This window comes from Benincasa hispida, chromosome 12 (genome assembly GCF_027475165.1).
Source record: "Benincasa hispida cultivar pf3 chromosome 12, pf3_genome.v1.1, whole genome shotgun sequence".
Taxonomy (NCBI): Eukaryota; Viridiplantae; Streptophyta; class Magnoliopsida; order Cucurbitales; family Cucurbitaceae; genus Benincasa; species Benincasa hispida.
Window position 1 is genome coordinate 14,501,581 of NC_143489.1, and position 72,089 is coordinate 14,573,669.

Below are 72,089 nucleotides of genomic sequence, written 5' to 3' on the forward strand. Positions count from 1 at the left end.
GAATGAACTGTTTAGAAAGAATATATGAGCATGTGATAATATGTTTGAAGCATGTTATATGTATGAGCATGATTTAGAAATTTTACGAGGTATATTAGCATAACGATTGAGCTTGCACCTAAATTATGAGCTAAGTGATACTACTACTGAAATTCCATAGCGCTAGACGGAAATTAGATATATGTTGATGTACATGTTTTCATAAGATTTGTTTTTGGATCTATAAATGTATATCGTGCGATTTACCATAAAATTATGAATGATCCATTATGTAAATGTTTTAAGGAGTACAATGCATGAAAGTGATGTACTAGGGTCGGTTCATTTTTATGAGATTACACGTGCTTGTTTAGACTAATCTGCATGACATTATTTACAAGATTTTCTTGAACTCGTGAACAGGTAAATGTTACATGTAAATATGATATTGTATGCGATCACTTTCCTTTCCAACATTTGATTTATTTGAGCGCATGAAAGTGATGCATGTCTAGGGGCACTAGTGCATGAAGAGATGTACTAGGGCCTGTATGTATGAATGTGATACATACCTAGAGAGGTTGAGGTGTACGAGAAAGGTGCACGCTCAATGGGTTATGTGTATACATAACCATGTGTACGAAAGAGGTGCACATCCTTGCATTCATAGACAAGACCTGGGGTGTATGAAAGTGATGCAGTCCTAGAGGATTTAATGTATATGAAAGAGATGTAAATCGGACTTAATGTGTGTGAAAGTGACGCACGTGTAAGGGAAAGGTAAAAGAGTGAGCCAGTTAATAGAACTCTTCTGGTACTACTAGTGTAGAGTTCTAATTCTTGTAGCATTTATTGGATATAAGTTCTTAGCCTAACCCCAGTGGTGGGGTTACTTATTGAGTATTTTATACTCATCCTTTTTATGTTTATTTTTCAGGTAAGGGTAAGGACACGCTGGCGAATGACAAGTAGAATCTGTGATCGAGCCATTAAGACCCGTCTTATGCTTCTGCGCATGTTTTCAAGATTTCTTTTCATGCTTTCAATTTTAGTCTTGATGTTTAGAACTCTTCGTTTTGGTATTCATTTCTACACTTGTAGTTTTCTAGATTCGTTTTCATGGTTATGAGTACCTTGTTACTTGGATTTTTATTATCTAGTTTTAATGAAATCTTTTAATTGACTTTATTTATTTGGCATTTATTTTGCTACGAAAATGTGTCATTTTAAATTCCATGCATGCATATGTATAGTAACGACCTAGCTTGAGTCCTAGGAAGTCGGGTCGTCACTCACACACACACACACACACACAATGTTATATTGAGAAACACTAACTAGATTTTTTGTAATTGAAGGAACATGAATTTGAGGAAAGAAAGGAAGCATAACCATAGTAAAGAATCCACCAACCTAATCCATTTGTTGTATAGATTTGACTTTCACTTCCCTACTCAAATCCAATAGATAGGTTATTGAGGTTATTTGTTAGATGATTCACAGCACTGAAGTCAGGATACCACTTGCTCTCCACATTCAGATCAGGTGAGGAAATCATAGCTGACATAAAAGAGAAATTATTAGTAGAAGTCAGAGAGACATTATTATTAAAATAACCTGATGATGACGAGGTTGCCCGATGAGGAAGTTATTGAATAAAGTATCTATCTACATTATGCAAAAATTTAGTACAAATTTGATAATAAGGCTTGTTTTGAATATTCTAGTTGGAGCGTCTCTTGGGGTTAATGTCCAAAATCTCGTGGGTTCTATAGTTTATAATTGTAATGTACAAAAAATTTATCTATTTAATAAAATTTAGTAGCATTAATGCACAAAACCAATAAACTAAGATCCAAAGTTGTCTTCTGTAACTTAAATATATCTACAGAGACATACAAGTGGATTATTGTTAAGATACAACCTAAACGGTCTGTAGTAAATGGATAAGGTTGGGTATCTTATCTTAGTGTCACTATGAAAATGACCCAGTTTATAGATGTTATAATTTTTATAAAGTACTACAAATGATCTGATCCTGATCATTCATGTGAAGATATGTGAGCGGGAATGTTTTATACAATTGTATAAGACCAGGCAATGGAATGGCTAGTTTCACTATATAACACCATTGATAGAAGAGGCTTATATTTCACCAAGATGATAATAGGTGACTTGACCTGAATCTCGAATGAGTTGTGAACTTCTGCCTATGAAGGCTATCCTTTGATCTGCATGGGTGAGAGTGCCCAGTGTCGCCGACTCAATATGCCTATCATTTTGGGGATCCGTCTGATTGGGGAGTTGAGAACGCAGCTACACAAGAAGAAATTCACTTCCTCTCTATAGTTAGAGAAAGTAGAGAAATTGTTTCCCTAAGGACTGATTCTGGGGTTTGAACAATGTAGCGCCACACTCTCTCCTGCCTTGACAGGGTTTTATCATAGTTGGACTATGACTTACTGTTCATTAGAGAGATCAATGGTATTTAAGAAGTTAGATGTAACTATAGGGGGAAAACGGTAATTTTGGCCCAGTTGTACTTATGAGCAATTTGTGAAGTGTCAGCACACCGTTGATTAGTTATATCCAATGGACACAAAATTACATTTGTAGTGCGGAGAGTGTAGCTACCGGTATTTAGTAGAGTGATCAACAGTTAATGGGAGTTGGGTAATTTAATTAAAGAGTTTAGTTAATTAGCCAAGTACCATTAGAACTTCAATCTATAAGTCCATAAGGTCACCTCAGTAGCTCAACTAGGATTATTAAGAATCAAATTAATTTTGGGTTAATTTGAATTGTTTAAATTAATTGAGGGAATTAATTATATATGATATAATTAATATGAATTGATTATATATGTACAGTTAATATAATGTATTTGATACATTATAATATAAAGTTTAATCTGAAATAAATATTTGAATATGATTCAAATACTAATTAAATGAATTGGATTCATATAAAAACTATAGGTTAAATTTAATATGAATTTGATTAATATTAAATAACCATATAAAGAGAATTTCAAACTATAGGTTATATTATATTTGAAATAATATAAACTATAGGTTAAATGTATATTATATTTGGTATGTCCTAAAACTCGCAGTTTGTAAAAGTAAACTTATTCTATTATTAATAAAGATGTTATGGAGGTTTATTCAATGAAGTTGTTATTAAATGTATGAATTGCTCATTTTATTTTAGAAAAAACCTAAATCTAATAAACGAAGATCCATGACTATTACATGAGTATTTGGACTTTATATGGAGACACAAGAGTGGATGAAGTTCGTAACAAAACGGTTTATAGTATACGGATAAGGTTGGGTACCTTATTCTAGGGACACTATTGGATGTAACCCACTTTGTATTTAGTACAAATGATATAATCCTTAATCGTTCATGCGAAGACATACGAGTGGGAGTGTCATGTACAAAGTTTGTATAAGACCGGACCAAGAAACAAGTCACTCTTACTTTATAATGTTGTTTACTATTTAAGATTAATTATTTCAAAGTGATGACCTAGGTAACTTGACCTTAATTCTGAGCTAACTATGAACTCCTGTTTATTCGGGATTATCCTTAGATTTTCATAGTTGAGGTTGGTTCAACATCGCCGGCTCAATAAGCCCCCCATTTCAGGGATAAGACCGGGTAAATAGCTGGAGACATAGGGTGCAAGACGGAATTCATTGCTACCCACTTTTAGGGATAGTAGAAAGGTTGTTCTCTTAAGTACTGACTCCGGTTCTTGAACAAGGGGCGCCACCCTCCCAATGGCTTAAGAGGGACTCGGTTTGGTGATTGGATCACAAATCAATTGTTCATTATAGGATAAATGGGACTTAAGGAACAAAATATAATTTCGGGGGTAAAAACTTTTAACCCATTCGTTATTAACCTATGAAGGGTTGGCATATTGATTATGGTTATATAAAATATACAGAAATATATCTATAGTGAGGGGAGTGCGACTACTAGGTTTTAATGGAGTGACTCGATAGTTAATGAATGTTGATTAATTCTGTTTAAAGAGTTTAGCCGATTAATTTCGGATTGTTGGATCTCATGATCTGTAGGTCCATTAGGTTATCTTACTAGCTCACGAACGAACTAAACCTTAGAATAACATGACGAAAAATTTGAAACATTCAAATTCGTTTAAAGGGATTTTGTAATTATATATAATATAATTAAGCATTTAATGAAATGAAATTGGAGAAATAAATAATATTTCAATATGATTTAAACACTAATTACATGAATAGAGATTCATGTATTAGGAATTGGTGGTTTAATATTTGATATTAAATTATATTAATTAATTAAAGTTGTTCAATTAATGATTTAAAATTAATTAAATATATAAAATTAATTTTTTCAATTAATTTTATATTAAATTAATTAATTTTTTTTTATTAATTTTAAATTATTTGGTTTTAAAGAAAATTAATTTTAAAATTAAAAATTGGAAGTTAGTGGGTTTTTCCCCACTTCTTCCACTTCCTTTTCCACCTCTTATTCCATTATCTATTAAAGAGTTTTGGTATCAATTGACCATGTAATTTGATTACATGGATGTTTTTTTTAACATATATCATCTTATTCAGCTGAGAAATTCATGCAATATTAAAAATGAAATGCTGAGATTTTGAGTGAATGAGGTGTTCTTCAACTCTTGGACATCAAACCATAAACTTCTCATTTTTCCTAAAAATTCAACTCATTTTGGATCCCATAATCCAATCTAAGGTCCTAGAGGATAGTAGGGAAGATCAAATGGTAGTCTATAACTTGTTCGAAATAGAATTCAAGCTGGAATTGAAGGATTGAAGAGTTCTTCAAAGATAATCTCAGAAATCCTATTTCTTAGTTATGATGGTTGCTAAAATTAATAGAATTAGAGTGCTTAAGATCCTAATTGCTTCCGCTTGTTGATTGTCAACACCAATAAGAAGGTTTATGATTTTTTCTCCTACGACTTCCCAAATTAATCTCTGAGCAAAAGCTTCCTCTAAAAAACTCTCTATCCCTCCCCCAAAAATTAATTATAAAGCCCACAAACTCTTGTGGATTCTCACCTCAAAGGAGAATACAAAGGTTTTCGATTGGTGCTGTCTGTTTCTAGATGTTCGTTGTTTTTGGTGCAATTTGAAAGAGAGGAACTGTGAAGAACTTTGTGACTTCAATGGTATGTTTTCTTTAAAAACCCTAATTTCCTCTCTATTCTCTTTTATTTATGCATGTTTTTTTTCTTGAATGCAAAACATTTTTCATCTCTGTAATTTTATGTTTCTGTGAAAAATTAAAATTGGGATCCGATTTCGCTTTTGCATGGTTTTTAAAAGCCTTCACTATCCCCTGTTTTGACCACCTCCATGACCCCTCTAACTACTCGAACCAGATTGATGAGAAGTATTTGTTTTCATGGACTGTTTGCCATCCTTTTCTGAATTATGTGACATAAGATTAGTTGATGGCAAAGCTCCTCCAGGACTAATCTTACTTTCATTTCTAGATTCCTGAGTAAGAAACAAAGAAATGATATATTGGATAGAGGCGGAATCAGTTCTAGCAGAAATAACAGAGATCATGAATTCATGATCAAAACCTAACCTAGCTAGAATGTATAATATGTGATCATCCTTGGATATAGGCTTACCAACAACTGCAAGAGTATCCAAACATTGTTGAATCTTCAGGAAGTATTCTTTTATAGGCTTAGCTCACTTCTTCATGTTATGAAGTTTTCTTTTGAATTTCATAGCTGGAGCAAGACATCGAGCGTAGTTGATACCTTGAACGGTGGCCCAAATATCTTTGGTTGAATGACCGCTAAACATGTGATTCAACACATCTTCGTTCATCGATCCAAGCAGCCATGAGGAAATAAGGCAAGCTTGACACTTCCATTTTTTATAAGCAAAATTGGGAATCTAAGTTCGAGTAGATGATGACAAAGTCGTATCTGTCTCTTCTTCAACGGTGAGAAATTCAGAAGGAGGTTTTGATTAGAGATACTGTAAAGATCATACCCATTTAAAGCAATTGTACTCAAACATATGTGAAAAAGATGAAGTCAACGCCTTTGACTCCTCAGTTCTCATTGTAGACGATTGAATGCTCATAAACTGGATAGCAATAAGTGGAAGACAACGAAAGAACGGAAAAAAATTGAAGACCCTCAGTCGTTTGACGTGGGCTCTGATATCATTTTAACAAAATGAAAGGCAATAGGAGAACAAGAAAAGAAAAGTAATTGGCCTTAGCTTTTGTATATATTTATGAGAATCAGAGGCACAATATATATAAAAACTGGGAGAAAAACCTCTGGCCCTAAACACATACAAGATAATTCTTTATGTAATAGAAAGAATAAATAATAATATAACATGAGCTTACATTGAAGAAAAATAAACATAAAAGGGGTCAAATCAATGGACTTCCTTAACAAAGTTATATTCGTCCATAATTGAAATATTGCATTATTTTATTTGTAATTACATACATCATATCAAAATTTGTAATCTAGAATTCAATCTCCCAGTTGGCAAAATATTATTTGTACGTGAAGTGGTGTTCCTATCAAGTTTAAAAATATCAATGTCCCAATTTTATGAAACTATCGATATCAATGAAAATTTAAAAAATTATGAAAATTGATGAAAATTGTTATAATTAGTTAATGAAACTTTGTTTGTGGCTTAATTAGATAATAATGAAATTTTTTAATCATAATTTTGATAAAGTAAGACAACATTTAGATGAAAATCAAAATTTTGATAAAGTAAGACAATATTTAGATGTTGCATTGCAAATGTATGTGTAAATGTTGATGCGAGAGTAGAAATTAAAAAAAAAAAGGGAAATAATTCCAAAAGAATATAAAGTTTAGGAATATATCTGGAAGTGAAATGATGTGAAAATTATGAAAGTTTTGTATTAAAGAAAAAATCACATAAATTCAATTTTGTGGTGAAATGATGTGAAAAATTAATTTAAAAGTTTGAATAAGGTAAAAAATAAATATATTTTATTTTTTGTGGTTTTTTGAAATTCAATTCCTTTAGAAATGAAAGTTTTGGGTAACAAATAAAGCTAAAAATTGAGAAAAATTATAAATTATAGAAAATAACACTTAAATAGGTTTAATCCTTTGTAAAAAAAATTTGAGCAGAACTAACGTAGTTAATTAAAAAAAATTAAATTTTCTCGAAATGTCGAAAGTAGGGGAGAAACAAGGCCTTCGAAATGTCGAAATTTCGATGGAAATTTTAAACCATGATTCATATAGAGTATTCAATAAAATCAAAATAAAATATCATCACAAGAACTTAAACCTACCTATACTACCCACATATACATTTTTTAATATGACGTGTGAAACATATTGATGTTCTCTTTAAGGAACTTATTACATATTTTGTGAAATCGAATATAGTTTAACTAATATAAGACATGTCCTTTGACTAAGTAATCATAGTAGGTTTGAATCTTCCACTTTACATATTATTGAATACCTAAACAGAACTCTTATCATATTTCTTAATAGATTTAGATATGATATCTTCTAAGTTAAATCATCACTAAATCCAAAAGTCTAATTTAATATCACTCAATTACATCAATATCACTTGTGTAGGGATACTATCTTTTTAACTTTGCAAATGAAAAAAGACAAAAAAAAAAAAAAATGAAGATATATATGTGTTGGAGAAGAAATTTCGTCCAATTACAAAATGTCATGTATCTTCCATCCAACTATTTGATCACAATAATCGGCTTATCAACTTCAACGATGGTAAAAATTAGACCAAGATCGATAAATTCGGTTGGATGTCCGATTGGATTTTAAGTTATAAATTGGATTGAGCCAAGTATTTAAAATCGCTTGGTAAAAAATTTGACCGAATTCAAGCTCACAGTGAAAAGTTTGGGCTGAAGATAAGAGGTTGGGCCCAAGCTCAATTTTAGCCCCAACCCAAAAAAGTAATTGGGCCCAAGCCCAAAAGCCCAAAAACAAATGGTGTCCATGTCTACCTAAAGCCCACATAAATCCTCTATAAATAGAGGTCTTGCCTTTTCATTTGTAAAAGGTTAGAAAATTGGCAACGCAGCACCAAAACTCTAGAGCTCAAGATTAAGGCCCTGAAATCTCAAAACTTGAAACTTCTAATCGATCTCGAGATTATCACATATTCAAGATTGAAGACTTGAGGATTAAGACTTCCTTGAATTCTAGAAGATTGAAGCTCAAATCAATCTCAAATTTACAAACCTTCTGAAAATTAAAGACTTGGAAGATTATTACTTTCTAGAATTCCAAGAAATTGAAGTTTAAAACAATTCCATAAGGATTGAAGAATTAGAAATTTTAAACTTTTATCCCTTGTTTTAAAAAAGGGATCAAAGAATTAAATATTAGAGATTGTAACCACTTAAAATCAATATAAAAATTTCAAGAATTAAATTTCTTCTTAAATCTCGTACCAACAATAAGCATAAGTGAAGGTATACACGTGTATAAATGGTGCCTTGTGGTATGTGGATAAGATGACACGTGGTGGTTGATTGTGTTGGTTAAAGAAAATAAAAATTAGTAAATAATAGAAAAAAATAAAATAAAGAATAAAAGTATGTTAGAGATTTTGTATTGTTTTAAGGAGATTGTGGAAATTTTTTTATGAAATCTTTGTTAACTTGTCCCTTTTATTGTCCTTTCAGGTTGTCGCTGCGTTTACTATTCCCAAGCTGAATATTTTTTCTTTATCTAGGAAATTATGGGAGATTATTCTCATGATCATGTTTCCTTTTTGGACTAAATTATGATTTAGGCTTGTTTCATTTCCTCTGCTATGCATTTTTAAGAGAATATGATTCTCTGTTTAGGATTGCCACTTTTGAAGAATTGTTGTGTCTATTGGTTTTTGTTTTTGCCTTAAAACACAAGTATGTCAATTCTTGTGATTGTGACGCTTTTACTATCGTCAATCTTAAGTGTCTCCTGATCTTGTTGAATCGTTCTACTACAACTTCATAATGAATTCTCATACTTAGGAGGAGTTTAAGTTTTTCCAAGTGAAATGATTTTCATTTAATGGTAGAAAGATAAACATCCTCGTCGTGAGAGAATCTAACACTTAGGCTATTGTCATTGTACATTTTGTTTATTTACATATAAGTAGAATGTTGAAATTTCTTGGCTTTATATTAGTAAATTTATCTTTTTTTGGCACATTGCTCCTAAACATAGGTGAATTGCAGTGAACTAAGTTACCAAACCTTATGTTTTGAATTTTGGTACTTTAGTGTCAAAGAAAAAACTAGGTCCAAGCCCAACATTAGCCAAAGACTAAGCTCAATCTTTAGGCCCATGGAAAATCTTTATAAATTGAGACCTTATTCCTTCATTTTGGGGAGGTTGGAAAAATGAACAACGAACTGTTGAAGCTCTAATGACCTCGAAAATTAAAGCTTTGAAGTTCTCAAGACTCCAAAATTTTGATTGATCTCAACTCTTAATATTACAATCTTCTGAGGATTGAAGATTTGGAAGACTAAAACTTCCTTGAATTCCAAAAGACTGAAGCTCTGAGCGATTTCAAACAAGTGTCTATTTATGTTTCTTCTTTTCAAGAAATGAGAAACAAGAAACAAAAACATGGTGCACGGAGGTGGTCGGAGTTGGGCGGCAGTGATGGCTGGTAGTATCGAAAATGTGCTATCTTGTTCTACTTAATTTGGGGTTGTTTTTAGATTTTACATGTTTATTTATTGATTTTATAAGTTTTAGACACCTAAGAGGTAGATTAGGGAATTAGCTATGAAATAGAGCTTAAACGAGCCAAAACAAAGCTTAGTTGCATCAATCGGGAAGAAAAAAAAGTGAAAAATGACCGTTTTGCCCATTCAGACATGGCGCTATTGTTGGGATTGATGTCCTAATTCTCCCGGTGGTCTCGTAGTTTGTAAACAGTTTGCACACATTGTTATTGATAAAATAAGTGTTATTTTATTTTCATTTACTCATATCCAATAAACTAAGATCTATAGTTCTTTCATGTAACTTAAGCATGTATGTGAGACATACAAGTGGATCATGTCTTAAGTAATAACTTAAATGGTTTGTAGTATAAGGATACAGGAGGGATACCTTATCCTGGTGTCACTACGGATATGACCCGCTTTGTTGATATTTATAAGTGTTGTAGAGTGCTACAAATGGTCTGATCCTGACCATTCATGTGGAGATGTGCGGCAGGGTGTCCTATACAAATAGTTTATATAAGACCAGACCACGAGATGATTAGTCTCTTTATATAATGCCGTTCATATTTGAGACTTACATTTCACTAAAATGACCATAGGTGACATGACCTTGATCCTAAGTGTTTTGGGAACTCCTGCCTATAAGGGCTTGATTAGTTTGAGTGAGAGTGGCCAGATTGCTAACTTAACAAGCCTACCTTTTTGGGCATTCGTCTGATTAGAGAGCTGGGAACTTAGTTACACAAGACGAAATTCACTCTTTCCCCGAAGCAGGGGTAAGTAGATAAATTGCTCCCTAAAGGGCTGATTCCAAGTCTTGAATGTAGTGGCCACACCCTCTCTTTGGAAGAGAGGACAGAGTCATAGTAGGACTATGACTTATTGTTCATTAGAGGAATTAGTGGTATTTAAGGAGTTAGATGTATCTACAGGGGAAAAACGGTAAATTGGCCTAGTTGTATTTACGAGCGATTTGTGAAGGATTATCGCATTGTTTATTGGTTATATGGACACAAAAATATATCTATAGTGAGAAGAGTGTAGCTATTGGTCTTTAGTAGAGTGCCCGACAGTTAACGGATGGTGGATCTCGTGACTAAAGAGTTTAGTTAGTTATTCACTTACCATTGGAGCTTCAAGCTGCAGGTCCATAAGGTCCTCTTGGTAGCTCAATGGGTTCAAGTTGAGAATCAGATTTTGAGTTAGTTTGAAGTGTTCAAATTAACAAGAGGAAATTCATTTATATGTGATATAATTGGTGTGATGTATGAGATACATTAAGTGAAGAAATTAATATAAATATGATTTATATTAAGTACTATAAAATAGAAAAAGAACTATGATTTATATGTTTCATATGATGAAATATTAGGTTATAAATATAATATGATAAGTTGGTTATCATATTTATTTATAATATATTAATTATATGATAATTATTTCTTTTTCTCTAATAACAATTTGTGTGGGAGGTTATTGGCAATTTTATGGTAACATTTAGCTAAAAGGAAAATTGTTTTCTAAATTTAGTTGTTGATTCATTTCGAAAAAATACTCAGAAATTAGGCTATCAAATAAAAAGAGTTTTTACTAAGCGATAGTCATTAAGAGCATACACGATTGCTTAGAGTTGACTATACGATAGTTACTCAGCTGGTCGTTGCTACACGATCGAGTAGCAAAGTCTATGCGATAGGCTTCATTTACTAAACGATCGAGTACATTATCTATGCGATAGATAGTGTTCGTATTTCCCACTTAGGTCGATCGCATATCTCCTTTCTTCCTCAAACTAAGATCATACACAATCCACAACTCCTGGATTCTCACACTGAGAATACCAAGATAACACTTGTGGTGGTGTTCTAACTCTGTTCGTGAATCGAGTTGGACTCGATTGGGTTCGAGGAGCATCAAGTTTTTTGTGCTATTGGTGATTCGTTCGTTGCATTCGAGTGTTGTTCTGGACGGATTGGAGACTGATCAAGGGATACTTGAAGAATGGTTCTTCAAAAATACGCATACTTTATCCCTTGAGTCTTCTTATAGCATGCTGTAGTTTCGGTTGATGCTAACTTGTTAGTTTCCATTTAAGATTGTGGTTTTTGTGTTCATTCTGAATGGGATTTGGAATGATCCACTTCCGCTTCTCATGGAGATCTCTATTTGTGATTTTCTTCAGCTGTTGCGCTCTATGGCGCCATGTCTAGTGTTGTAAGACAGAATGCCCTGTATTTGTGAGAAAGCACATAGCGCCACAACACTACGCTAGAGCGCCACATGCACAGGTTTTCGTCAGCACTGCAACACTATCTTGATTATTATAAAAACATAGTTAAGCAGACTAGGTTAAATCATTCCTGATTTTAGCCGTTTTTTATTCGATTTCTCTTTACTTTATTTCTCTTTTTAGATTTTCCATGTACCGAAACTTTACCTCCTTGATCGACATGTCGATCATAGGCTAAGGTATCTCATTCTGGTTCGGGGTTTAGGATATTTTCCTCTATTTTCATGTATTTGCCAGTTTTCAAGCTAAACATAACTGTGTTTGGTGGATTCAATCTTGATTTAATTATATTTTGATCATATTATCAGACACTTGTTTATTTTATAGTTATTGCCTTAGATTAATGTTTGATGTGTGATATTCAATCTTATGTTGATGTCTAAGAAGCGATAGGTTAGGTTAGCTTAAAATCGAATATGGTAAGTATTATTCTCATGAACCTAGGATTGAATGGAACAAAAATTTAATAAGGCACTTGAAAATTAAATATTCCACGTAATGTTTTCCTAGACCTTAATGCAATTAGTACGAATTTGAATTTGCATGCTTTATAAATTCGATTTGGACTAATTAGTTTCTTAGGACAATTGATTAGCTTTTTTATTTAGTCCGGTTAGGTATGAGCAAATATTTGATTCAGGTAATGAGAACTCAATGATCAAGTATTTTGAATAGAAAAATTCCATAATAACCCAAGCTAGACTATTTTCATATATCATCTAACTTTCAATTTATTTCATTTAATTTTTTGCTATTTAAATTATCTTGCTCCAAATCAATCTCAACCCTCCTTCAGTTACCTTAGACTGTAAATCGTATAATTGAGAAATTCTTTAGTTCTCCGTGTTCGACTTGTGCTACCACTAATATATTTTTTTTTTCATAGAAATGGTAAATTATTTGATCCAGAATTAGACGACAAATTTCGTCAGCTAATGGCGATGGTGGTGGTAGACAACAGAAAAAAATAAGAAAAAAGGTAAAGAAAAAAAATGAAAAAAGAGAAAGAAGAAATAGTTATCAAACAAGTTTTTGTTTCGGTTTATTTTTTAAAAAAATAAGAAATAAAAATAGTTATCAAACATATTCCTGTTTTTAATTCTTAAAAGATAAAAAACAAGAAAGGGGAACGAAAAATAAGAAATAGTAGACGAAAACTGGAATGTTATCAAAGAGGCCTACATGTCCTCATATTCAAACTCTGAAGGCATTAAATGTGTAGTTCCTTTTCTTGGAAGTCTGTTTATGGACCACCACCAGATCTGTTCATCTTCTAGATAAGGATGGGTTGAATGAATCAATAATTCCATGAGGATGGGGCTCCTTACCAGTTTTTTAAAATGATGAAAGAATAGCCAAGTTGAAGAAATTGATCTGTAAAGTACAAATGAAAAGGTTTCTCAATCCATTCTGTAACAGGTGAATGCTTCCTCCTTTTGGGTTAATTATTCCACTTTAATCCATTTGAATTATAAATTCTGTCTTGGAGTAGTATATTCAAACAGTAATTGCAGGTCTAACCGTGATTGAGTTAAAGGTTTCTTGATTAGAATTGTACTCTTCTTGACTATTTCTCCTTATAAAAAGACCCAAAATAGATCAGTAGGTACACCAAAGAATTTCAATTAGATTGGCTCCTCCATAGCATCACATCATCTCCTAGCTTCATTGTAATCTTCTTAGCCATTTATTTGCTAGAAGCAGATGTATTTGTAATATCATTCCCTCCTTTTGTTCTTTTATGCTAAAACATGTTTTAGATTCTTTAAATTGTTAAATCTAAAAGTGTTTGTGAAATGATAAAAAAACAAAAATAAAAGGGGAAAAAATCTAAGTGGACAAGCATAACTATTCACTTGTCAAGTTAAGGCTTAGGTTATTATGTATGTATGGAAGTTAACTTTGAAATTGTTAAAACCACCTCAAAACTATTTTTAATATTTTGGGATAAAAACATGTTTGATGGTAGTTTTAGATACAACAAAGTGATTTTAACAATATGAAAATCACTCTTAAATATGTCCGATTTAGGATTATATAGTCTTAAAAATAATTGTTGGGCGCAAACAATAGTAATATAAAGTAATGGGTGACTGGCAAATATAAATCTACAAAGATAGAGAGATCAGTAGATGAATCAAGAAATCTCAATTAGGTTGACATATTCATCTTGTCCTCATCATATCTTATATCTCAAAGTGTTGTATTGTTCAAATAATAGTACAAAGGAGCTAGAGAGAAACTCAAAGTTGATGAAATACAATCACGAAAAGGCTATAAAAAGCCCTTCAATTAAGCACGATAGTAGTCCAGCATAATTTCTGAGATTTATATGAATCTATAAATCTTAAAAGTAAATTCGTTTTCACATTATAAGATATCAACCAAAAATCAGGATCTCAATTCTCAAGTCAACCTTTCAAGTTAGTTATGTACCCAAAGATTGAGGGAAGAAAAAATGAGAAATTTTGATGAGTCCCCATCTCACAAATGTCCAAAATTAGTTTACATAAATTTCTGAGCTTTTTAAATATTTTTTAATTCAATTCATTACACATGCATGGATGATGGGGTTACCATTATTTTTTTTAACAGTATATAATTTTATAAAGTTTGATTATCCTTGTAGGCCACCTTCATTATTCATAAACTAAACCCTATAAAAACCCTAAAACCCCATCTCCAATTCTCTCACACAAACCTTCAATTAAGAATAATTAGCTTTTGGTTTCCATTGAGTTTCAAGACATATCAAACAATGGCTTCCAAAGCTGCCCTCACTCTCGCCTTCCTCCTCATTCTCAATCTCCTTTTCTTCTCTCTCATCTCCGCCTGTGGTAATTGTTACGTTTCGTCCAACCTAACCCGACACCTACCCATGAGAATGGAAAAAAATGATAGCATAAATTCTTAATATCTATATTGAATAGATAAACTCTAGGATCATTCATGCCAAATTGTCAAAAATAATTACATAACAGATTCCATTGAGAAACTAATGATAACTTCAAGATGATGATAGATAACTATGGTCTTCCTCAACCAAAACTCTGAATGCCCTTACTGGGATCTCTCTCTAGATAGGATTCAAGAAAGATTGACTTATTGTTTTGGTATCTTGGGGACCATAGCCTAAGGTCTCTTTATATACTAGTTCAATTAGGGTTCCCATTAAACCCTAATTAACTAGGAATGAGCTTCTACCTCCATACTCAATAAGGAATCTAGGGCCTTAATTAATTAGATCACATAATAGGGCCTAATCTAATAAAATAACCCAATATGATAAATTATTAATCCACATACATAGCCCATACTTTAATTAAACATATTATTATTTAAATATGTCTAACAATCTCCCACTTGGGCTATGTCTATGTACCTAATATAATTAAATCACATAAACCTTAAGCGTGCATAAACAGGTTATTTCAATAATAGGATTCCCTTTTAGTTCAATCTGGTCCATCTCCTATATTAGCACGGAATCAAGGCGGCTTTCGTCACTACCCTTGTAACTAAACCTTCCTTGATCACCAATTCCAATACATTCAATGACATAGATCAAGTATGGATGGATAGCATAGAAACTACATGCAAAGTGATCTAGATCATGCCTGTTTCCAACTGGTCCAAATTTCTTAATAAGATCATTCTAAAAAACTTTATGCTAAACTGCATGCATGATAAACAAGTTCAGATAATAAAACATAAACCATCAAATTTATTTTATATAGAAAATAAACAAAATAAGGTCAAAGAATATCCTCAATAACAAACTCCCACTAAACCATGGAATCAGAAAAGTGACTAACACCCATGTGAGCAACATGCTCATGAAAAACTTTAGGTGGTAAACCTTTAGTCAATGGATCTGCCACCATAGAGTTTGTTCCTATGTGTTCTATCGAAGTTTGACCATTCTGAACTCTTTCTTTAACAACCAGAAACTTCACGTCTACATGCTTTGACTTCGTATTACTTCTGTTGTTGTTGGAATACATCATAGCCGATTTATTGTCACAAAATAATTTTAGTGGTCTTTCTATGCCAACCACTATCCGTAGCCCAGTGACAAAATTTCGCAACCATATTCCATGATTGGATGCCTCATAACATGCTATAAACTCCGCAGCCATGGTAGAAGAAGCCATAAGTATTTGTTTAACACTTTTCCAAGATACAGCTCCTCCAGCCAACATGAAGATATAGCCTGAAGTGGATCGCAAAGTGTCTTGACATCCAACATAATCAGAATCAGAATACCCAATGATCTCCAAAACTTCTGATCTCTGATAAGTGAGCATATAATCTTTTGTTCTCTGTAAATACCTCATAACCCGTTTGGCTGCTTTCCAATGATCCATCCCCGGGTTACTCAAATATCTGCCTAACACTCCAACTATAAACGCAATATCTGGATGCGTACATACTTGGGCATACATTAGACTTCCAATAGCTGATGTATAGGGAACTTTCTGCATCTCTTTAGTCTCGAGTGTGGTCTTGGGGTATTGACCTAAATGAAATTTATCACCTTTAGTGATCAGGGTATCTTCTGGTGCACAATCTTTCATGCCAAATCTACTCAAGATCTTTTCAATGTAGTTCTTTTGTGACAATCTCAAAATACCTTGAGAACGATCTCGCAGTATTTCAATTCCTAATACAAAAGAAGCATCACCAAGATCTTTCATCTCAAAATTTCTTTTGAAAAATCTCTTAGTGTCATGCAATAAACCTACATCATTACTAGCTATGAGTATGTCATCGACATATAACACTAGAAAGATTGATTTACTCCCACTGAACTTGTGATATACACAATCTTCCACAATGTTCACCTCAAAACCAAATGAGGTTATCACTTTATGGAATTTGTGATACCATTGACGAGAGGCTTGCTTGAGATCGTAGATGGATTTATTTAATTTGCACACAATAGATTTTGAATTACCAGACACAAAGTTTTCTGGTTGCACCATATAAACCGTCTCATCAATGTTCCCATTGAGAAACACGATTTTTACATCCATCTGGTGTAGCTCTAAATCAAAGTGAGCTACTAGTACCATGATTACCCTAAAAGAGTCTTTTGATGAAACCGGAGAGAAAGTCTCTTTGAAATCAATGCTTTCCTTTTGAGTAAAACCCTTTGCAACAAGACGAGCCTTATATCTTTCGATATTGCCATGTGAATCCCTTTTGGTTTTAAATATCCATTTACAACCTATGGGTTTCACTTCTGATGGCAGTTCGACAAGTTCCCAAATGTCATTGTCTTTCATGGATTTTATTTCCTCTTCCATAGCACTTATCCACTTTTGAGCGTTAGAACTTTGTAAAGCTTGTTGGAAGTTAATTGGATCATCTTCCATTACGCCTACATCATCCTGATGTTCTTGAAAAAACACAATATAATCATCTGGAATTGCACTTCTTCTCTCTCTAGTAGATCTTCTTAATGACACTACTTGAGGTTGTTGAGTTTGAACTTTAGGTTCAACAACGGGGACTCCAATGTTGTCTTGTTCTATAATTGGTTCAACAATGAAGTCAAGAATTGAAGTATGAACATCATTTATAATCACATGAGGAAAAGAAACCAATTCCTCTTCAAAGACAACTTTTCTTATATTATTTTCTCCTCCAAACTCAACATCCTCAAGGAATCTAGCATTTCCTGTCTCAAACAATGATCTAAAAGTGCGATCATAAAACTTGAAACCCGAGAGTGCTCAGAATACCCAATAAAATAGCTGCTAATAGTTCTTGAGTCCAATTTTCTTTCATTAGGCCTATAAGGCCTAGCCTCAGCTGGACAACCCCAGATGTGAAGATGCCTAATACTAGGCTTCTTTCCTGTCCATAGCTCATAAGGGGTTTTAATTACTGCTTTACTAGGTACCTTATTAAGGATATATGTTGCAGTCTTTAGTGCCTCACCCCAGAGGGATTCTGGTGGAGAAGAATGACTAATCATACTTCTTACCATATCCTTAAGTGTTCTATTTCGCCTCTCCGCTACACTATTCATGCTGGATTTGCCCAAAAGATACTCTTAAGCTTAGTGTTTGTTCGAAATTGCTCGACGGGGTGGTCAATGTTACCATCGGCAAGTCTTCTTGCTGCAGTCTGATCCAAGGGCTTGCTGATCTTGATCCTGCTGTGTGCCTTTGCGCTGCTCTTAAAGCCAATGTAATGGGAAGCAATCTCAATATCCCACTATCACTCTTCTTGATTCTCAATGCCTGCAATAAGAAAGCTCCAAATGGCTTCCAGTGCTACTATCTTTTGCTTCAATAACTGTTTCAATGTTTAATGTTTTAGAGTATGTTTTACAAAATTACAATTATAGCTTACTTGTTTAATTTCCTTGTGGCCTTTTCCTTTTTGGTTTAAGGTCAATAAGTTTACCTATTGCTAATTATATCAGTGACACTGAGGTTTGTGTCTACCTAGTTGAGATATTCGAGTACGTCTGGTGGACTAAGAGAATCGTCGTCATCCACGACCTCTAACCGAACAAATATTATTTATAAATTCACCGAACCATTACTTATATTACTAGGTAGCACAAGTGGGAAGCACATGGTCGAACCACAAGAGGCCAAGAATTGAATCTCTTATTAGCTAAATTTGACTATGGAAAGCGACAAAATTGAGGGTTTTTGTTTTTTGATTGACAGGAAAACTAAATGCAGAAATTAAAATGCGCAAAAGTACACTGTAAGAATTTTCACCTTTTCCCACGAAAAAAATGTCGAACAAAGTATTAAAAACATCAGGATAGGTTATGCCAACATATTTTTTTGCGTCGACATAATCGTCGTCATATCCATATCGGGAGACGTTCCTCCCAACGAAAACTATTTTCGTCAGCATAGATATCATTTTTGGCAATACGATTGCTTGCGTCAGCATATGTTTTTTTCCCAACAAAATACAATTTGCATCGGGAAAAGCATAGTCCTAAACAACAAAATTTCAATTTAATAAACATATTTTTGCCAACGTTTATTTGCGTTGGTATAAGTTGTTTATAATTTTATATATTTTTTGTAACAATTAAATAACCATTTTTTTTATTTCATTAATACCTAATTATGTACAAACAAAAATTAATCTTCAAATAAATCAACTGAGGATAAATATAACAAAAGTAAGCTTATATATTTAAAAATAAGACTAATATTCAATACACAAGCTATAAAATTTTACGAACAAAATTTGTATATATATAATTAAATTTGAGCTTTTCTAACTTCTTACACATCCCTTATATAGGAAAAAACAATTTAATCTTCCCTAAACCAAAATACCCTAAGCCAAAATAAGTGAAATACTAAATCAAACTAAGTAATCATCTCACAAAATCTTCTTGCAATCTCAAAAAAAAAAAAAAAAAAAATGATCTTTAAGAATTTACACGAACAACCTCAAATAGGAAAAACAAAATGTTTAAAATGGTTATGAGGAATGATCCCTCTCTCAAGCTACAAACATGTTGTCAATGTTCATAATTAAAATATGAACACCACAAACAACGATTTTACTATCTAAAAAGTTATTAAAATGGTTATAATTAAAATGTGAACCCTTCCCCCGCATTACGAGCATGTCATAAATTCACTTAAACAAATAGATAAATGCCAAACCTCCACAACTATTGGATCCTTGCAAATTAGCAAAGAACTTGTTCCTTTAAAGTCCACAATTAGGCTTCAAGATAATCTAAAACACAACTACAACATATACATCACCCCTCCCCTCCCAAGCTACGAACGTGTCCTAATTCCACCTAGATTCTTTCCAAGGCTAAACCCATCATTCGATCATCCTAAAAGCATATAACTCAACTCTCGAATCCCTACAAATAAATACAAGAACAAAGTTTCTTTAAAGTGCACAATTAGGCTTTTAGATAATCTAAAAAATAATTACAACATATATATCCCCTGCCCCCAAGTGGCAACAAGTAAAAACAAACATATTTAAAGTGGCTACAGTAACTATAGGATAGCCACAAAACAAACAAATGAAGTTCCTAAATCCACTACAATGCTCATATTTGAAGTGGGTACCATAATTGCAGGATAGCTACCAACAACCAAATTAAGTTTCTAAATCCACTAACCAAGAACTGAAAGTTGTCATAACGTACCTAGTTGTACGTAAAGGAACTCTTATACAAGAGTACCTATGAGCGAAAACGAATCTTTCCAATTCATTGTGAAAGAATTTTCACATATATATTCGAACATACAGATATGCATTGATAATGCTAAATTACTGGCATGCTTAAAGGATAAAAATAAAAGACCGAGAGAATATATACCACCACTCGGAGTCCTCAGTATTCTCGGAGTGAGAATCCAAAGGGTGGGCTTTGAAGGAATTGATAGAGGGGGGGAGGAAAGGCTATCGTGTACAAAGGATCAAGCAAGTGGGAGAATGTAAAGACTATCATATAGTCGGGTGCTTGATCGTTTAGTGCGAGGTACACGATCGTGTAGTAAAAGCTAAGCGATCGTCTATACGATCGTTTAGTTATGTTTAGGCAATAAACGTTTGTCTATGAAAAGGTAAGCGATCGTTTAGATAAAGGGCGTACGGGTATGCGATTGTTTAGTAAGCAGACATTATCGTATAGGCTTTCAAACACTAAGTGATAGAAGGCTTATCACACCGTGAGTGATTATGCGTGTTTTTTGCAAAATGAAAACCATTTTCATTTTATTCTTTAGTTACTATAACTGAATTAAACTTCCCATTAATGCACGAATTCGGAGAAAATGCCGATCAATTATCTCAAAACCGTCCAATTAATAAAATAATAAATATAATCATACTATATTCATAACCTATAGTTTGATATCATATATCAACTATAGTGTTTTCTCCTCTACATGATATAAATCATATTTATATCCAATTTCCTCAAAAATAATGTATCTCATACATTTAGTTAATCATATCATATATAATTAACTAGTTCAATTATATCATATATAATCAAACTCCTTGTCAATTTGAACATTTCGAACTGATCTAAAAACTGATTCTTAACTTTTATCCAAGCTACCAAGGGGACTTATGGACCTATGGCTCGAAGCTCCAACGGTACATAAATAGCTAACTAAACTCTTTAGCCACGAGATCCACCATCCATTAACTGCTAGGCATTCCATTAAAGACCGACAACTGAACTCTTCTTGACACAGATATATTTTTGTGTCCATCGGATATAACCAATCATGAATATGATAACCCTTCACAGATGCTCGTAAGTACAGCTGGGCCAATTTACCGTTTTGCCCCTGTAGTTACCCACTCCTTAAGTACCACCGATCCCTCTAATGAACAATACAACATAGTCCTACTATGTGTGAAACCTCTCGGGCAATGAGAAGGTGTGTGGCGCCATATCGTTCAAGCCCTGGAATCATCCCTTAAGGGAGCTATCTATCTACTTACCCCTACTTCGGGGAATGAGTGAATTTCATCTTGTGTAGCTGAGTTCCTATCTCCCAAATCAAAAGAATCCCCAAAGTGGTAGGTTTGAGTCAGCAGCTTAACCACTCGCACCCATGCAAATCAAAGGATCGTTCTCAATGGTAGGAGTTCCCAACTCACTCAGGATTGAGGTCACGTTACCTATAGTCATCCTAGTGAAGTGAAGTCTCTGTCATGAATAGTGTTATATAACGAGACGTTAACACTTCATGGTCAGGTCTTATACAAACTCTTTATATAGGACACCCCCGCTCGTATCTCCCTTACACGAATGATCAGGAGTAGACCATTTGTGATAAGTCACAATACTTGTAACTATTCCACAAAGTGGATCGCATCCGTAGCATTACTAGGATAAGGTTTCCCTCCTATATCCATATATTACAGACCATTTTGGTTATCAGTTAAGACATGATCCACTTGTATGTCAATACATACATGCTTAAATTACATAAAGACAATCAGGGATTTTAGTTTATTGGTTTTTGGTAAAGCAAATAAAACATCCAAATGAGCAAAACTAGAAGTGAAATAAATATCATATATTATAAATCACAAGGGTTTGTAAAAACTATTTACAAACTACAAGACACGAGACTTGGGCATTAACCCCAACAGTTCGAAGGTCCATCTCCTTGCATTTGTTATGCACTTAACTATCTTGTGATTTTAGTCAATTGATCTTGAAAACCCGAAACTATTTACTTTAACATGACATTTTTCTCCTTTAAGCTTGTCACCTCTGCCTCAACCTTTTCATACTTATTCACAATGTCTTTCTCAATGTGCGAGAAAGATGTAGCTAAATTGGGTTTTGGGTTCCATCCAAAACCTTTAGTGTGGCCTGATCATTTTCCCAAAACCTGTTCACAAAAAATTTCCACTATTGTTGGTTCAACCCCATCTTGTTATGACTTTCTAATTTCCTCTTGCATTGCCAACTATGTTTATAATAGTTTTTTTTATGTTATATATTATATATAAGGGTTAATATAAAATTATGCATATATGATAAAATATAACTTACTTATGCTTCTTTGGTGGCTTCGCTTATCCACCCATCCTTCTCTGAGAAATGACTTTTGTAAAATAATTCTACTTGGCCTACTTTTTCACCCTTCTCGATTGTCTGTAATTCAATAAAAAAAATTATTCTTTACATTCAATGGGAATTGAATAACACAATAATAAACTTACATCATACCATACCAATCGAGTGACGGGGTAGTGCTTGCTCATCCACGCTTGACGGATAGTCGTTCACCCATACTCTACGCTTAGACATGCACTCGTTCGATGCCCAATCCACGTACCCTCGATGCCTAGCGCTTACGTGTGTACTGTTGGCCTAACCACCCATCTGAAGGCCCTGAGTGTGCACTTAAGCACCTGCGTGCATGTCCCAGTGCCCACATCTAGCCTAACCGTGCGTCTAACTACTATGGGCATGACATTGACCTAATTTTGAGAGTTTTAAGTTGGTAAGCTATTTTTTAGGCCATCAAGAAATACCATGGATTTTTAAGCCCTAAAATGACTAAGTATCGATTTACATATGGATTTAAAGATTAATTAGGATTTTTAAGAGTATGTTTAGATGGTTAAATTTGTTAAGTGCTTAAAATACCCAAGAAGTTAACCAAGGGGAATTAACTTATGTTATAGGCTAATATGAGATTAGAAAAGCCTACAAGCCAATGGGAGTCAATTAAATATCTGTGAGTGACAATGTTCTTTTTAAATTAAAGACTTTGAATGTTAAAGCATAGTTTTCTTGAATTGAATTACTTAACTACTGTCATGAATTTAACTTTGATTTTCTAAAATTGAGATTTCCTAGACTAATGTTCTATGGATGGTTAATGAGCTTTTACTTAAACATGGTTCTTTGTAAAACGAGTTGTCGTATTTAAAGCCATGTTGAGAAATGATCTACTTAATGTAAGGTTTATATGTTATCCTCACATGATAGTTTCAAGCATGATTTCATGGAATGAGTTTTCTTAGATGATTCTTAAGCATGATGTTTCTTTGAAGAATATTTTCTCATGCTTTGCATTTATGGATTAAAAATGAGCATTATTAAGAACGACTTTACAAAATAATGTTTGGACTCGCTTTAAGGCTCCTGATACTCAAGGAGATGAAGGTATTCGAAAAATTCAATTATTACATATCATATAGGTCTTTGGGACCCGCCTTGGCGCACATAGAGACTTTGAGTTGTGTGTAGGGGTGCTTAGCTTTTCGGGGGAATTTTTACATGCACGTATGAGAGTTAATGATGTTGAGTGTATTGAGCTTACTCTACCTCAACCAAGATTCAAAGGTACTATTATAAAGCTAAGTATGATAAGATTTATGTAAACCATGTCATGTTTTCAGGGTTTCAGATGTTCTACGAGACAAGTTGATTTTACAAAGTTATTGTTTCCTATGCATATTTTATAAAACTCAAAGTTTGAAAAGCTTGTTGATTTACAATAGTTTTTTTTTTTTTTTAGTATAACGTATGTTTTTTATTTTATTAAATAGTCACTCACTGAGCTTCTCAGTCATGTTTTCAAAATGTTTTGCTTTCTAATAGCGATCAAGTTTACGATGCCTAGCTTGCAGCTAGCAGTCTACCACACATCTCCAAAGGCCCTAGTTATCTCAGAAGTTCTTAGGTTTATATTATGTTTTTAGTAGCTTTGTAGTCATGTACATACTAGATGGGAATTGGAAAGAACTCAAGTCTATAATTATGATGTAGATCTTAGAATATGAGCCCTGGTCTGTAAATATTTATGTAATGATTGTGAAATGTTGGAGCTAATTAAACAACTATATAAGTTACGATTGCCTCTAAGACTTGAGTTTGAGATGTCCACAAACATACATATGCTTGTTTATTAGGTTATACAGAGGCAAGGAAATAGGTTACAGGTCTTAGATAGGCAGTGAGTGTCATAGAAGGATTGCCATCTATTGCCTTCACATCTCTTTCCAAGTTAAGAAGGTAGCCTAGGAGGAAGTATGACAACTGGATAGAGGAACGAACTGGCAAAAGCCTCATAGAATTTTCAATGACTCGATCTCGAACAAAGTAATCCAATTCTATATGTCTCGTCCTCTCATGAAATATAGGATTAGATGTTATGTAAACGGTTGCTTGATTGTCACAAAAAAGAAGTGATGGTGAAGAAGACATAATATGCAGCTCAATAAGAAGGCACCAAACCCACAATATCTCACAACTTGCAATAACTAACATGTGATACTTAGCTTCAGTTGATGAACAAAGGATTGTTTGTTTCTTTTTGGAATTTTATGACACAAGAGAGTTGCCCAAGAAAATGAAAAAACTAATTACAGATTGCCTAGTATCAAGGCAAGATCCCAAATCTGCATCAACAAATGTGCAAATGAAAAAGTTTGTGACTTTAGGCAAAAGAGTACCTTTGTCAGGGGAACCTTTTAAGTACCTTATTAAGTGATGAGTTGCAATGAGATGTGTCCAAGTAGGTTTAGCCATAAATTGACTTAGTTTGTGGACTGTAAAAGTGATGTCTGGTCTCGAGATTGTTAAATATAAGAGCTTTTCAATTAATCTTCTATAAATAATGGCAGCTTTAAGGAGGTCAGTATCATTAGCATTAAACTTTATATAAGGATCTATTGACAAAGCAGTTGGCTTGGCCCCGAGCAAATCAAAATCTTCAATAAGTTGTAAAGTGTAATATCATTGGGACAAAAAAAATCCTCACTTGGATCGAGCTAACTAAAGACTATGAAAAAACTTCAAGGAGCCTAAATCTTTCAATTTGAAAGCCTTGTTGAGAATGGTCTTAAGATGCTCAAAGTAAACATAGCTAGCTCCTACATAAACAAGGAGAGCTACGAAAGCCTCATCTTTTCCTTTAATGAATAAGGAGTAATATGCTCTTAACTATTGAAATCCCAAGGATAACAAAAAGGCAGAAAATTTGGCAAATCATTAGCTTAAAACTTGTTTCAAACCATTAATGGATTTGTAAAGCTTGTAAACCACGTTCTCCTCCTTGAAGTGGAACAAGTGGTTTATGGCCTAAAGGAAAATCCATGTATACCTCATTAAATAAGTCACCGTGTAGGAAAGTGTTATTGACATCGAGCTGAAGGAGTGGCCATTATTTGGAAACTGCAACAGTAAGAAAAGTTTTGACAATAGCCATTTTGGTGATAAAATAAAAAAATCTCATAGTAGTCGAGACCTTCTTGTTGAGTGTAGTCTTTGGCTACAAGTCTTGCCTTGTATCTTTTAATGAACTCATTAGCTTCGTGTTTGGTTTTATATACCCAACGACATCCAACAGAGTTTTTACACTTAGGCAAAGAAACAATACTCCACGTACGATTAACTTCCATGACATCCAACTCAGCCTTCATTGCCTGTCTCCAATGATCACATTTAACAACCTCATGGTAGAAATTTGGTTCTCGAGTAGTAGAAATTTGCAAGAAAGTTTCTATATTGTGGTGATAATTTTTTATATGAAAGGTATTTATCAATAGGATGTTTGGTAGAAGGCTTTGGACATGGTGTCATGGTTAACAAATTGTAATGATAGGCACGTAGGTATGAATGAGGCTGAAAAATTCTAGTGGATTTTACGGGTAACGACTATACTAGTGGGTTTTGAGGCTCTTTAAGAACTGTTGAAGGGAGATTTTAGCAGATGATTCAGTGATCTGTTGATAACTTGTTGAAATACAAGTTATTGTACTTCTTTCCTTTAAAAAAATAAGAAAAAGGTATGAAATTATGACACATATACCAAAGAATTCATACAAAAATTGGAGTATGCGATCATACAATTTCAACATCTGATATATCTTAATTACGGGCTAAAATTGCTATCTTTATGCAGAAAATCGCTAATGTGACCAGGGAAACATATGATCGCATAACCAGCTATGACAATGAAGCATGACATGGGCAGTGGAAGTCAAATCATAGATTGAGTTGGTGGCCGACAAGAGAACCAAGAGAACTTCATTGAAGATTCGGTGAACTTCTAACACATTGTTGACGGCGTGTCAGGGTATGAAATTTAATGCACCCCATCAGCACAATCATGAGGAAGAGAAAAGAAAAAACATCCTCAGATGCCTATAAATACCTACGCAATCACCATGCAGAAAATATATATACTGAGGGACGAAAGAAATTATGAGAAGAAAACTATGCTAAAAATCCTTCCCATTCAGCCATATAAATACCTTAGTGAGAAATTAGGATTCCTATGGAAAAAGAAGAGGGATACCATCGTTCGATAATCTGAGTGAAGCAGTTGCCAGTAGAGTAGAAGGGAGCAAGAGATTGCACACCACGACTTGAATCTTTATCCCTTTCTTTCTCTTAAAGTGTGTTTGCATTGTAATTTTGACTTTGACAAATTCAAACTTTACAATATGAATGCATATTCATTCTATCCTTTATTTATCTTATCCATCATTATCATGCGTAGCTAAATTGTCTAATGGGTTGAGAAGTATGTAGATAACGCTACTAAGCAACAAGAGAATCATGCAATCTACTTGTTTTATGTATGCTTATATCCGTTACTTGAATAAATTGAAAGATTGTTCTAAGAAAATTTAATATGAGTTTGAAAGATTTAGATGTGGAACTCATAAAACAAGAGAAGATGTTCCTTATAAATAAGTATACTTTTTGCAAATTGCATTCTTCGCGTGCATCTTAGAGATAAGATAATGTGGCCAGATATACTGAGAAGTGATGATCGTAACATCGAGTGCATCACTTGAACGCATAATCCATTTAGTTGCTTAGGAAGTATTAGTGAAAATTCTTCTCAACCCTATCATTGCATATCTATCACTAACAACCATAATCCACACTGTTTTACTTGGGCATAATTTTCATTGCATAGAGTTTAGAATTAGAATAACACCTTCAATCAACCCCTTGTTTGAGCATTTCGATTTTCTTTAAGATCGTATTTTTAGTTTCATCGTACATTTACAAGAAATTCCTGAGTTCAACCCTGGACTTACCAGGACTCTGATTGAATTTGCACTCGGATTCTTCCAGATAAAACAAAGCGTTATAACCTCATAAATCTTACTCATTTCATCGCATGTTACGAATGCAGCACCTGTGATGAAGAAGATGTAGAATTAGGTTCTGGTAACGATGATTGAATAATATGACCATTATGACTGTTGATAATAGAATCAGGAGCTAATTTTGAAACTGGTGGGACAATAGTATTTTTCTCCATCTAGGAGAGTCTACATTTCAATAAATGACGTGGGCAAGACAATTCTAGGAAATGAGTCACCAACATTTTTATTTTTTGAGATTTTGTAAAATGGGAAGACATGCTCATGAAAAACGACATCTCTTGAGAAGAAAATTTTCTTCTGTTCAATATCACACAACTTGTATGCTTTCATTCTGAAAGGATACCCAATAAAAACAGCTTGTATAACCCTCGATTGAAACTTGTGCCATCCTTGGGTTAGAGTGGATGCAAAGCATAGAGAACCAAACAATTTCATTGCATGATAATCTGATATGAAACTAATGGGCATCTGAAAAGGAGACTTCCAACTAAGCAACTTAAATGGTGTTAGTTAATGAGAAAAACTACAGTTAGTAAACACTCTCCCCAAAAGGATAAAGGAACTTGGGACTAGAAAAATAATGCTCGAGCAACATTAATGATGTGTTGATGCTTTTGTTTTACACAGATTTTTGTTGGGGGCAGCCTAGACACGAGAACTGGTGTATAACTCCATTCTGTTTGAAAAACTCAGTGAAGATCAATTCAAGGGCATTGTATGTGATAGCACTGAAAATTTGCTAGCTTTACTTAATTTAGGATTGTTCTTGTATTTTACATGTTCAATTGGCTATTTTGTGGGTCTTGAGCACATTAAGGGTAGAATGGGGCGCTAGCAATGAAATGGAGCTAAAATGGACCAAAACGGAGCTTAATTGCATCAATCGAAAAGGAGAAGGCCAAAATGACCAAAACGACATGCTTCACAATTGCGAAAAAGACAATATGTATTAAGTTCATCAATGAGAGCTTTAAATTTTGTGAAGTACATATTAATCGAGTCTTGATTTTCAGACAATGTTGCAAGAGTCCTCTTGAGTTAAAAGATTCGTGAAGTATTTTTCCTTTGAAATCGTTCTTGCAAATCAAGCCAGATTGCTCAAGCAAAATCAACAAAGAGAATGCTGGAAAAAATAGGTTTTGAAATGGAATTCAAAATCCATGCAATAACTATGTTGTTTCGAATCCATGCTGGAAGAAGTTCACCGGTTGGTCGCGAAAGAGTGTCGTCAATGAAACCAAGTTTATTCTTGAAAAATAATCCAATCACAATGGCTCGACTCTAAGAAATAGATTTTTTTTTTTTTTTTTGTTAAGAGGCTTTGTAACTAGAACAAGGCTCATGTTATCATTATGATGAAGATAATATGGACTGAGATATGCTTTAGATTGATTTCGAGAGATCAGAGATGGAGATGATGCATTCTAAGGAACAAGAATTTTAGGATTGTTGGAAGAATTTGTGTTAGGATTGACTAGTTCTTCAGAGTTGATGGGATGATTTCCATTATATATGGCATGAAGTTGAGGATGAACGAATGAAAAGCAGAAGGTTGAAGATAAATGAAAAATTTTTATTGAGAGAAGGAAGAACTTCTGATACCATATTAACCAGGGAATTTTAATAAATCAACCTCACACTTTTTATTAATTGGGCCTGAGCCATATTTATACTAGTGAAGGCCAAACAATAATTAGTTACAAAAGGTAACAATCTAACAACCTATTTACAAAGAACATAAACTATAACTATCAAACTATTTACCAATAACATATCTATTTCTGATATATTCATTATGTGAAATATTGAATAGTAGAGTACGAAAAATGATAATTTAATTTTAGTTTTTATGGGTTTTCTTCAAACATGATAAATTGTTAAGAATTTGTTTAGAATCTAAAAAAAAAAAAAAATTGGAGAAGAGGAAGTGTTTGTGAGATGGAAAAGTAAAATGAAGGCAATTACTGAGGGTCGATAATGAAGGAAGAGGTGGAGAAATGGGTTTCAAGATGTGATTTTTAAGAAGAAGAGAATTTTGAAATGAATGAAATAGGGGCTGGAGCTGGAAAAAAAGTGAAAGAATATATATATTGTTATGAAATTGAGGAACACGACTGGAACACGGATTTGGAGAAAATATAATGTAATCATATATTTATATAATAATAATAATAAATAAATAAAATATAATCTAAAATAAAAGAACTAAAATCATTAAATAACTAAAATTATAAAATTGGATATGAAAATTAATGGAATTTTGAAGTAAATTTCTCACCAATGTGCATTATGTTGAGATTCACCAAATGCCACTATTTATAGGCAAAGTGACAAGTAGGATGTGGACTTACATGAATACCAAAGAATTATTACAAAGCACATGAACAATATGAAAAATGACACATGGCTTTTAGAACACTAAGCATTAGACATCTATTTTTATGATATTTATAATACTCGCCCTTAGATGTCTATATATATATATATATATATATGAAATATGTCTCGTTAAAACTGTGAAGGAAAAAGAGTACATATTTCATATAATACATACTCCTAAAATAATACAATATATTTACTCCCCCTTACGAAAACATCACTTAAGATTTCTGAGTCTCTGCATTTCAACGTTATGCACCAATTTTTCAAAAGTTGCGGCTGGTAATGCCTTTGTAAATAAGTCTGTCAGTTTATCCTTCGAACAAATTTGTGATATAGTGATGTTGCCGTTTTCTTCAAGATCATAAGTGTAGAAAAGATGCGGTAAAATATGTTTTGTTCTATCTCCTTTAATATGTCCTCCTTTGATTTGGGCTATGCAAGTTATGTTATCTTCGTATAATATTGTTGGAAAATTTTTATTAGAAGACATGTCACACGTTTCACGAATGTTTTGAGTCATTGACCTTAGTCATACACATTCTCGACTAGCCTCGTGAATTGTAAGAATTTCAGCATGATTTGAGGAAGTGGCCATTATAGTCTGTTTCACTAATCACCATGATATAGCACTTCATCCACAAGTGAACAGATAACCTATTTGAGATCTAACTTTGTGTGGAGCAGATAAATATCTAGAATCTGCATAACTAACTAGATCAAAATTTGATTTATTTGAATAAAACAAACCCTTATCGATTGTTCATCGGAGATAATAGAGAATATGCTTAATTCTGTTCCAATGTCTTTTTGTTGTTAAAGATATTTTGCTAATAAATTTATTGAAAACGCAACATCAGGTCTTGTTTTATTAGCAAGATACATAAGTGTACAAATTGCACTAAGATATGGTACTTTAAGACTAAAAAGTTCTTCATTATCTTTTCGTGGTCGAAATATATCTTTCTTTATATCCAATGAATGGACTTCCATTGGAATATTTAATGGATGTGCTTTGTCCATATAAAATCTTTTCAAAATTTTTCCTGTATAAGTTGACTGATGAATAAATATTCCATCTGCTAATGTTCAATTTGCAGACCAAGGAAAAATTTTGTTTTTCCGAGATCTTTCATCTCAATTTCTTTCTTAAAAAATTCTATTGCCTTTTAAAGCTCTTTAGGAGTTCCAATTATATTCAAGTCATCAACATATACAGTTATAATAGTAAATCCTGATTGTGATTTCTTTATAAAAACACATGGACATATTGGATTATTTTGATATCATTCTTTCAATAAATATCCACTCAGGCGATTGTACCACATTCGTCCTAATTGTTTCAATCCATATAGTGAACTCTGTAACTTTATTGAACACCATTCCCAGAAATTTGATGTATATGTTTCAGGTACCTTAAATTCTTCTGGGATTTTTATATAAATATCATTATCAAGAGATCTATATAAATATGTTGTGACTACATCTATAAGATATATATCTCGACTTTTATTCACAGTCAAGCTAATTAAATATCTTAGTGTAATTGTATTCACCACTGGAGAATATGTCTCCTCATAAACAATAGCTAGTCTTTGTGAAAAACCTTGTGCAACTAGTCTTCTTTTGTATCTTATGACCTCATTATTTTCATTTCTTTTTTACACAAATACCCATTTGTATCCTACAGGTTTGACATCTTCTAATGTTCAGACTACTGTCTAAAAACCTTTTGTTTTGAATGTGAGTTTAATTTTGCCTCGATTGATTGTTTCCACTTAAGCCAATCTTTTTCATGTCGACATTCTTCAACAGATTTTGGTCTAGGATCCTCATTTTTAGATATAATATCAAGAGCAACATTATATGTAAAAATGTTGTCAATAACTACATTAGTTCGATTCCACCTTTTTCCTATCATGACATACTTTATTGAAATTTCATTATTATCTTTAGGTATTTCACTTTCCTCACTAGTCATGACAATGATTTATTCATGGGTATTTACATCCTTAACCAAATCTACTTATTTTTCGTTTTCGAGGATTTTTATCTTTGGAACACACTCTGGCATGTTCTAGACTCATTAGTGATAACTTATTGTGTTGGGATATCAATTTTTAATAGAACATTTGCAGCTGGTACATGGGACTTAGTTACTTTCTTTGCACCTGGTAATTGATTTGCTATATTTTGCAAATGAATTATTTTCTGAACTTCAAGTTCACAATGACTTGTACGGGGATCTAAATGAGACAATAACGTTGCATTCCATGTAATTTCTTTTTCCAATTTCTTAATTCCTTTCACTAATGTTGGAAAATTTGTCTCATTAAAATAACAATCAGCAAATCATGCAGTAAATGCATCACTTGTCAAGGGTTCAAGATATTTAATAATTGATGGGGAATCATATCCAACATATATTCTTAAAATTCTTTGAGGACCTATCTTAGTATATTGTAATGAAGCAATTGGAGCATATACTGCACACCCAAAAATTCTTAGATGGAAAATATTTAGCTCATGACCACAAGCTAATTGTAATGGTGAGTGCTTATGATAATCTACTGGCCTAATGCGTACAAGTGACGTTGCATTCAAAATAGCATGTCCACATACAGATGACAGAAGCTTAGCTCTCATAAGTAATTGTCTTGCAATTAATTGCAAACGTTTTATGAATAATTATGTTAAACCATTTTGTGTATGAATATGAGCTACAGGATGTTCAACACTTATCCCAATTGACATACAATAATTATTAAAAGCTTGGGATGTAAATTCACCAACATTATCAAGAAAAATTATCTTAATTTTATAATAAGGAATTGTGCTTTTAACTTAATTATTTGAGCAAGTAATCTTGCAAATTCAAAATTTTGACTTGATAATAAGCACACGAGTGACCATATATTGGATGCATCTATTAATACCATAAAATATCTAAATGATTCACTTGGTGGGTTAATAGGTCCACATATATCACCATGAATTCGTTCTAAAAATGCAGGTGATTTAGTCCCCACTTTAGCTTGTGATAGTCTTATTATTAATTTTCCTTGAGAGCAAGCATCACATGATAATTCATTAGATTGAAGAATCTTCTGACTCTTCAATGGATGTCTATTTGAATTCTCAATAATTATCCTCATTATTATAGATCCTGGATGACCCAACTGGTCATGCCAAATTGTAAATATGTCTAGATTCATGAACTTCAGGTTCATTGTTGCATATGTTTCAATTACTCATATATAACTACAATATAATCTAGAAGATAAAGCAGACAACTCTTCCAATATATGTTTTTCATTTGAGACAGTGGATATGATATATAGGTATTCCACATTATTCTTACTATCAATCTCAATATGACAACCATTGCAACATATATCTTTAAAACTTAGAAAATTTCTCTTTGATTGACTAGAGAACAATGCATTGTCAATTGTAAATTTTGTTCCTCTATGAAAAATAATATTTGCTTTTCCAAAACCTTCGATCAAATTTGCAGAACTGGATATCATATTGACTTTTGCTTCCAGCATTGTTAATTTGAAAAATATTTTTTTATTTATAAGTATTGTATGTGTAGTTGCACTCTCTACTAGGCATAGATCTTCTTTTCTCATTTTTTAAATACCTAACATATGAAAATGATCCTTGTTTCTTCATTAAAAGAAAATAATTTCAATAAGAAAAATAGCACTTAAAATATACAAAAGTTACTAAAAAAAAACATGAAGTTCGCAACATTAAGCTTAGAAATTCTCAAAGTCAAAAGAAACACTTGATATTCCACCAACTATACCAATCTTGTCTTCAGGAGATTCAAAGAAGTCCGCAACATCCAAATTTGTCATGTGGGATGGGTCAAATATGTCATTATTCTGCTATATGCAAAATTTGCTTCCACATTTTTCTCCTTTTCCTTCACGGAGGCTTATAGAGGCCAACTAAGTGTTTTGACATACAACAGGTACTAACCATTGCCCAGTCTTTCCGCATCGAAAACATTTATTTTCAACACTCTTTGAATTTTTATCTTGTGGAACTTTTCCTTTGTGATCATCATTTTGTGTAGTTCATTTGAAATTTAAATCATAATGATCATCACGAAAATAATAATTATTTCTTCCTCTACCACGATCATGACCTTGACTATGATCACGACCACGACCTCGATCACGATTATTAACATTCACAACATTCACTTGAAGGAATGATGTTGTTTCAGTTGGTCAAGATTCGTGGTTCTTCATCAATAACTTGTTATTGTGTTCGGCCACGAGAACACATGAAATTAATTCAGAATATTGTTTAAAACCTTTCTTTTAATATTGCTACAACAGGAGCACATTCGAGACATGAAATGTAGAAAATGTTTTCTCTAGCATATCATCATCAGTAATTTTCTCTCCGCATAACAATAATTTCGAATTAATTTTGAATAATGCGGAGTTGTAATCACTTACTGATTTGAAATTTTATAGCCTCAAGTGCATCCACTCATAATGAGCTTTAGAAAAAATAACTGTTTCTTTTTTTTTTTATGACCATACCTCTCTTTCAAATTTTTCCACAAGATACGGGGATCTTTTATTGTAAGATACTCCATTTTCAATCCCTTGTGGAGATGATGACGAAGGAAAATCATAGCTTTTGTTTTGTTTAACTGGTTATCGTATTTCCTTCTTTAATATCTCTCCAAGATTTATAGCATCCAGGTGGATTTCGGCATCAAGTACCCATGAAAAATAATTATTGTTGTTAATATCAAGGGTGAAAAATTCTAATTTGTGAGATTTGTCATGACAGCACTATCGTAAAATATTGTACTTATATTAGAAATTTAATAGATATTGAATATGCAAAATAACATTAAATTTATTAATTATAACGAAGAGAAAAAAACCGTCTTACCTTTAGGACTTACCTTTAGTGGAAAAAATGGCAGGAGCTCGTGCTGATAACGTGTTGTAAAATTGAGGAGCACGACGAGAACACGGATATAGAGAAAATATAATATAATAATATATTTATATAATAATAATAAATAAATAAAATAACTAAAATTATAAAATTGGATATGAAAATTAATGGAATTTTGAGGTGGATTTCTCACCAATGTGCATTCTATTGAGATCCAACCACATGCCACTATTTATAGGTAAAATGGTAAGTAGGATGTATACTTATATGGACAAGAAACATGAATTATTACAAATATTTATAATATATATTTAGATAAGAACCATAAAAGAATACTATTTTTGGGGAGATGATAATAGAGAGAAAATTGGTTTATCTTGAAGCCTAAAATGTGGGAGGAAACTTTGGGAGAGAATAAATCTAAATTGATTTAAGGAAAATGATAAAAGTATACAAATTGATAAAATGTAGAGTATGTGTAGAGAATTGAGAATTTCATCTAATATGGGTTGTGTGTAAAGGTGAAAAGTTGAATTAATGAATAAAATTTGGTGTCATGGTCTCTTTGATACCGCATTGAGTATGATAATTAAATTAATACTCTAGAACAAACTGAAATTAGAGCAGCTTACGATCTAAATTTTATACTTCAGAAATTCGATGAGTGGTTTATTTTATGAAATAATTATTATTAATTAAACATCATGAGATTTCATGAAGTCAATTATTATATGTATGATTTTAGAAGAATTGATGACTGATTTATAAAAAGAAATATTTGCAAATTTTATGAATGATTTAAAAAATTTATCTTATTATTATTATTTTAAAGGAAATTATCAAGATTTTCAAGTAAAATCACGTGGAGTCACTTGTCTGATCTTGCGGTGCACTCACTCCCGTTACGAGAATGAAATGACACCCCAACTCGACTCGAGACCAAGACTCCTTACAACTCGCACCAGGTTGGTCTAGTTGCAAGATTTTACCTCTTAAAATGTTTTAATGAAAATGCGTTTCATTTGAATTTCCAGTCGTTGACTTATCAGTTTGTTACTATGTGTAGCTAAGCCCTTAAGTTTTAGTAATTGCTAAATTGTGTAAGGAAGGCATTTTAATTCAAGTTAATTTTCAAGTTCAGGAAGAATTTGACAGTAGGTACCAATGCACGCTTGGGATCTACTATTGTCGCAACTCGTCCTACGTTCAAATAAGATAATTTGGGAAGGATGTGATAAATATATAATCTTAATAAATAGAAAAAAAAATCGTGGAAGAGAAAGATAAATAAGAAAAGGCGCTCTACTTTAAAATTATTGTTAAATCGTGTCTACAAGACTTATAAAATTAAATTTCAAAATAAAACTCATAGATGTAATCTCAATATGAGATGTATACGGTAATACTTGAGTGCACCTATCTATGCTTCCCTCCGCTCACACCAAAAAAGAATTTAAATATTTTAAAAAAAATAATAAATAACAATAATTTATTAGATATCAGATTATGATTAGATAATTTGATGAAATGTACTAAGATAATAATGAGATTTTAAATGATACTCATATAGGAATATATATATAGAGAAAAAGGTAAACAAATACTACGAAAATGTTACTCTAGTTAGTGTATATAGGAATATACACATTAAGTAGATTGTAATTATGAACTTCCTCCATCGCTTATATATTTTCCTCACCTATCGTATCTTCCTTTATATATCAGCGGTGGATTTTATAATTTTTGATATATCTATATAATATTCAAATCATATAATATCGACAAACGATTGTAATTAATGGATATATGGACAGTGATAGATCCAAACTTTCACGTTAGAAGACAACTTTATAAAATGTTATAATTTTAGTCCATTGACATTAAAATTTGTGTCATCTGTAATTAATTCTTAAACTCTTAAAAATATATACTACATCATTGATATGTCAATTAGTATGTCTAATATATTGTAGCATATTTTAAAAAAAAAAAATAATATAATTATTGGCTACACAATTAAAATTGTGAAATTCAATTAGAAAAAAATATTTTTTTGTCTAATATAATAATTAATTTTTTTTAATATTTTTAATATTTTATGAGATTTTTAGGTACTAATGTAAAAGTTTATATATTTTTAGACATTTTTAGGAAGTTATTGAAGTTAAAATTAAAAGTTTAGATTCAATCATAATTTTAAAATCTAATAATTAAACATGTACCAAGTTGAATATAATTTTTAATATAATGGTAAAGTAATTAGTAAATAACAAAGTATAAAACTTTTATGTGAAAGTGGTATTTATATGCCATAATTTCCAAAAACTAAAAACCAATAACCATATAGTTAATGAAGCAACCTAAATTTAAAAAATATTTGTTTATAAACATAAACACATGTAAAAAAAATAAAATTAAGAGAAGTATTTTAGGCTAATATATATATATATATATATATATATATATATGAAATTTTAAGAAACAAAAACCGGTTAAAATAAAAAATAAAAAATATTATATCCCAGCAGATTTCAATTTTGAACACCAGGCTATTGAAGTTCCACCTCTACCGCTGTAGCAAGGCCTTGTTTCATGATGGGGCACACGTTAACATATATTCACCAACAAATACATTTTTTTATATTTAATAAAACATATATAAATATATAGGATAATGGTAATTGATAGCATTTTTAGAAATAATAATTAAGTGTATAATATCATTTAAAAAAATTGTAAATATAGACAAGTCTATAGCGATGGACCTTTATTGTTGATAAACTTTTACCAGTGATATGGTTTATCACTGATAGATTATTTAAATTTGATCATATTTATAATTTATTTTTACATTATGTTATATCTACAAATATTTTAGGTCTAATGTTTATATTTACAACTGTTCCATATATAGTTGTGAAACTACACGATGTAAGTGGGGCACCCATAGTAAATATAAAACCCAATATCCCAAGCGAGGCTTGGTAGGTGTTTACAAAGCCCTGACCTACAAGAAAATTTGTTATCCTCTTTTGAGTTTTGGATCGAATCAATACTTCCATTTGCAATTATACACTCACAAAATATGAGCTGAGACAGGATTAAAAAAAATGTGTACTTGTAATTTATTCAGAAATGTCCAAAACTTTGCATAAATTTTTTAGCTTCATCGTTAAAACCTGCCAGCTAAAATCTCAAGAGACCACACATGGGTCACCCAATAATCATAATAATAGAATATAACTATTGGTATCATATTATTTAATATTCACAAATCATCTCTTCCTTCCTCACCCTCCCTTCCCTAACCCCTATAAAATCCCACCCAATCTCTCCCCTTTCTCCCACCACCAATCCCTCAACTTCCAAGAGAGACCCTTCTTAGAAAAGAAAAACAAAAACCCTAATGGCTTCCAAAGCTACAGCCTCTCTTGCTATCCTCCTTTCTCTCAATCTTCTTTTCTTCTCCCTTGTCTCAGCTTGTGACAATTGCTATGTCCCTGCCCCACCCAAGCCTAAGCCATGCCCGCCCACAAAGCCAACCCCTTCCTCTGGCTATGGAAAGTGTCCTAAGGATACCCTTAAAATCGGCGTATGCGCCAAGCTCCTCGGTGGGCTCGTCGACCTTACCATCGGCAAGCCCCCGGTGACCCCATGCTGCACCTTGGTTGAAGGCCTTGCTGATCTTGAAGCTGCTGTCTGCCTTTGCACTGCCATCAAGGCTAGCGTTTTGGGCAACAAGCTTAAAATCCCTCTCCACCTCAGCTTGCTCCTTAATGTCTGCAAGAAGAATCTTCCCAATGGATTCCAATGCTGATTTTCATAAGTGTTTCCCTTTGTTGAATTCTCGAATGTTTTGATGTCTTATGGTTCTATGTTTTCTTAATTTACAACTCTTAATTCTGGGTTGTAGAATTGGTTTCATTGGTTCTTTTTATTTTTTAATAGTTCTTCAATAAAGTTTTTCCAAATTGGTGGATTCGATTACTGATTGTTGTCTTGTATATTTGTTTTTTAAGATTTCTACAGCTTTAAAACACACAAGCCAACAAGTTGTGAACCAAAGTAAACTTCTAGTTTAACTAGAGTATTAAATTTCCAAAACATGCCAATATTTTTATCGATACTTCTACATTTCTATGGCTTCGACATCGACATAAAGTGAATTGATATTTTCAATATAACATAGAAAAATACACGAGTCATAAAAAATAAGTAATAAAATGTCATTATTAACTTGTTTGAAGTTCATAGACATGTTAACTTGTTTGAAAGTCATAAAAGTGTTTTATTTAGGGACAATTGCAAATATAGACATTAGACCCAAAGTTAGCAAATATAACATAACGTAAAAAAAATTGCAAATACGGCCAAATTTATATAGTCTATCAGTGATAGACCATATTATTGGTAGCAGTCTATTAGTGATAGACCATATCACTAATAAGAGTCTATCAACGATAGAAGTCTATCGCTAATAGACTTGTCTATATTTGGCAATTCTTTTTAAATTATGTTATACATTTGATTATTATTCCTAAAAATGCTACCAATTGCAATTGGACCTTTAATAATAATATTATTGTTTTCAAAACTTATTAGAGAAATATTGTTGTTTTGAAACTTATTAGAGAAATATTGTTGTTTTGGGAGTTCGAGGCTAGAAGTCGAGGGTTGAGGATTCGATTAATATAGAGGTCGAAAGTTGAGAACTCGACAAACAAAGAAAAACTTGGAAATAATATGTATATTAGGGTTGTCGAGGGTTGAAGTTTCGACATACATAAGTTGAAACTTCAACCCTCGACAAGGAAGATAAGTGGGTTAAACTAATTTTGTGATGAGGATCTCGCTCTAGAAGGAAATCTCGTTAATTTTGTGATGGGGATCTCGCTCTAGAAGGGAATCTCGCTAGAAATGTAGGCTGAATCTCGTGAGCATCGCTAGGAAGACAGTTTGTTAAAGAAAAGCTTGAGGATCTCGCTCATAATTGTCTTCACTTTATTTACTTTCCATAGAAATATATATATATATATATATATATATTATATACATAACCAATGAGAAAAAAAGCATTAATAATTATTAATGAAAAAATAACAACAATAACAGAATTTTGAATTGTAAGAGAGAGCGAGATTCTGAACGAGATTGTAAGAGGGAGCGAGATTGTAAGAAAGAGCGAGATTGAGAGTGAGATTGTAAGAGAGAGCAAGATTGAGAGTTGAGAGAGCGAGATTGTGAGCGAGAGCGAGATTGAGTTTAATTTGTTGTTATTTTAATTTGAAAAGTTTAATTTGTTGTTATTTTTAAAAATAGTTATAAAAAGTTTAATTTATTGTTATGTTTAAAAATAGTTATAAAAAGTTTAATTTATTGTTATGTTTAAAAAGTTGATGTTCATAAAACTTAAAAAGTTTGTGTTTATAAACTAAAAATTTAATATTTTTTTAATATACTTCTTATAAAAGTATAATACAAAAAATTGATGTTTGTCTTTTTTTTTTTTTTTTTAGAAGCAGGGAAATGCTTGAGATTTTTGTTGTTTACAAGTGGTAATATGATTAATACAAAAAAGTTGTACATTATTATTTTAATTAACTTGTACATTATTCGTTTAATTAACTTGTATATTATTCTTTTAATTAACTTGTACATTATTCTTTTAATTAAGTTGTACAGTATTCTTCTAATTAAGTTGTACATTATTCTTCTAATTAAGTTGTCATTATTCTTCTAATTGAGAAACAAATATTTTTTTAATTGAGAAATAAATATTTTTTTTTCAGATCATGGCTTTAAACCCAGGACCTGTTGATCCCAATGTTTTGTACGACTAGTCCATTCATCGATCATCTGTTGTATGGTGAGATCGTACTACTGGAGAAATATCTTGCAAGCGTCGAGAAGTAGTTCTCCAGTGCACTATCCCGCTCCACCCTCGAATACTACCGCTACTGGGCACATCTAGATTCTATGGGGTTGCCATATTAGGATTTATTCAGTTGGACTGGCATCTGATCACAGCTTTGGTTGAGAGATGGAAGCCTGAGACGCATACATTTCATATGTTTGTTGAAGAATGCACTATCACTCTACAAGACATAGAAATGTTGTTGGGGTTACCTGTTGACGGTGAGCCGGTCACTGGAGTGATGTACGATGACTGGTTAGAAGTTTGTCAACTGTACCTCGGTGCGACCCCACCTGTCGACAAGATTAAAAGATTGAGGTTAAGTTTAAGATGGTTAGGAACACAATTTCGTGAGCTCACAGATGATGCAGATGAGGAAACCGTCATAAGATATGCGCGAGCATATATACTAGAAATGATGGATGGAAGTCTGTTTTCAGATAAATCAAGTCATTTTGTTCACTTGATGTTCCTGCCACTGTTAGCTAACCTCCATGATGCGGGGCGGTATTCGTGGGGTGGAGCATGCTTCGCATGGTTGTATACACAACTATGCAAAGTAACAAGACCTGAGATTCGAGAGATAGTTGGGCCTCTCATGCTTTTGCAACTATGGGCTTGGGAGCGATTTCCAACAATGGCTCCACAACTACAACATGTTAATGACACTCAGTTAGTTGAACGAGCCTACGGTTCTCGGTATGTTGTTTTAATTCGATTTAATTTTTATATCACTGATCTAGTTAATTTAAATTCTAAATTATCAATTTAAAAATTTAGGTAGAAAGACAAATTTTGTGTGACTAGGACAGCCACACATGTAGTCAGCCAATATAGATACATATTTGATCTGCTTCAACGTGAACAGGTACATTACACTGAACCTAATTGATTATTTTATACACATTTTTATTGTATTTGTCTTTAATATTCTCTAATATAATATTTTGTGTTTCAGGTTATTTGGGAGTTGTACAAAATTATTATGCATACTTTGTCTAATTTTTGTACGAATGGTCAAAACATATGGCGGACGATGAGTCATCTCATATGTTTTCACATTGGTGAGTGGCATCTTCCTGACAGGATGATGAGACAATTTGGTTTTCAGCAGGATGTCTCATCGCCTTGTAATACTAAACCCGTACTGCATGATATTGACCTAAGGATTGGAGATTAGTCCGAAAAATTTGCACATTTGGTAGTGCGATGGCACTATCGTGCAAGGTTTATTGCAGTGGGGGTTTCTCTTGAACAGTTTGACACTGATGTCACTCCAAAATATATTCATTGGTATAATAATATCACAAGCCGCTACGTCACTCGTTCGAGAGCAGCTGTGGGTCATCTGGTAAATGAATGAATATTATCTAATTATTTTTAATTTAAATTAATTTTAAATATTGTCTAATTGTTTTATAATTCACACAGATCGAAAAACAGTAGACTCCGTGAGGTTGTGAATGATCCGAACCAGGTTTTTGCTATATATAGTGACAACCAAAGCTATATGGAGGAAATTCATTATATGTACGATATACCTATTATTCCTTCACCAGCTCTTAGACGTAGAGGACATGTTCGGGAAAAGGATGAGTTTGATGAGATTGCACATAATGTGGAAGAGTTGTCCCCTATGATGCAAACGCAGAGTCAAACTGATTATGTTAGTCCGATGATGATGATGCTAACATTTGGTTCAGGACATTAGGACTCAGAGGCTGGTCTTCGTCTTCATATGTGCATGGACATGGTCGAGGTCGTGGAGAGCATAATGAATATTTATATTATGAAGCGCCTGCAAAGGTACCAGAGCAACATCAAGAAGAACTCGAGCAATCTCAAGTTCGAAGTCGACGACGACAACCAGCTCGAAATCGACGACATCTGCCTTGTGGGACACATTGATTTTTGTAATTATTTTTATATAAATGAGATATTTAATTTACATTTTTATGAGATATTATTTTTTTTAATTTATTCTTTTTAGAGTTTAAATAAAATAATAAAATATTTTTAGAAATTGTTTTTATAAAATGGAAAATTAAAAAAAAAAAAGGAAGAAAGAAAGAAGAAGGACAATGTGTAATAATTAAAAAAGAAAAGAAAAAGAGAAATTTGTACGGATGACCCAAAAATTGAAGTGTACTCTCGCTCTCTATCAAAATCTCGCTATATCGCTCTTGCTCTCGCTCAAAATCTCGCTCTCGCTTTCTCTCTCTTTTATTTTTATGAGATTATTTTTTTAATTTATTCTTTTTAGATTTTAAATAAAATAATAAAATATTTTTAGAAATTGTTTTTATAAAATGAAAAATTAAAAAAAATAATAAAGAAAGAAGAAGATCAATGTGTAATAATTAAAAAAGAAAAAAAAGGGACATTTGTACGGATGACCCAAAAATTGGAGTGTACTCTCGCTCTCTATAAAAATCTCGCTACCTCTCTCTCGCTCTCGCTCTCGCTCTCAAAATCTCGCTCTCTCTCAAATTCTCGTTCTCTCTCAAAATCTCGCTCTCTCTCATAATCTCTCTCATAATGTCGCTCTCTCTCAAAATAATAATGAAAATCTCTCAAAATCTCGCTCTCTCTTATAATCTCTCTCATAATCTCACTCTCTCTCAAAATAATAATGGAAACCTTGGAAAAGCGAAAGGGTAAGGTCGAGGGTTCAAAATTAGACCTACCTTGGTCGAATTGTGAACCCTCGACTTATTTTTTTTTAAAAAAAATAATATTTTTACAAATAATTTGAAAACAACAATATTTTCCTAAATAGTTTCTAAAAGGACAATATCCTTTTAATTTTCCCATTGCAATTACCCTTTACTATTTTGAATTTACCTTTCAAATTTTTTTATTTTTATAATTTTTCTAAAAATATCCATAAATATCAATATTTTATTAATATTTTCAACAACATTTCTGTAAAATTAACACCTCAATATTTCTGTTAGAACATTGAGATTTTAAATATTGAATTCAGCACATTATTTTTAAGCTTTGGTTAATGATCCTAAGGAAAAAAAAAAAAAAAAAACTCAAAGTGAAAGAATAAATGGAAGGTTAAACATGATATGTTTAATTGTGGTTATCATCTAATATTTAGTTCATTTGTATTGGGATATGTCAACCAAGTTGAGATATTTTAGTGTACCTCCTAATCCCAACTTCTTGAGTATTTTGTCCAAAAAAGAAACTCAACTTTTATACATTTGCTTCCACGTCAATTTACAAGATTTTGATATTGTAAATATCACCATTTTTACGTTTCATTTTTCACACATCGATTATATTGTCATGCTAGTTTTCATTCATTATCGAGAAAATTTTGTAGTGTATTTTGTTTTTCTAAACAAAAATTCAAAACTCGATGTTTAAAATAAATCAATTCAATATCTAGATGGATAATCTAAAAAAAATTGAGATCATATCTAAGAATGGTAAACCTAACGAGGCACTAATATTCAGGGGCAACAACACACTATTTTGGTAACACAATTAGACACAAAATGAAGCTCTTTTTAATCTCTTGCCTCGCCTATATGCGTTGACAACTAACTCTGCTTTATCTGTGAGTGAAGCATTGTGGGCTAATACACAAATTGGTCTATTTTTCCCAAATGGCCCATTTTCTAGTGTAAGATTGATCGAAGTTGTTGCAAATGCAATTAAGGGTGAAAACAAAGAATTGCTCGATGATTTTCAATGAATTTATTACCTCCATACAAGGGAAAACCCTAAATGAATTGGGCAAGAAATAAATAATAAAGAATAATTGAAAGTATAGATGACACAATTAGAGTGGTGGTCCTCTACCAATCAGGATTCTTTCCTAACCAATTATTTCTACTGAAGCATGAACTGAGGCCCAATATTCAGATTTTGTACTTGATCGAACAACTACAGACTACTTTTTGGAGGACCAAGACACAAAACTATTGCCAAGAAAGACACAGTATGCTACTATGGACTTCCGGTCATTGATGTTTGCAACCCAATCAACATCTAAAAAGGTTGAGATGGAGAGGTCTGAGCTAGATTGAATGTCTAAACCAATGTGTTTTATGCCATTTATATAACGAAGTAGGTGTTTCACCGCTTGCCAATAAACATCCGTTGGACATTTGAGGATTTAACTTAGATGATTCACAATGTAAGTGATGTCAGGTCTCGTGTTTGTTAAGTATTGTAGTACAACAATTGTACTTCTACACACAAGGGGTTCGCAAGAAAAGTTCCTTCAGTTAGAGACAAATGTTGATTCTGTTGGGTTTTATGGCCTAAAACTCGTAGATAGTAAACGCTATTAATTGATCGTCATCAATAAAGAGTTATAAATGTTAATTCAATAAATGTTATTGTTTGTGTTATTTGTTTATTTTTGTCTTAATAACTTTAAATCCAAAAACTAACATCCAAGGTTATCTTATGAGTCTTGAACTATATGTGATCAATGTTCAAGATACAGCATGAAAGGTCTATAGTATAGAGATAAGCTGCGTACCTTATCCTAGTAACACTATGGATACGACCCACTTTGTATTTGATACAAATTCAATTATCCAACGCGTTCGTGTAGTTGACATATGAGTGGTGGTATCCTATGCAATGAGTTTGTATAAGACTAGACCACGAAATAGTAAGCACTAGATGTAATGTTGTTAACTATTTAGGTTCCTACTTTAATAGGATGACCTAGGTAACATAGTCTTAATCTTGAGTATATTATGAACTTTTATTCACGATGGATTGTCTTTTGATTTGTATGGGTGTGGCCAGTTCGCCGACCCAATATGCCTACCATTTTGAGGACAAAGCCGAGTGGAAGCTAAGAACTTAATAATACAAAATGAATTCACTCCTTCTCATCTTAAGGGTAAGTAGATGAGTGTTCCCCTCAGTAGTGTCTCCAAGACTTGAGCAAACGGCCTTACCTTCTCACTAGCTTGAGAGAGTTTCTATTTATTGGTTGGATCATAAACATGTTGTTCATTAGAGGAGCATTTGTACTTAAGGAGTCAGAGGTAACCCAAGGGTAAAATGGTAATTTGACCCTATTGGAGTTACAAACACTCGTGAAGGACTACCTTACTGTTATTCGTCTATATCCGTGGACACAAAAATATATTTATAGTGAGAAGAGTGCAGCTGCGGGTCTTTAGTAGAATGTACCCACAATCGACGAATATTGATTAACTTGGTTAATGAGTTTAGCTAATTAATCTCATATCGTTGGAGCTTCTGATCTACAGGTCCACCAAGTCCCCTTGTTAGCTCATTAAAGGATATTTAAGAATGATGATTTGAATTGTTCGAATTAATTTGAGGAAATCATATACTAATGTGATTAATATATAATTGATTATGGATATGATCTATAATTCAAATTAAATTAGAACGTAATATTTGAATAAGATTCAATTAATTAATTCAAAAGAATTAGATTTACAAAGAATTAATTAATAGAAAGGTATCACATATACATACGATTTTTATGATAATTAAATATATATATAAATATATATATATACACATTAAATTGAATTTAATGTATAAATAATTATTTAATTAATGTACGAATTAAATTAAGTAAGTATTATTTAGTTGTGTTAATTAATTAAATAAGTGTTATTTAATTAATTAATTGTGAAAAATTGAAATAGGAAAAGGATTAGGAAAAGAGCTTGACTCTTCTCTATATAAAAACCTCACTATGGCCTCTTTGGGACACACTAACAATACACAATGCACAAGTGTTATTGTGCAAAATTTTTCGTAAGCCACAAAGAAAATCCTCTTTACTCTCCAAAACCATTTTCTCCTTTCCTTCTCCCAATAGTTTGATACCACCTATCCCTCTATTGGAATCCTGGAGAAAAACGAGGTTACTCTCGTAGTAGTGTTTGAAATTGTTCAAGAAATCTTTCGTGATTAAGATCCTTGAAGGACCTGTTCATTAGAACTTGAGAAGATTGTTCATGAAGCTTGGGAATCTACAAAGGTAAGAACGATTCTAATTTTTTTCCCTAAAGCAAGCTATATTACATGTTTATATTATTGTTTTAGCATACTGAATTTGTTTATATAAAAATTCAATTGTGGGATGCAAGATGTTCGCAACACTTTCACTACGGGATTTGATCCCTTAAATTTTTATTAGAGCCAATTTCTTGCATCCACGTTCTTCATATTTTTTGAAATAAAATCAGTTTATAGGTGGGTTTAATATTTTGCATTTGGAATGTTTAAATGTCGGTTTACAAGATTGGATATTTTTTATTTTGGCACGTAGATTAGTTTTAATTTGATTAAATTGTAAGGGCCCGTTGTATTTTTTGGACAATTTAATTATTGCTTCGAGTCTATAAGTCCGTGTCGATCAAAAGAGCAACGGTTGCTGAGGAGATTGGGAAGAAACGGAAGTGTTCGGGGCAAGTTCATAGCCGAGAACGAGGAGAACAACAACATTCTACCAATCAGCATCACAACTGTTATTGCAGCGTTGCAACACTGAGAGGCAGACGCAACGCATCATAATCATAGTGTTGCAACACTGCTCGTTTGCATTGCAATGCTCTGAATACTAACGGAGTGTTGGTGGCACACGAGGATGATGCGGTTGAAGCTGTTTACCTTAATTCCTTTTGTATTTTTTTAATTTTTTTCTAATTAATTAAATTAATATAATAGTTATATTAATTTAACCAATTATTTTTTGCATTAGGATGCCAAAATTGGTCCAATTTTTGCTGTTTAATTTAATTATGCATTGGATGTATGTTTAAATTAATTTTGAATTCATATTACATATTGTATGTCATATAGATTAAAAAAAATACCCAACTTAGGATAAAGATGTACATGTATCATAATTAAATATAAGGGTTATATTTTATAGATGCATGATTAAATTAGCATGCTCATGCATCATGATATAAGTGTTATGTTAGTGATGTATAATTAACATAAGCATGTCCATGCATCATACTATACACTAAAATTGTTATAATAAATTGTGGAATGATGTATGTGAATACTTGTTTTTCATGAATGATTCATAGAATTTTTATATTTATCAAATGAAAATTGAATTTGCCTTGAGCATGACATTACTTAGATAAATATAATTGTTGTATTTTAATCGATGTCTTTAGATACTAATTTATAGGTTTTAATAAAGCACTAAAATATAAGTGTTATACTTTTAATGAGATAGTTTAAAATCTATAATCAAGAGTTGTATGCAAACATGTTTTCAAATTATTTTTAAATAGTTTAAAATTAATCAAGTTAGACTTATATTTTTTTAATGAGATTAGGAATAGGTTAATTTTTTTTTTAATTTGTTTTAATAAGATTAAAATGAATTTAATTAAAAGATTAAATTTATAAAATAATTGTCCATAATGGACCTTTGTCTAAGGAAGGTTCTTCTAGAAGAGGGTATTTAAGTTGATAGAAATGGAACACCTCCACTTGCAAATCAACCTAGAAGGTGAATTGAGCAAATATTTTATAAGCATGCAATAAATGATCGATTTTATTAAAAAAGTTTAATAAATGAAATAAAGTATTGTTAAATTATTCGATATAAATGTTATATTGAGAAAATTTAAAAGAACTTAGATAAATTCATTACCTAGGTTTTAATTAAGTATAATAAAATCCTAAAAATATTAGAATAATTTAGTGGGAGATATCAATATGTGATATGTCAAATTTCAGCTCTCACATTTTCAAGAGTTCACACCGTGAGATTCATGCTCGGCTTCGTGCCACCCGAGGCGTGGTCTCCCTTCGGAAAGTATTTGTATGAGTCAATAACAAGGTGAATGGAGAAAGTGTTCATAGTAAGTGAGAGAGGGACGCGTGTCAATGTATCCTACGGTTTTCTTCATTAGGGTGCATCATGAGATTCATATGGTCTGCTTGCGTGTCATACTGGGGCGACCATCCCTTCGAAAAGCTTGATCATAAGGGTCGGAACGATGTAAACTCTAGTAATGGTTAGGGTTGCTTATATTAATCTTCAAAAGTTGTCTTTTCCTTCGGTAGCCTGTTGAAGTATACCTTTGGGATTCGAAAATGGGAGGGTCACATTTATAGGATGAATTAAGTTATTTAATCAATCATTGACCGAAACAATGGTAGATAAAAACTATAGGAATAAAAGTTATTCTGGTGTTAGTGATTGACTGAGATTGTCTCTAAATTCAGCGGAGGAATAGCTTATCACCCTTCGGTGGCTATTACTTTAAACCACTGAAGTATCGTTACAAAAAAAAAAAAAATCAATAGTTTAATTAGGGTTCAATGATTACATATATTTTTGCTAAATTGAATGGATTATTAAGTAATGGCTTATGACAAATATAACTAATAAGGTCAATTGATTGTTATATGTTTTAGCATGTCTTCCACAATCATATCTTTGCTTAAAAATGAGAATTTAACTAGTGAAAATTATGCGACTTGGGAATCTAACCTTAATACGATTCTAGTTTGACGGAGGAATGTCCCAGTCCCCGCTCAAAATACATCCCAAGCATTGAAGAATGCTTATGACCATTGGACGTTCTACATTTTGGCAAGTCTATCTGACATTCTTACCAAGAAGCATGAGACCATGATGTCTACAGGTCAGATCATGGAGTCCTTCCAGGAGATGTTTGGACAACCGTCCATTCAGATCCGACACAAGGCTCTTAAATACATTTACAATGTTCGCTTGAAAGAAATTCAATCAGCGAGAGAAGATATTCTCAACCTGATGGTCCAGTTCAATGTCGTTGAAATGAACCGTGTGGTCATCAATGAGTAGAGTCAAGTGTCCTTTATTTTAGAATCTCTTCTGAAGAGTTTTCTTTAATTTCATAGACATGTGGTTATGAACAATATACAGTATAATCTGACTACTCTTCTAAATGAGTTATAGACTTTTTAGCCCCTTATGAAAGGTAAGGGACCAGTAGAAGGAGAGGCAAGTGTTACCATTCCAAAAAGTTCCATAAGGGTTCATCCTCTGGAACTAAGTCTATTCCTTCAACCTCTGGTTCTAAAAACATACAGAAAAAGAAATAAGGGAAGGGGAAGGCTTCCACTGTTGAGAAAGGAAAGAACGAAGCTAAGGTTGATAAGGGCAAATGCTTCCACTGTAATGTGGATGGTTACTAGAAATACAATTGCCCCAAGTACCTTCCTGAGAAGAAGAAAGAGAAAGAAGGTAAAAATGATTTACTTGTTTTGGAAACTTGTTTAATGGAAAATAACCATGATGCATGGATACTTGATTTACGAACTATTGATCACATTTGTTTTTCTTTACAAGGAATTAGTTCTTTCTAGTAGCTCGAAGATGGTGAAATGACGCTCAAAGTTGGAACGAGAGACGTCATTTCAACTGGTGCAGTGGGAGCTGCTAACTTATTTTTTGGAAGTAGATTTTTGTTTTTAGAAAACTTATACATTGTTCCTAAAACGAGGAGGAATCTTTATTTCTATTTCCTAATTAATTGAACAATCGTACTCTGTTTCTTTTAAATTCAAATTAAGTGTTTATTATGAAAAATGGTAAGACTATTTGTTCAGCTAAACTACAAGATAACTTATACGTGTTAAGACCAATTGAATCAAAAGCACTTTTAAATCATGAGATTTTAAAAACTGCTAGTATTCAAACAAAAAGACGAAGAATTTCTCCAAGTAACAATGATGCGTATCTTTAGCATTTGAGATTAGGCCACATAAATATCGATAGGTATGGGATATTGGTAAAGAATGGACTTCTAAACAAGTTAGAAGATGATTCATTACGCCCATGTGAATCCTGTCTTGAAGGAAAAATGACTAAAAGACTTTTTAATGGAAAATGTTATAGAGCCAAAAAGCCCTTAGAGCTCATACATTTGGATCTTTTTAGTCCAATGAATGTAAAAGGTAGAGGAGGGTATGAATACTTCATTTCTTTCATATATGATTTTTCAAGGTATGGTTATTTACACCTAATAGAATAAAGTCTGAATCCTTTGAAAAGTTCAAAGAGTATAAGGCTGAAGTTGAAAACCTATTAGGTAAAAAAATTAAAACACTTTGATTTGATCTGAGTGGAGAGTACATCGATTTAGAATTCAAGGACTATATGGTAGAACATGGAATTCAATCCTAACTCTTAGCACTTGATATACCTCAACAGTAGTGTATCAAAAAGGAGAAATAGAATCTTATTAGATATGGTTCATTCTATAATGCGCTATGCTTAATCGCCTAATTCGTTTTGGGGGTATATAGTAGAGACTACAGCTCACATCTTGAACAATGTTCCCTCGAAGAGTGTTTCTGAAACACCTTTCAAGTTGTGAAGGGGGCATAAATCAAGTTTACGTTACTTCAGAATCTAGGGTTGTCGTGCATATGTGTTAGTGACAAATCCTAAGAAGTTGGAAACTCGTTCAAGATTATGCCAATTTGTTGGCTACCCTAAGGAAACGAGAGGTGGTTTATTCTATGACCCTCAAGAAAATAAAGTGTTCGTATCGACAAATGCTACATTTTTTTTAAGAAGAATACATGAGAGATCATAAACAATGAAGCAAAATAGTATTAAGTAAAGCTATTGAAGAAAAAAAAAGGTTGTTGATGCAACTGGTCCTTCAACAAGAGTTAATGAAGAAGCCAACACTTCAAGTCAGTCTTGTCCTTCTCAATCATTGATAGTGCCTCGACGCAGTGGGAGGATTGTGATACAACCTGACCGCTACTTATGTTTAACTAAAACTCAGGTTGTTATACCAGATGATGGTGTTGAGAATCCATTGTCCTATAAAATTGCAATGAATGACGTAGACAATGACAAATGGGTAAAAGTCATGGACTTTGGAACGGAGTCTATGTACTCCAATTCAATATAGGATCTTGTAGATCCATTTGAAGGGGTAAAACCCATAGGGTGCAAATGGATCTATAGAAGAAAGAGAGATGTAACTAGAAAGGTACAAATTTTTAAAGCTAGACTTGTAGTAAAGGGTTACCAGAGGGAAGGGGTTGACAATGAGGAAACTTTTTTCCCTATTGCCATGCTTAAGTCATAAGAATTCTCTTGTCCATAACCATATATTATGAATATAAGATATGGTAAATGGATGTCAAGACTGCTTTTCTGAATGACAATCTTGAAGAGAATATCTTTATGTCTCAGCCCAAGGGGTTCATAACTCAAGGTCAGGAGCAAAAATTTTGCAAGCTGAATCGATCCATTTATGAGTTGAAACAGGCATCCAGATCTTGGAAGATTAGATTTGATACAACGATCAAATCTTTTGGTTTTGATCAAAACATTGATGAACTTTGTATCTACAAGAAAATCATCAACGATAAAGTAGCTTTCTAGTACTTTATATGGACGGTATCCTACTCGTTGGGAATGATGTGGGGTACTTCACTGACATTAAGGAATGTGTTGGTTTCTAAATGCATCAATCGTGAACTACACTATGATATATATGTGATGTTATGTTATGCACTCAGCTGTAGTCAATCATGTGCTAGTCACAAGTTTGTAGTCAATCATGTGCTAGTCACAAGTTTTCTTGTTCTCTTCGCAAGTATAACAAGATAACAAATTTCTCGGGTGACCCAAGGTCAAACATGGGGATTTTATACTAAGAATGCTAGATAAATATGTGAATGCAGTGAAACGAATGCTAATAGAGTGAAATTGAAAGCATGTGATTAACTAAGCTATACGATGTAAATATCTAAACTTATAGAGATTGCTTTAAAAATGATTATGAGAAAACTTAAGTAATGCGACAGCCTTAACATGTGAGAAATATATGTAGAAATCAGGGTTTTGGAAAATCAATGCCTCATCCCTAAGCTTCAACTTAAAATTTAATCTTGGCTCGCAACTTCTATTCATTACACACCTTTCGGTGGCCAACCACACTGATCATATTTCTATGATGCCTGAATGTTGTTGCCTTGAGCACAAGATTATTTCTATCTCTAGAAATACTTCTTACTTTGTAGATTATTTCTATCTCTAGAAATACTTCTTACTTTGTTTAATGAAATTAACAACTACTTACCCTATCAGGCAGTTAGTTATAGCTACTTGACTAAATCAGTGAACATAGGTAAACATTTAAATAATCATACATTAAGCAAACAGAATAACTTTTACAGAATAAGCTTAGTTCATGGCATTAACCTTCCCTCTTACCCCACGAAGATTAGTTACTCATGTTAGAAGAGTAAATGAAGGTAGAGATGGAGAAGATGATAAAGATAACCATGATAATAATAAGATGAAGATAGAATAGTTGTTTACAAAATGAATAATTTCTTAAACTTAATATAATGCAACAAAAAAAAAATAGTAAAGAAGTAAAAGGAAACAGTTGTTAGCAATTTCTTGCTTCTAATAGATGGATGGCAAGGCTTCTGGGGATACAATGGTTGTGTGCAAGGAGAAGGCCCTCTCAGACTATTGCTCTAGCAAAGCTTCGATGATGAATCGGGATGAGTTTAGAAGATGGAAGTTCTCTCATTAAAATCTCAAAGTCTCTCTCTATGCATATGTGTATATGTGTCTCTTCTCCTGGGCATCAAGGCTCTATTTATAGAGCCGTGCGCTAGCAGTTGTTGGAATTCCCACTCTGATTAGTCATTTTCATCTATTGCAGTAGGTGAAAATGTCGGCACATCAATCATAATCAACATTCTGGAAGCTTGACATAAGATCGCTGGTACAGGATCAAAGATCCAGAGGCATGCGACCAATTGTTTGTTTGTTGGGTAGGAGTTCAGCGCATGAAATGAAGTCTTGCAATCAACTGCAAAGTAGACACTTTTGGCACAATTTACTCATGATATACAGTCAACGGGAAACTTTAGTGCATTTCAGTGCAAGTATAATATTCAACATGAATTCCTAGCCTAATCAGCGCATATTTGCCTATTCTATCCTCATTATTCTAAGTAAAAGGCAACAATAACATGTATTTCAAAATGTTATCACAACCCCAAATTTAGAATAATGCTTGTCCTCAAGCATATCTTATACTGAAGAAATTCAAACTTACTCTACGCCTTTAAGTTGCACTAACTAGCTTCTTAAAGTGCTTTTCACTTGCACTCCTTTTTCAAGTCACCTATTTCTTCTAAGCCAAATCACTTCTCAGGAAATATTTTCTTAATCTTGAGTCTGAGAAATTTTTTCTCATTCCAGATACTTTTGTATCCCTTTTTTCTATTTGTACTATGTTTGTTTGAAACAAAATATAGCTTGCGTTTTACTTATTTGGATTATAGGCAAAGTGTTAAACTTGGTTACACCCTTTGTTTGGCTTGCGCCCACAGGTGTCATTCGAGCATTCAACTACGGTTGCGTTCCGAGTTCAACTCAATTCTTATCTTGATTGTGCCAGGCAATGGAATTTTTTTTTATTTGATGTTATTTGTATTGCGTTGATCATGGCAACCTACCTTTGTTTTGGCTTACTTGCACAAGTGTCATGTGAAGTATCCAACTATTAGTATAATTCTTCCTCAACTTAAACTCTTATCAGGTTGGGTTTTTCCTTTCGCTGATAGCATAGTTTGTTGTTGGGGGGTTTTTTATATTTATTATTATGTTTTTTTAGTATGAAAACGCAGTGTAAAAGTTAAATGCATCTACTCAAACCTTTCCCACCCCCAAATTTTTTAGAGTGACAAGGTCCTCATTGCATTGTAAGAAAAATGAAAACAAACTTATTCAAATTTTTTTGAAAAAGAGGTTTAAGTAGAGGCTAACGCACATACAAGGTAAGACTGTCAAACATTGAAAAAGCTATTAAGGTTGAAAGAAGCATGCGATTCTTAGGGAATGGCTAGGGAAATGCATAAGGATCATCATAGTTGTTAATTTATTAACGCACAAAAAGACAACATCAAAATGAATTACGAAAGGAAAAGGTGTGAAAAATAACAATGCAAGAATAGACACAAAGAAATAATGAGTGAAAATAAGCAGGGAATTCATTCGATTAAGATTTATGCATTGAAGTACAAAATGTTTTTATACACCAGCAAAGGAAATAATATATAGAGAATATGAAATTCCAAAACAATGCCCTTAAATTTACTGTTGCGACGGAGGTCATTATTTTGCAGTGTTGGAGGAGTAGAGCCTTGTGTGTCAGAAAAGTGCAAAGGCTGATGGATATGAGGGGGAACAGTTGGGCTATGAAGGTAAGCTGTTAAGAAGTTAAAATACTCATGGCTTCATTCTACTTGCATGTGCTGGAATTGGTGGATGGTAAAAATGTTACGTTGCACATTGACGAGTGATTGATAGATGGTATCCACGTCGCAGCGCAATTCGATGAGGGACTAGTGGAAAGGTTCAAGCTTCATTTGGAGTTCATAAGAAAGGATGATTTAGAGCTCATCAAAGGTGAAGGATGGAAGATGTGTTAGTGGAGGATTAGGTGGTGAAGGGATACGTTGAGGAGAGTGGGGTGGCGAGACGTCCAAATTCTCACCATCTATGATTTTTTGCTAGATGGATGGACCAGTGCCCAATCGAGTGGGTCATCAAATTTGTCCACGAGATAAGGAGAAAAGAATTTTTCTTAGGGGTCGAAGGAAGGAGATCTTTGCAGCGAATGAGAGGTTGGTTGTTGTTCAGCAGGAGATGGGTCTTTTGGATCGTTGGGAGAAGGAAGCCGGCTAAGATCACCAGGTAAATAGGACAAAAGCAGCAATGGCTCTTGAAGTTTTAAGATCCTTAACAGTGAGGGTGTGCGGAACTGCTCTTCGAGATTTTATGGTTCAACGCTAGTTTTGACCACTTTTTTATCTTTGACCTTGGACTTTGGACACTTGAATGGAGGGGGTTGACCAACTTCTTTCCCACTAATTGAGCACAGTAAAGTAGAGCCTCCAAGGTCTTCATCTTTGCAGAAATGTTATTCTTCAATAATGCACTACACTCTTGAGTGAGCGCAACCATTTCGAATTCACCCAGCCTGCGCTTTTTGGTCAAGATATCTTTTAGAAACTTCACGTAGCTTAGCATTTGCTCAAGAGCTTCTACCAGTGGGATGTTTATATGTAGTTGTTTCAATACATTCAGGAATCTCTTCAATTACTGGCTATCATATTTCTTCTTTAACCGATTGGGAAAAAAAGCTGGTACTTGCAAGATTTGTCTTTCTTTTTTTTCTCTCTCTTTTGTCGCATCAAAAACTTGCAACGGTGCTTGTGGGCTTGCTGTCTTTGGAGTTTCTGTATTATCAGAGTTCAAGGTTGTTGAAGGTTTGTTAGAAAGTTCAAAAGTTGAACTGGGAAGATCTATTGTGGAGTCAAGGTTATCAAGGCCAATTGGTGTAAGTGTTGGAGTAGTTGGAGTCTTAATTTCTTGTTTATTTAAAGATTGCAGTTTCACTGGTCGTTTCCTCATGAAGCCTCAATGTTGCTAAGTAGAGTACCTAGTTGCCTATTTTTCAACTCATTGACAATCTACCCTACTTAGACCTCCAAATTTCGTATCAAAGAAGCTTACGACTGGATTAAAGCATTGTTTTTCTGAATATATTCTTTGAGAAGCACTTCCAATGTTGTGGATGCATGATTGTGGCTATATTACGGCCGGTTTTGAGTTTACTGCTGACCATAGGGTGATGATTGAATCCTAGGGGATTCCCTCTATATGCTTGCTACTAGATGTATGTTTTTCTACCCCAACTGGTCTTGATTTCCACCCAAAGAGAAATGGGGATGATTCCTCCAACCCAGATTGTACGAGTTACTAAACGGGTTATTGTGGATAGAGAAATGTTTTTGGAGTTCATGTGGGCAAACCTCGACTGAGTGGGGTTCTCATATTTTATGTAGTTTACTATTGCAACTTGCGTGATGATATTCAACTGAGCAGTATTTCTATTCAAAGCACCTTTGTTTATTTCCATGGTTTGTTGAAGAAAAGTAATAGTAACTGATGCATTATTATATGAAGTGAAAATATGGATGAAATGCGGTGATGGAATTGTGTTGAGCAATCAAGCTTTCTCAGCGGAATCCAAGTATAAACTCCACTGAGTTTCCTGGTAAGTCCAGGGTCGAACTTAGGGACTTGGGAAAATAGTTTGCAGTGGTAATTTTCAAGAAGACTTGTGGTAACCAAATAATCAAATAGTTGTTTGGATTGTTGTTTGCGGTAATGAAAATAAACGAATGCGGCGGAGTTTTGAAAAGAGTTGATAAAACAGAAGATGCGATGAGTATGCGATGAATGGGTTGAGAAGGGTTCGGCTAACACTTCCTAGGATGCGTTTATGTTATGCGACCATGCAACACACATACAATAGTAAACCATCTCTCAATGTGAATGCTACGGCTCCTAAGGCTTGAACGCATGTGATATATGCGATGAGTCTATAGGACCTACAAATAAGCCTCTATTCTTATCCATGCGATGATAAAATGACACACACACAAATAAGGCAACCACATAATATCATAACGTATCTCTAGGGTGCATGCGATATATGTTGGCAAACAGAGCTATCTCTAAGTCCCTATCTCTTGTTTATGCAGATTTAATCTTGCTCTCTCGAGTCTAGATTCTAACTTAGCTCTCTTAAGGCTTAGGTTCTTTCTTTAGACTCTCTCTTGAGTGGCTCTAAAAGGGTGTTGGGCACAATATAAAATAAGATAATTCCAAGCAATGAAGATTCTAGGTCGTATTAGAGTACCTAGCAATGAAGATCTTAGGTCATGTTAGCTTCGTTCTTCTCAACCCATTCGAAAAGTTTAGCTACTCATGCGTGCTAAGGGAGTGAATAGATGTAGAATAAGAACTTCCATTGTATAAATATAAAGTTAAAGTACAAAATAACAATGCAAGAAGAGAATGAAGAGCCTGGTAGTAATCTCTTGCTTTCTAGGCTTTTACACTGTCTTTTCTACTCTTGTTCAAAACATAATCTCGCTCTAGCGAGAATCGGCCTGCTCTCTGCTTTCTACGCCTTCGGGTTCTATCTTGAGTTACCCTGAGTGATCTTCCGGTGTCTCTTCTATTCACTTGCTCTGCCTTCTTAAAACTCAAAGAAAACTATGAACAAGAACTTGCTGAACCAGCTGAACCAAACCCCTTTTCTGAAGGATGCCTTCAGTATTTATAAAGCCTCGGGGTGAAAGGCGGCTTCTCTCTCATGATTGCACAGATGGGATGGCTTTATTTCTCTGACTGATGCGCCGAATATTTGTCACCGAAAAGCTGAGTGTAATTGTTATCGTTAGCGGTTGGTCAACTTAATTCGAATTCAACCATCATCAGCTTTCTGTCCCATCGTGATTAATTATGCTTTTCACCCAGATGCGACCACCAAGTTGCGGCGACTCTATGCAGCAATCCTTCTTGGGCAGATGTTTGCGAACACAAATCAACGTAAAGCCTTACGGTAATGTTGTGCTCGACCATTGATTTATTGTGATCGCGCTTTCCACACTGCATTATCGCATATTATGCATAAAAATTCCAAAGTTAACTATTCTTATTCGATGAATGCATGCGACCGCAAATGTTATAAACTTAATGCTTTTTGGACGCAATCTAACATATTTTATCAACGCAAACCTTCATTGTTTAAGAACTTAGCACTGTAATAACGTGCATTTCTGCCCGTTATCACACCCCCAAATTTAAACAATGCTTGTCCTCATGAGCTAAAGATTTCCTTTAGAAAGTCGACCACAAATCTCTTTTGCCATACACCAAAATTTCCTTAAGTCTTAATCAAGTCTCTTATTAAAATATTTCTAAGACCTAGGGACCGCAAGTTTAACCTTCAAAAGGACTTTACTAAATTCCAGGACATCGCATGATTTATTTCAACAAAACTTTTTCACTGGGATGTTAAAGGATTTTTATCCTTGCATATTTTTGACATTGTTATTTTTTTTTCTGACCTTGCGCTGATCCAAGTACCTCGGCTTTATTTTGGCTTGCCCCCATGTATGTCATGCGGACATCCAACTACATGCAAGGCGCTCTTCCTCAGACTAAACTCATACCTACTTGGCAGCGAAGTTGCGGTCATTTATTTATGTGTTAATCCTGGCAACTTACTTTCATTTTGGCTTGCCCCCACGTATGTCATGCGGACATCCAACTACGGGTAAGTTCCCTTCACAATTTTACTCTTATCAACATGGGTTTTCCCATTGCGTTGACAGTGGAGTTGTTATTCTCAAAATTTTCTTTCATCTTTTTTTTTTTTCTTTTTAGAGCTAAAAAAATAGTAAGGTCAAAAATAAATACCTCACCCCCAAATTTAAAATGCGGCAATGTCCCCATTGCCAAAAGATTGAAATAAGTCATGCGATGTTCGTAGGAAGCTACGTAAAGCGAGTTTGAAAGAAAGCTAGCAGACCATTAAGTTCTAGAAATATTTCATGAGGTGACTTTTCTAAGATTAAGTTGACTCTAGTATATATGGAAAAATAGAAGCATGTGTTTCATCATTGAAATCATAATTGGCAAAGAGACAGCATGCGGTAACTTACTAAATTTATCAATGTTAAATTATTGCGGCAATCAAAGAGGATGCAGTAATAAAACTTTCAAAATTAAAATGCGATGCGATAGTGCAGAATTTGGAATAAAGTCATGGAAGAATACAACCCCCAAATTTGCGCTGTCGCCCGCATTGTTTATTTACGCATCCTACTTTGCGGCAATCTTCTTCTTTTGGATTGTAGTGACGGAATAGAGTAGTTGCTTCTTCGCGTAGTCCCTTCATAATCGTTCGCCTCGATCGTTGCAAGAAAAACAGTGAGAGGGTCAAATAATATTAAACAAAACAAACTTTTTTACCGCAATCGTTTTTTTATTTTTTTTGTATAAGAATAAAGAACTAAAAAGATATAGTGAAATGAAAATTCTGAGGAGTAGAGAAAAGTTGAAGATTTCATGATTCCCACAGATACTTCATAAAACTTGCGTCCCTGATGAAGTTCGATCGTCTGATAGTGCAGAGACCACCTACTTCTTTCTTAATCAGAGTTTCTCAGTTCCACGGAGTCGACTTGGCGATGCTAGCCTTCTCCGTGATACACTTTTACTCGTTGCCCATTAACTTTGAATATGTTGTTTTCATCATAATTCGTTAATTCGACCGCGCCATGCGGAAATTCCTCTCTAACTATGAATGGTCTAGATCAACATGACTTTAATTTTCCAGGGAAGAGCCGTAGTCGTGAGTTGAATAGTAAGACCCTCTGCCCGACTTGGGGGTTTTTGCCACATATGTGTTTGTCATGCCAGAAATTTTCGCGCTCCTTGTAAATATTTCACTATTATATGCGTTAATCCTCCATTCCTCTAGCTTGACCAGTTGAAGTTTTCTCGCTTCTCCTACTTTCATCAAGTCAAAATTCATCTTTTTTATCGCCAACAGTGCTTTGTATTCTAGCTCCAGAGGCAAATAACACGCCTTACCAAATACCAATGCATATGGGGACATAACTATGGGTGTTTTAAATGCAGTCCGATATGCCCACAACGCATCGTTGAGCTTTGTTGCCCAATCCTTTCGCGAATGCCTTACCACCTTCTCAAGTATCAGTTTCATCTCCCAATTGGACACCTCGACCTAACCATTCATCTGTGAATGGTATGCGGTGGCCACTTTGTGGAGAATGTTATATTGCACAACAGTTCCTTGATAGTATGATTGACAAAGTGAGACCCTTTATCACTTATTATGGCATGTGGGGTTCCAAAACGAGTGAAAATATTTTTCTTTAGGAAGTAAGAGACTACCGTCGCATCGCTTACGGCGCATGCCACTACTTCTACCCACTTGGATACGTAGTTGATGGCTAACAAAATATAATTTTTTCCATTCGATGGATGGAATGGTCCTATGAAGTTGATACCCCATTTGTCGAATAACTCAGGTTCCAATATGGTGTTCATAGGCATTGCATGTTTCCATGAAATTTTACTTGTGCGTTGGCACCGATCACACTTCATCACGTAGTCAGCTACATCCTTAAACAATGTTGGCCAATAGAATGCACTCTGTTATACTTTGGCTGCGGTGCGATGTCCTCCAAAGTGCCCACCATATGGTGAGTCATGACATTGCGATAAGATGCATTGTTGAGCAGCATTTGGTACGCATAGTCGCAGAATCTGGTCTGCCCCCCTTTTATACATATTCGACTTATCCCAAAAGTATGATCTGCATTCGTACTTGAGCCTCCTCTTCTGGTGGTCAATATAATCCTCTGGAAATTGCTCACAAACCAGATAGTTGACTATGTCAGCATACCATGGCAATTCTTCATTATAGAACATTTGCTCATCTGGGAACACCGCATTCACTTCTGATAGATTGCGGTTAAGCTCTAGGTTTTCCAATCTAGACAAGTGATCCGCAGCTTGGTTCTCTATCCCCCTACGATCAATTATTTCTATGTCAAATTCTTGGAGGAGGATAACTCATCTGATCAACCTCGTCTTTGTATCCTTCTTTGTCATTAAATACTTTATCACTGAATGATCAGTGTGGATGAGTACTTTTGTTCCCAACAAATACGCTTTAAATTTTTCCAACGAAAAAATTACCGTAAGTAGCTCTTTTTCTGTGGTGGTGTAGTTAGTCTGAGTAGGATTCAACACCTTACTCACATATGCGATGGGATGTAATCTTGTTTTTCTCTTCTGTGCCAGAGCTGCTCCCATCGCATACCCGCTTGCATCGCACATTAATTCAAAAGGGAGTGTCCAATCAGGTGCGATTAACACGGGCGCGGTCGTCAGTGCATTCTTCAAAATCCTGAATGCGTTGAGGCAACTGTCTCAAAGTCGAATTTTCTATCAGCCTCCATCAACACAATCAGTGGTCGTGCTATCCTCGAAAAGTCCTTGACAAAGTGTCTGTAGAATCTTACATGCCCTAAGAAACATTTTACAGCCTTCACATTTGTTGAAGGTGGGAGTTTTTCAATTGCTTCTATTTTTGCCTTATCCACCTCCAACCCGTCTCGAGATACCTTGTGCTCCAACACAATGCCCTCCTTCACCATAAAATTGCAGTTTTCCCAGTTGAGAACGAGACTCGTCTCCTCGCATCTTTTCAGTATCTTCTCCAGGTTGGCAAGACAGACTTCGTAGGTGTGCCCATAGATAGGGAAGCCGCCTATGAAGATTTCAACAGAGTCCTTAAGATATTCTGAAAAGATGGCCATCATGCACCTTTGGAACGTGCTCAGTGTATTGCAGAGGCCGAATGGCATGCGGCAAAAAGCAAAAGTCCCATATGGGCAGGTGAATGTGGTCTTGTCCTGATCTTCTGGAGCAATCATAATCTTGTTATACCCAACATACCCATCCAGAAAGCAGTAAAAATCATTTATGGCTAGACGATCTAGCATTTGGTCGATGAATGGTAGAGGGAAATGATCTTTCTTCGTTGTCACATTCAACTTGTGGTAGTCCATGTAAATATACCATCCGGTGATGGTCCTTTGTGGTATCAGTTCATTATTTTTGTTCGGGACTACCATCATGCCACCCTTTTTTGGCAAGCACTGCACGGGACTGACCCACGTGCTGTCTGCTATCGGATAAATAATGCCTGCATCTAACCACTTGATGATCTCCTTTTTAACGACCTCTTTCATCGTGGGGTTGAGTCTGTGCTGATGTTCGATCATTTCCTTGTGGTTTTCTTCGAGACGAATTTGGTGCATATAGTATGCAGGGCTATTTCCTCGAATGTTTGTGAGCGTTCAGCCAATCGCTCGCACATGTTTCCTCAGAATGCTCATCAACGCATTCTCCTGGTCTTCGTTAAATTTTAGAAGAAATAATGACTGGCAGCTTTTCATTCTACCCAAAAAATGCATACTTTAGGTGATTCGGCAAGGTCTTCAATTCCATCATTGGTGGTTATACGAAGGACAGTTGCGTTGTTTTTCTTTCTTCTTTTATTATTGGCTCTTCTTCTTAGGTTGCGATCATCTCAACTTCCTTGTTTGTTTTTTCTATGATCACATTATATGTCACAATGGTTGCGCTTGCATTCTTCTGGTCTTCGTTAAGTTCAGAGGAAATAATGACTAGCAGCTTTTCATTCTACCCCAAAAATGCATATTTTAGGTGATTCGGCAAGGTCTTCAATTCCATCATTGGTGGTTCTACTAAGGACGGTTGCGTTGTTTTTCTTTCTTCTTTTATCGTTGGCTCTTTTTCTTGGGTTGCGATCATCTGAACTTCCTTGTTTGTTGTTTCTATGATCGCATTACATGTCACAAGGTTGCGCTTGCATCCTCTTCTTCATTCTCTTCGTCAAGCTTTTCTTCTTCATATAAACTCTGGTCATCGTCAGATTTATGAAGGTCTTCTTCATTAGGAAACTTCATGGCATGGATGATGTTGAACTTGAGCTTCTGTCTATTTATGCTCAAAGTGATCTCTCTTTTATGCATATCAATCTGGGCACGACCTGTTGATAAAAATGGTCGCCCCAGGATGATGGGCACATCTTTGTCGGCTTTGTAATCTAAGATGATAAAGTCGGCTGATAATATAAATTTGTCTATGGTGACCAGTATGTCCTTCACCTTCCCCTTTGGATGCACTAGAGATCTATCTGCAAGTTGGAGAGTCACGGTAATGGGTGTAAGTTGCCTAACATTCAGCTGCTTAAAGATCGACAGAGGCATAAAGTTGATACTGGCTCCAAGGTCACACAATGCTTGCCCGATGTACAGTCCTCCAATGGAGCAAGGTATCGTAAAGCTCCCAAGATCACTCATCTTCGGTGGAATTATTGATTTCGAACTCTGTGTTAAAGCCACCGTGGCAAACTTACCGGTGCCCCTCTTCTTGGTTACCATATCCTTCAAAAACTTCGCTATGCAGGGATCTCCTTAATCGCTTCACTGAATCGAATATTAATATGCAATTGTTTTAACATAGACAAAAAACGTTGGTACTGTACCTCATCATTCTTTTTCATTCTGAGTTTCTGTGGGAAAGGTGGCAACTGCACTCTCACGGTCCCCTTTTCTATTGGCTTTGAGGTGGACGCAACTTCTTGCTCTATCACTTCTTTTTTCTCCTTCTTCTTCTTGAGTCACTGCAATTTCAGGTTCCAATGCAATGGGAGCAATCTAGCTAAGCTTCTTTCTTTCTCTCTCCACAGTTTTTCAACTCTGCAATGTCACGACTTGACATTGCTCTTTACCTGATCCCCTCGGATTACGTGGAATTTCTGTTGAACTCGACAGAGACCCTTGCGGTCTGTTCTTTAGCTGGTTCACAATCTGACCTATCTGTAATTCTAGATTATGGATAGACGTCGTCTGGCTTTGAAGCACAGTTTCATTTTTCTTGATATACTATTTCAAAAAACTTTCCAAGGAGGAAGATTGCGACGGTTGTGAGTTATTAGCTTGATTTCTTGTCTGACCATTATTTCGCGAAAAGAATCCAGGTGGCACTTCTTTTTATGCCATAGATTAGAAATTCTGCTGCTGATTCTTCCATGCAAAGTTGGAGTGGTTTCTCCACCCGGGGTTATAGTTGTTCGAAAATGGATTATTTTTCACAAAGTAAATAGATTGTGGGTTCTGTGGGCATTCTTCCATTGTGTGTCCGTCGCCGTAAATCACACACCTTGCGGTGTTCTGATTAATTACGTTTACTTGCCCATTTTTCAGTGTTGGGTTGTTGATTGCAATTCCCTGAATTAGGTTCATCATTGCTGTCATCTAATTCTGTAGTGAAACAATATCACCATTGTTTGCATCTTATCCTTTATTCTAAGTCTCTGATCACACTCTCTTCAATCCTCATGATTTTTAGATATGCGATCCAGTATATTCTTAGCCTCGTCATACGTTTTGTCTAGCAGACCACCAGCGGCTGCCGCATTGGCAGCGGTCTACAAAGGGGGATTTAAACCATGATAAAAGATTTCCATTTGTAGCCAGTCTGGCAATCCGTTGTGTGGACAATCCCTGACCAACCTCTTAAACCTGGCCCAGGCATCGCTGAGCGATTCGTCCATATCTTATTCAAAATTGGTTATTAATTTCCTTCATCTAGCATTCTCAGTAGGTGGGAAATTTTCTTCATAAACTTCTCTACAACTCGTTCCCCTGAAGTGATCTCTCCCGGCTCGAGGGAATACGCCCATTTTCTTGCCTAATCACACAAAAAAATGGAAACAAAGGTAGTTGAACTTCTTCGGCAGAGATGTTCGGGAACACAAAAGTGTTGCAAATTTCTATAAAGCTATGGAGGTAGGCGTGCGGGTCCTCGCCACGCGGTCCTCCAAATTGTCCTGCAGTCTGGATCATCTGCAGCATCACCGGTTTCATTTCGAATCGGCTTCCATCAAGGGCAGGCCTCATGATTCCTAGAGAGAAATCATAGAGGTTTGGCAGTGCATAGTCCCTAATGGGTCTATTACGATCGTTTGCCAGTAGGATTGGATTCACCATGACGTTGTTTTCGTTTGGTGCTCCGCCATATTGTCTTTATCTGGCTATTTTTGTTGGTGGCTGTCTCTTAATCTCCGTCTGAACGTCCTCTCAATCTTCGGGTCGTAATTCGCCAGAGATTGAGAGTCTGCAAAGAAATCAGAAAAATTACCGTTAGCATACTGATTTGTCAAAGTCCCCGACAACGGCGCCAAAAACTTGATGTGTTATTTTATGAGGTGAAAATATGGATGAAATACGGTGATGGAATTGCATTGAGCAATCAAGCTTTCTCAGCGGAATCCAAGTATAAACTCCATTGAGTTTCCTGGTAAGTTCAGGGTCGAACTCAAGGACTTGGAAAAATAGTTTGTGGTGGTAATTTTCAAGAAGACGTGCGGTAACCAAATAATCAAATAGTTGTTTGGATTTTTGTTTGTGGTAATGAAAATAAATGAATGCGGCAGAGTTTCGAAAAGAGTTGATAAAATGGAAGATGCAACGAGTATGCGGTAAACGGGTTGAGAAGGGTTCGGCTAACACTTCATAGGATGCATTCATGTTATGCGACCATGAAACACACATACAATAGTAAATCATCTCTCGATGCAAATGCTATGGCTGCTAAGGCTACAACGCATGTGATATATGCGATGAGTCTATAGAATCTACACATAAGCCTCTATTCTTATCCATGCGATGAAAAAATAATACACACACAAATAAGGCGATCACATAATATCATAAACTATTTCTATGGTGCATGCGATGTATGTTGGCAAATAGAGCTTATCTCTAAGTTCCTATCTCTTGTTTATGCAGATCTAATCTTGCTCTCTCGAGTCTAGATTCTAACCTAGCTCTCTCAAGGCTTAGGTTCTTTCTTTAGACTCTTTCTCGATTAGCTCTAAAAGGATGTTGGGCATAGCATAAAACAAGATAATCGCAAGCAATGAAGATCCTAGGTCCTGGTAGCTTCGTTCTTCTCAACCCATTCGACAAGTTTAGTTACTCATGCGTGCTAAGAGGGTGAACAGATGTAGAATAAGAACTTTCATTGTATAAATATAAAGTTGAAGTATAAAATAACAATGCAAGAAGAGAATAAAGAGACTGGTAGCAATCTCTTGCTTCCTAGGTTTTTACACTGTCTTTTCTACTCTTGTTCAAAAGATAATCTCGTGCTCGCGAGAGTCGGCCTGCTCTCTGCTTTCTACACCTCTGGGTTCTCTCTTGAGTTAACCTGAGCGATCTTCCGGCGTCTCTTCTCTTCTCTAGCTTTGCCTTCTTAAAAATCAAAGAAAACTATGAACGAGAACTTGCTAAACCAGCTGAACCGATCCCTTTTTCTGAAGAATGCCTTCGATATTTATAAAGCCTCAGGGTGAAAGGCGGCTTCTCTTTTATGATTGCACAGATGGGATGGCTTTAATTCTCTGACTGATGCGCCGAATATTTGTCACCGAAAAGCTGAGTGTACTTGTTATCGTTAGCAGTTTGTCAACTTAATTCGGATTCGACCGTCATCAACTTTCTGTTCCATTGTGATTAATTATGCTTTTCACTCAGATGCGCCCACCAAGTTGCACCAGCTCTATGCAGCAATCCTTATTGGATAGATGTTTGCAAACATAAATCACCACAAAGCCTTGCAGTAATTTGCGCTCGACCATCGATTTCTTGTGATCGCGCTTTCCACCTTGCATTACCGCATATTCTGCATAAAAATACCAAAGTTAACTATTCTTATACGATGAACGCATGCGACCGCAATGTTATGAACTGAATGCTTTTTGGACGCAATCTAACATATTTTATCAATGCAAATCTTCATTGTTTAATAACTAAGCACTGTAATAACATGCATTTCTGCCCATTATCAGTAACCATTTGAGCAACTAGTGAGCTCATCAAATCCGACTGTACTATTGCTCTTCTATCAGCGTTCCTATTCCTATAACCATCATCAATCTAATCCTTTGTATTTCTGGAAATCTGGTCTAAGATCACTTTGGCTTTAGTATAGGTCCTATCCATAAATCCATATGCTACAGAGGCATCTACTACCATTTATGTGGCTCTATTCAGCCCGTTGTAGAATGTTTCCATCAAAATATAATCTCACTTAAGTACTCACTTTTCATTTTTTTTCTTTGGCCTCAGGTATTGATCTTGTCCATAAATCCATCTACTACAAAGGCATCTGCTACTGTTTGTGTGTCTTTATTCAGCCCATTTTAGAAGGTTTCCATCAAAACACAGTCGAAAATGCCAATATACGGCCAATTACATACAAGGCGCCTAAATTGGACCAAGCGGTGCTCAGAGTTTCTGTATCCTCACTCGAAATTCAAGATGTACCGCCATTTCCTTGCGTTAATGGCTGGAGGGAAAAATGTTTTCGTGAAATGTTCGACTAACTGGTCCCAAGATACAATTTCCTTTGGTTTTAAGTAATATGCCCATTTTTTGGCCTCTTCATGAAGAGTATAAGAAAGAGTGATAGTCTGATTCCCTTTGGTGTTACGCCCGGAATGGAGAATGTATTTCACATTTCCACAAAGCTTGTTAGGTGGGTGTGTGAATCTTCACTCTGCAACCCTCCAAACTACCCGAAATTTTGAATCATTTGAAGCATCATCGACTTAATCTCAAACCTTGCGTTCTCGTCAATAGTTGGCCGCATAATACTAGATGAGAAGTCATAAGGAATGTATTGGTTTCTAAATGCATCAATCGTGAACTACACTATGATATATATGTGATGTTATGTTATGTGCTAAGTTATAGTCAATCATGTGTTAGTCAAAAGTTTTCTTGTGCTCTTGCAAAATATAACAAGATAACAAACTTCTCGAGTTGACCCAAGGTCGAACTCAGAGATTTGTACTAAGAATGCTAGATAAATGTGTGAATACGACGAAACTAATTATAATAAAGTGAAATTGAAATCATACGATTAACTAAGCTATGAGATGTAAATATCTAAACTAACAGAGATTGCTTTGAAATTGATTATGAAAAAACTTAAGTAACGCAGTAGCCTTAACGCGTGAGGAATATATGGAGAAATCAGGGTTTGGGGAATATTAATGCCTCATCCCTAAGCTTCAACTTAAAAATTAATCCTGGCTTGCAACTTCTATTCATAGCACAACTCTGAGTGGCCAGCCATACTGATCATATTTCTATGATGCATGAATGTTGTTGCCTTGAACGCAAGGTTATTTCTATCTCTAGAAATACTTCATACTTTTCTTAACGAAATTCACAATTACTTACCCTCTTGGACAGTTAGTTATAGCTACTTGACGCAATGAGTGATCATAGGCGAGCATTTAAATAATCATACATTAAGAAAATAAGGTAACTTTTACAGAATAAGCTTAGCTCATGGCATTAACTTCCCTCTCACTCTGCGAAAATTAGTTATTCATGTTAGAAAAGTAAATGAAGGTAGAGATGGAGAAGATGATGAAGATAACCATGATGATAATAAAATGAAGATAAAATAGTTGTTTACAAAATGAATAATTTCTTAAATAAAATTTAATACAACAACAAAAAACGTAGTAGAGAAGTAAAAGGAAATAGTTGTTAACAATTTATTGCTTCCAACAGATGGATGCCAAGGCTACTGGGGATAGAGTGGTTGTGTAAATAGAGAAGGCCTTCTCAAACTCTTGTTTTAGTGAAGCTCCAATAATCCTGAGGTATGCAACCAATTGTTTGTTCACCGGGTAGGAGTTCAGCGCATGCGACAAAGTCCTACAATCAATTGCAAAATAGTCAATTTTGGTGTAATTTACTCATGACATACGATCAGCAGGAAACTTTAGTGCACTTCGGTGCAAGTATAATATTCGGCATGAATTTCTAGTCTGATCAACTCATATTTGTCTATCTATCCTCATTATTCTAAGTAAAAGTTGGGTCATTGCATTTGAGGGATTATATAATGAGGATAAATAGACAATTATATAAGAGGGATGATTTGAATTGTTCAAATTAATTTGAGGAAACCATATATTAGTGTGATTAGTATATAAATGATTATGAATATGATCTATAAATCAAATTAAATTTGAAAGTAATATTTGAATAAGATTCAATTAACTAATTCAATAGATTAGATTCACAAAGAATTAATTAATAGAGAAGTATTCCACATATGCATACGATGTTTATGGTAATTAAATATATATAAACATTAAATTGGATTTAATGTATAAATGGTTATTTAATTAATGTGTAAATTAAATTAAATAAGTATTGTTTAACTGTGTTAATTAATTAAATTAGTATTATTTAATTAATTAAATAATTGTTATTTAATTAATTAATTGTGGGAAATAGAAATAGGAAAAGGATTAGGACAAGGGTTTGACCCTTCTCTATATAAAGACCTTCCTATGGCCCCTTTGAGACACAGAGACAATACATAACACACAAGTGTTATTGTGCAAAATTTTTCATTAAGCTTAGGAATCTACAAAGGTAAGAATAGTTCTAATATTTTCCCCTAAACCATGCTATATTACATTTTTATCTTCTATTTTAGTATACTTAATTTCTTTATGTAAAAATCGAAGTGCAAGATGCAAGGTGTTCACAACACTTCCGCTACGGGATTTGATCCCTTCAAATTCATGACATTGGGTGAAGGAGCAGCCTTCAGATCATGAAGTCAAGTTTGATGAGTAGATCATGAATGTATTTTTCTTGACTTGGGATCACACCATTCTCCAAATAGTGAATTTGAACACCCAAGAAATAGGTCAGAGTGCCAATATCCTTCAATGCAAACCGACTGTCTAACATCTTAATTAACTTATTTATCAGAGAAGCATCATTTTTAGTTAGAATCACGTCACCAACATATACTAGAAGCAACACAAGAACAAATCCATTGTGAAAGACAAAGAGAAAGGTATCAGACCTAGCATTTTGAAATCCTTAGAACAACAACTCCTCTTTGAGAGTATTGTTCCATGCTGGAGGCGCTTGTTTCAATCCATAGATTACTTTGTTTAGCTTTTACACATGATTGGAAAGGTGAGGATCAATGCACCCTAACGGTTGGCTCATATAAACATTCTTCTAAAGAGTGCCATTGAGAAAGACATTGTTGAAGTTTAATTGCCTCAACATCCACCTTTGAGACACAACAAGTGTAATGACCATACGAACATATGAAGCTTTGACTACAAGACTAAATGTCTTGAAAACATCAACACCCGGAGTTCGGTGAAAACCTTTCTGCTACCAACCGTACTTTGTAGTGCTTGACTGGGTCATTTGGATTTCTTTTAATACTAAATACCCATTTGGTACCAACGACTTTGAGAAAGGGTGAGGATGGAACAAGGTTCTAAGTGTTATTCTTCATCAGGGCAAAATATTCAACATCCATTGTTGCCTTCCACTATGGTGTTTTGAGTGCATCAGAAATGCGTGTTAGTTCTATAGTGGACCAGTCTTTAGAGGTCTTAGTCATAAGCACCCTTGGTTTAAAAATTATAGCTTTTCAATGAGTGATCATAGGATGTGTACGGAGTGGAAAATGAGGTTATTGGACATTAGAGGCGATAGCTAATGGGATGACTTCCAAAGATTGTGTGGGACAAGGAGTTTGGTTTATGGATAGGTTAGAATGTGTATTTAAGGAAGGCTGTGGAGTGAAAACATGGGTTGGTAGTGGTGAGGGAGGGTGGTTATTAGAAGGAAAAGGAGATACTGGAGTGTTTGAAGATGGAAAGGTCATATTGGGTATGTGGGGTGGCAAGTGGTGGGTGTATCACTGATATTTGAGTTGTCAGGGCTGGGCAAGGGAGTGTGAGTTTTTGGTGGTTGTATCACAGGGAGTAGAGGTAACCAGGGAGTAGGAGTTGATCGATGGACACTCTTGTCAACTGCAAAACTAGACTTGAGTGGAATGTAATTTTCATTAAAGACAACATTTCTAGATACAAAGATTCACCTAGACTTGCTCAAGCATTTATACCCTTTATGATATAAGCTAAGTCTTAGATTTACACATTTTCAGTACGATACTTAAACTTATGAGTATTATATGGCCTCAAATAAGGAAAACATACACACCCTAACACATTTAGAGTCTCAAAATCTAACTTCTTATTAAGTAATCTCAATAGGGGACTTACCTTGAAGCATTACTGTTGGCATCCCATTTATAAGATAAGTCGTATACATAAAGGCATCCCACCAATGATGAAGTGCAATGGAAGCTAGGGCAAGCATTGTGAGTCATTTTTTAACTATATCCCTATGCCTTCATTCAACTCTTCCATTTTATGTAGATGTGTATGGACAGGAGAATCTAGAAAGTACCTTACTTCCTACAAAGTTAATGAACCCGAACATACTCAGCACCATTGTCAGATTGGAGCATTTTAATACTTCCATAAAATTGTCTTATAATCATGGTAGTAAAATGTTAATATGCAACTAGAGTATCACTTTTCAGACGCAATGGGTAGATCCATGTGTACATGCTATAATCATCCACAAATATGACATAATATTTATAACCTTCTGAATATAATATTGGCGCAAGCTCCCAAAAATCAGTATGCATAAGATCAAACAACTTAGTAGCTCGAGAGTTAGAGTTAGGGAGCGCAAGAGAATGAGCTTTGTCATATTAACAATAATCACAAAACTGAACATCTT

At 34.1% G+C, this 72,089-nt stretch overlaps 3 pseudogenes; all 3 read left to right on the forward strand.

Annotated features, from left to right (window-relative positions):
• Positions 1-14,807: 14,807 nt before the first annotated feature.
• On the forward strand, positions 14,808-18,355 carry LOC150031793 (14 kDa proline-rich protein DC2.15 pseudogene; annotated as a pseudogene).
• A 19,994-nt stretch (positions 18,356-38,349) lies between these two features.
• On the forward strand, positions 38,350-38,980 carry LOC120068146 (14 kDa proline-rich protein DC2.15 pseudogene; annotated as a pseudogene).
• A 1,805-nt stretch (positions 38,981-40,785) lies between these two features.
• LOC150031794 (serine/threonine-protein phosphatase 7 long form homolog) lies at positions 40,786-42,815 on the forward strand (annotated as a pseudogene).
• Positions 42,816-72,089: the final 29,274 nt, after the last annotated feature.